At 36.8% G+C, this 63,733-nt stretch overlaps 3 protein-coding genes and 1 long non-coding RNA gene across 4 annotated transcripts; 3 read left to right on the forward strand and 1 right to left on the reverse strand.

Annotated features, from left to right (window-relative positions):
• Nucleotides 1-13,097: 13,097 nt before the first annotated feature.
• On the reverse strand, nucleotides 13,098-13,775 carry LOC116129385 (secreted RxLR effector protein 161-like). Its single transcript, XM_031415132.1, has one exon. The coding sequence runs from the start codon at nucleotides 13,773-13,775 to the stop codon at nucleotides 13,098-13,100; it is 678 nt and encodes a 225-aa protein (XP_031270992.1).
• A 23,952-nt stretch (nucleotides 13,776-37,727) lies between these two features.
• LOC116129386 lies at nucleotides 37,728-38,756 on the forward strand. The gene has a single exon (XM_031415133.1). It carries the CDS (start codon nucleotides 37,728-37,730, stop codon nucleotides 38,754-38,756), a length of 1,029 nt encoding a protein of 342 aa, XP_031270993.1.
• Nucleotides 38,757-41,487: 2,731 nt separating this feature from the next.
• LOC116129353 lies at nucleotides 41,488-53,378 on the forward strand. Its single transcript, XR_004127902.1, has 2 exons — nucleotides 41,488-41,723; nucleotides 53,209-53,378. It is a non-coding gene; the product is annotated as an uncharacterized LOC116129353 (long non-coding RNA).
• A 3,437-nt stretch (nucleotides 53,379-56,815) lies between these two features.
• Nucleotides 56,816-59,560, forward strand: LOC116129368 (terpene synthase 10-like). The gene is made up of 7 exons (XM_031415113.1): nucleotides 56,816-57,146; nucleotides 57,249-57,516; nucleotides 57,788-58,154; nucleotides 58,275-58,493; nucleotides 58,602-58,740; nucleotides 58,843-59,091; nucleotides 59,196-59,560. The coding sequence occupies exons 1-7, from the start codon at nucleotides 56,910-56,912 to the stop codon at nucleotides 59,493-59,495; spliced, it is 1,779 nt and encodes a 592-aa protein (XP_031270973.1). The 5' UTR covers nucleotides 56,816-56,909; the 3' UTR covers nucleotides 59,496-59,560.
• Nucleotides 59,561-63,733: the final 4,173 nt, after the last annotated feature.

Genomic DNA, 63,733 nt, shown 5'->3' on the forward strand with positions numbered 1-63,733 from the left:
CTAGTTAGAGTCACAAAAACCACTTAGATTAGTAGATGAACCTCTGGGGGAAAATAAACCTTGTGTAGGATAAACCTTAATATATCTCAGAATTTTCAAGGTAGCATCATAATGAGGAACTCTTGGCTAGCTTAAAAATTGGCTGATAACATGAACATTATAGGCTATATCAAGCCTAGTGTGAGTCAAATACAACAGGTTTATCAGGTGGCATGCCATGCATAATCAAATTTCTGCTTAGGTACGACTGTAAGCAAACAAGGCATGACCATGCCATAAGAGAAAATTGTCAAGCATTATCGGACGACATCGTTCCTCTTGGTCGTTAGTCTCTCTACCTAAGTTGTGTGGCACTTACACGACCACACTGCTCAAGCACGAACATCTGACATGACCTTGCGCTCAAGTTCAAAAGTCAAGATATTTCAAATTAAGATCGCTTCACACTCTTGACTTCATCTCAAAGGTCAAAGGCAAAACTCAGAGTTTGAAAGTTGGAACGACCATTCCATGTGGTGGAATGATTGTTTGTATTTGAAGAAGTTTTGCATGACATCGTTCCCTCATCTGGAAATTTAAGAAGATTTGGAAGAGCATCTAGATGTGATCATTCCATGTGGTGGAATGATCGTGCAATGTCCTTGCATGATCATACGACGTAGTGGAATGACTGTTCCAATTAACCTAGATCTGAGAAAAATAACTGTTATGTCAGGAACAACTGTTCGCGATTATGGAATGACCATTTCTCTAGGTTTTGCAGACTTTATCAATGTGGCATTAAATGTTGCAATTGCTAAACCTTTTAGGGTTATAAAAGCTTGACGTTTTTAGGGAAAAAGAGAGAGAGAGGAGATATATTAAATCAGAATACATTCTCATATAATCCTTAAAGCTCAATATCCAAATCAAATACTCTCACTTGTACTCATTTTGTGAACCTTTGAGAGTTCACTTGTTCTTATTGTGTGTATAAGCCTACATTGAAGAGGCAAATCATTCACAAACACTTTGATTCAAACCTTAGTGGTGAATTCCTGTAAAACTAGGTGCAATCTCGTAAATCTAAGTGTCTGAGACGAAAATCCTTGTGAAAACTTGACATGACCCATCTCGACCCTCCCTATCCCCTAGGCTCTGGGCGCACCCATGAGACTCAGGTGACCGAGACGTGCCATGTGGGAAGACTATGAAACCTGTTTATGAATTAAAACGTCAAAAACTTCTTCTAGCTAAAACTTTTATAAGCACTCTTTTTTTGTTTCTCACGAGTAAATATAATATCATTTGCAAATAAACAAATGCAATTGAATTTTTTTTTTTTTCAAAATGAACGTATGGTATCAGATTTTTTTCATATCTTTTACAATCCAAAAATTGAAATAAATATATGATGAAGAAACATAAACTTTGCAGTGGAAAATGAAACACAACTATGGAACATATGATAAAATGAAGTCATGTGGCCTAACCTTGAGTGGGATTCACTCCTCTGCATGATCTCTTTCTTGACCTAGTGGGGGGAAAGAAAACATTTGAAAATGAGGGGTGAGCTAGAAATGCTCAATGACTAGGGAATGGGTTAGTATGCAATAAAACATTTCAATATACGATAAAACATTCATCCTTGTAGAATCTTGTTTCCATAAATAAAATTTATAATATAAACCATCTTTCATAACCAATGCTGAATCTCTCATTGCAAAACTTCTTTCTGAAAACTTTTATGGTAAACAAAAATATACTCATGCTTCTCTAAAAATATCATTTTTAAAAACATTTCATATATAGACAACATTTGCATTTATAAATTTCCATTTCATATAAATGATATATATATAAATATATATCCAAACCATCTCTCAATTACATGTGAAAACTCTCACCCAACTAGTACCTAGGGTAAATCTGTCTAACCTGGTAAGATCTAACATCGCGCAGGTTGAACTACTAAGTCCATCCTGCTAGGCGGAATCGGTCATTGCTCAAGTCTTTGACCTAGTGAGACCAAGCATCACTCGGGCCGACACAATCATATCTTGTCTAGCGATATCTGCCTCATTGGGGCCTTCGACCCACTTGGGCCGGTAATATCAAATCCTGTGTAGCGATATCTGCCTTGCTTGGGTCTTTAACCCACTTGGACTGGCAATATAAAATCATGTGTAGCGATATCTACCTCGCTTAGGCCTTCGACCCACTTAAAATGACAATATCAAATCATACTCATGCGTAGAATCAAATCGATATCATGAGAGGGATGGGTACTACGTAGGTGGTTTGAAAACCACTAACATCTCATACATATTCTCAAAACATTTTTCTCATAAGCATATAATAATTTCATAACATCTCATGTAACTTAAAAATATAAATGCAAGTTCTCAAATATTTTAAAATCTAACAATTTCAACCCATTTTCATTTCTTTTCAAACTATTTCCCAAAAGTATCAAAATTCCATCTTTCTCATGTCAATCAACAGTTTCCAACAATAACATTGCAATAAAGCTCATTTATATAAAGAAATCAAACATATTATGCAATTTAAAACAATACACAAGTATAAATAAGTATTTAGAGATAACTTTGTTAAAATGAAAGTCAGGGGTTTAGATTCTTCCACTCACATTTTGGAGCTCTACCTTTAAGCTGAAAAAAAAAAATGATTGAAATCCTCTAACAATGCCCCGGCTTGTCTCCCTATATAAAAAATCTAATAAATCCTCCATACATAAGTCCCCCTAAGGTAACACCTCAATATTAAAATCATTGGACACTTCACACACCGAAAGATTAAACTAACTTCTTTAACAAAACTGTCTCATAACCAAACATTGGTCACCCTCGGATTTTTCATAAAACTTATATTCATCATTTTGAACCATAATTTTATGGGGCCTTCTAGAGACACATAAGTTGTTTCCATAATTTTCTCAAGTCATTCTAGAATAAATAACTATTTAAAACACAATTTTCTTTCAACTCATTCAAATCTGTCAACTATTTCTAGAATTGAGGTTACTAACTTGTAAAATTCATAACATTCAGCCCTTAATCTCATGAAACTCTCTATAATTAAACTAGACACATATAGGATTCACCATAATTTAAAATCACTTAATTTGGATAAGAATAGATACATCAAATCATTTTCCAAAATTACATGTTCTGCAGAAAATGAAAATTCTAGAATTCACAAGGCAACTTCAAAATATAAAATTCAATTCTTCGAATTTTTTAGTGAAATAAATTTCTAAACACTCCTCAAGAAGTCTACAAAAACATATCCAAAATTAAGCTTAAAAAAAAAAAAAAAAAAAAAAACCAAAACATACAAACAATTTTCTGAATTCCAAATGGTCAGATTTTTGTACAGTGAACCCTTATATCAAAATCACATCTTTAACCAAATTTTGTTTAGGAAACACATATGTGTTCTATCCACATAACATTATTTAAATGAATCTTCCCATTTTAGTGTAATCTCATGTCATTACACTCAATTATAACCAACACAAATCTAATGAACTAAAACTCATCAAAGAGGGAAATTTTAAGCTTTACTCACCTCTTATATGCTTGATCTTCCTCCACTCTCCAATCACCAGAGTTTTGCTCGCCAGCGGCCACTTTTCCAGCCACCTCCGCCGCTCTCTTCTCTCTTTTGTCTCTCTCTATTCTCAGTTTCATCTTTCTCTCCCTTCTTTCTTTTCTTCTTCCTCTCCTTCTCTTCTTCTTCTTTCTCTTTTTCCTCTGTTTTTCTTCTTCTTCTCCATTTTTCTTTTCTTTGAATGGTCACTCTACATAAAATATCTGAAAATTTTTAATTTAACCCCACTTGTTTTAGCTTTGGCTATTACTATAGTCCCCCAAAACTTTCAAATTCTAACACTTTACCCCTGAAATCACAAAATAAAATTTAATAAAATTCCATACAAAAAAATACAAGGTATGACAAAACTATTGTAGTGGCACAACCCGATTCTAGTTAAACTTAAAGAAGTTTGCCTTGAAGAAGTGGATGTAGGAGGCTTGTAGATATAGCTCTGAACCACTATAAATCCTTGACAAATTTCTTTCTCTCTCAACTCTTTATCATTCATTGCATAGTTGTTGGTTGAACATCATTTATCTCACTTGTTCATGCATTTATTGTTCATATTTATTGCCTACAAGTTGATTGCATTTATTGCTCTTCTTTGAGTTCATTATTGCTCTTCTTTGAGTAACTCACTCATACTTGGGTTGTTGAGTTTAGTCATTAAACATTGTTTTGATAAACTCATCATTTGTTTTAACTTTCATTAATAAGTTTTATTCCACGAATATTTTTATTGATTCCTATTCACCCCCCTCTAGGAATATTAGCCATATTTAGGGTTTAACAAAACACCTATATTTGCTCATGTTTTTAAATAAAGCTCCTTGAAAGCTTGAGAGTTTTATATTAGGATCCATTGGAATATGAGATGGTTTTGCTCCAAACAATCTGGTCTCCTCTAGCAACTCTAGTTCATACTTTCGTTGACACAATGCAATCCCTTTTGTAGATCTTGCTACCTCAAAGCCAAGGAAAAATTGTAATGGCCCTAGATCCTTGAGCTTAAAATGTGAGTGTAGAAAATCTGTAAAGGACTTTATCTTTGAAGGGTCATTAGTTGCAAGCACTATGTAATCTACATACACTAATAAGATAGTAAAAATATCATTATCTTTCTTTGTGAATAAAGATAGATCTACATTTAGCTGCTGAAAAACCATGACCCATGAGTTTTTGAAAATTTTTGGAACCACTACTGAGAAGCCTGCTTGAGGCCATCCAAAGATTTATTTAACTACAACACCTTAGACTAATCTAAAATATGAAAACCTTGTAGTAACTGCATGTACACTTCTTTAACTAATTCCCATGAAGGAACACATTATTAAAATCTAACTGGTGAAAATACCAATCTTGACTGATTGCAAGGGCAAGAATGGTTCTAATTGTCACCATTTTCACCACAAGTGAGAAGTTTCTTGATAATCAATACCCTAATGTTGGGTATAACACTTAGCAACTAACCTTGCCTTATATCTCTCTGTACTTCCATTTGAATTGTGTTTGATTTTATACACCCACTTACACCTCACTGCTTCCTTATCAACCAATAAATCAGTCATAGTCCAAATACCATTTTTTTCTAAGGCCTTGATCTTAGATCTCATGGCTTCTTGCTAGTGAGGAATATTCATTGTCTCTTGGTAAGTCTGCGGTTCTATATTAGAGAGATGGCTAAAACATAAGGTCTATAAACAAGGGTAAATTTATGATATGAAAGATAAGACTGAATAGGATAGTTTGGTACCTTTATTCTTGGAAAGTTCCAATGAAGTGCAATTGGAATGAGTAGACAACTTGTAGTGATAATCTTACATGTATTTTGACAGCCTTTTGGTTTTGGTTCTCACATTTGAAGGTTTGATTCATCTAGGGTAGGATTAGCTATTTCTTGGATGGAAAAGTATGCAATTATCATTGGTACAAAGTTTTAACACGAAATGAGATTGAAATTGAAGGTAGGGACAAGGAGGACATTTTTAAGGACAATTTTTTCTCCTAGTTGGATGTTACCAACATGTGTGGCTAAGGTATTATGGCCATTCAGCATACGGACAAAGATTGGAAATTTAGGTGGCATGTGTTTGGAAAAAAAACTTATGGTTGAAAACAATGTGATCACTAGCTCCTAAGGCAATTATCCAAACATATTTTGAAACTGAATTATCAAAGACAAAAGATGTACTTGCATAAGTAGTGGAAGCAGTGTTGGTTTGGGATTAATTCAGCATCTAGAGTAATTGACTGACTTATTTGGGACTGATCATAGGCACTTGTTAGGGGTGAGCGGTTCCGGGTACCCTGTATTTTTCGGGGGAACCGGAACAGCACAGTGTAGGTTCCCAAAAAAAGGAACCGGAACCGGAACTGCACAGTGCAGGTTCTTCAATTCAAGGAACCAGAACCTAAAATGCAGGTTCCGGTTCCTTTCCAGGGTACCCTGTAAAAAATCAATTACCCCCCTATTAGTTTAAAAAATAACAAAAACACCTTATAAGTTTACAAATACACCCCTAACAAATTTTCATTATTCATTCATTTGTGTCCAATGTAACTCATAACATAAATCTCTAAGCAACACTTGAATTCAATCAATTCATCACAATTCACATAAAATTCGTCAATCAAAACCAAAAAACAAACAATTATTCATCATACTACAATGTTATAATTAATTAAGTAATATAATATTTAATTAATGTAAATTATAATTAATTAAATTGTAATCATTTAATTAAGTATTGTAATATGTTTTTTAATAGAATGTTATAATAATTAATAATATACCATAAAATTATATATAAATGTTACAATTAAAAAATTATAATAATTTGATTAAGTATTGTGTAATAGTAAATTACTAATGTTTATAATATAATGTCAATCAATTAAGTAATCATTTAATTATGTAATGTTATATTAATTATATCATACTATAATAGTATAATGTAATGTTATAATGAATTAAGTAATCATACTTAAATCTATAATTTAATATTATAATTAATTAAATTTCAAATCATTTGATTAATATATAATGTTTATAATGGAATGTTATAATTGATTAAGTAATATATATATAAATAATTAGTAATGTCATAATTAATTAAATTTTTATCGTTTAATTAAGTAATGTAAAATATAGTAAATTAGTAATAGTAATGTTTATAATGTAATGTTATAAATTCAACTAATTATGTAATTATGTAATATTTAACTATGTAATGCTATAATTAAGTAAATGATCAAATATATAATGTAATTAATAATATATTAATTGAGTAATTATTTAACTATAATGTAATGTTTAATTGATGTCTAAATGAAATGTTATAAGGTAATGTTTATAATAATTAAATTCTTATCATTAATTAAGTATTGTGCTAATGTTTATGTAGTAAATTAGTAATTACTAATGTTTAAAACATAATCATAACTCATAATCAATTAAGTAATCATTTAATTATGTAATGTTTATATAATTATATGATTATACTTATATAGTATAATGTAATATTATAATGAATTAGGTAATCATACAAAATCTAAATTTAATATTATAATTAATAAATTTCAAATCATTTGATTAATATACTAATGTTTATAATAGAATGTTATAATTGATTAAAATCATATTATAAATATGTAAGGTAATGTTATAATTAATTAAATTTTTAATCTTTTAATTAAGTAATGTAATAATATAGTAAATTACTAATGTTTATAATGTAATGTTATAAATTCATAATTAATTATGTAATTATGTACATTTAATATATAAGCTATAATAAGTAGTGATCATAATATAATGTAATATAATAATATATAATTTAATTGAGTAATATTTAACTATAATGTAATGCTTAATTAATGTTTATAATGAAATGTTTATAAGGTAAGTTATAATTAATTAAATTCTTTCATTTAATTAAGTATTATGCTAATGTTTATGTAGTAAATGTAATTATTAATATTTATAATATAATGACATAATCAATTAAGTAATTATTTAATTATGTAATATTATAATAATTATATATCATACTTAATGTAATGTTAAGTGAATTAACTTAAATCATACTATAAATTTTTAATGTAATATTTAATTAATTAAATTTTTAATCATTTAATTAGTTTGTACTAAGTTTATAAAAATTATAATTGATTAAGTAATTATACTATAAATCTATACGTAATGCTAAATTAATTAATTTCTAATTATAAGTCAATTAATTAACTATTTAATTATGTTATAACTTTAGAAGTCAATTAATTAAGTAGTAATCAATTAATGTAATGCTATAATTAATTATACTATAAATCAATTAAGTAATGTTATAAAATTATAATTAATTAAGTAATCATTTAACTATAATGTAATGTTATAATTGATTAAGTATGATATTTAACTAGTAATTAAATTTATTAATGTTTATCAATTTATCATATATAATTAATTAATTACTAATATATTATAGATATACTTAGAACTTGATAATTGAAGTAAATAACTAAATATATTATTACTCAATCAAATATACTATTTTATTCAAAAATAATTCTTTTAATAACATTAAAAATGTAAAACACTTTTAATTGGATCATAATTCCAATTATTCACTTAATTGATCAAAACTTTATTATTAATGTATTATAATATATTAAAGCTTTTAATATGGTGTAATTTATATGTAATAAGTATAATTGTATTTGTATATTTATTTAATTAGGTTATTTTAAAAATTTAACTTTTTTCTATTTTAAATTTTTTTATATGTAAAATAATAGAAACTCCCCCATTATTTACATTTCACAAATATTTCATTATAGTCCAGGTTCCAAAATAGGTTCTAAACAGGTTCCAAAAACAGGTTCCAAAACAGGTTCCAAAGCAAGTTCCAAATAGGTTCCAAAACAGGTTCCAAACAGGTTCCAAAACAGGTTCCAAACAGGTTCCAAAACAGGTTCCAAACCGGGTACCCCTACAGGTTTCAAACAGGGTACCCTTTTTACAGGTTCCGGTTCCGGTTGCTCCACATGCAAGAACCGGAACCGAAACTGCACAGTAGGGGTTCAAAAAAATTGGAACCGGAACCTACCCGCACAGTGCAGGTTCTGGGTAGGTTCCGGTTCCGGTTCCGGTTCTTACCCCCGGTTCTGGTTCTACCCGCTACCCGTGCTCACCCCTAGCACTTGTGATTCATTTCCCAGATTTGGATTTGTGGTCACATGATTTGTTGTGGAATTTCCAGATTTGTCCTTAGGACAACCATGTAATTTCCAGTAATTCTCATGGTTATGATTACGCCATTTACCGTAATCACAGTACAACTTTCCTTTACCTGATCTGGCTTATCCATAGCCGTTGGATCCATTTTGAAATTGCCCATGTTGAAAACCGTTGGATGAGATTAATTGGTTGACCTGTTGCTAACTGTTACATTGATTGACATGATCTGGGCCATTGAAAGGATTATATAAAAGACCACTTTTCTCATTTCCAAATAACCCTAGCTACCCATCAACCCTTTCACTTTTCAAGTTCTCTAAAGGGTTCTCAAGACTAGATCTTACGGCTGCAAAGAAGTGGAATGCCAACTGTTAATGCTCATCTTGAATGACTAGTTGATAGAGATGGCAGAGTGTTGGTAGCGAGGTTTTGCTGAGCATTTGAGTTTGGAATGGAGGGAAGCTCTTGTTTAATCCCATCAAAAAATGAATGACTCGATCCTATTCTTTGATTCCCTAGAATGGTTGCAAAGTTTCAGATGACCTGTTTAAGGGTTCTTCAATGACGTCTAGTTCATTTTAGATCGCCGCCGTTCTTTGATTCCCTAGAATTGTTGCAAAGTTTCAAATGACCCGTTTAAGGGTTCTTCAATGACATCTAGTTCATTCTAGATTGCCAACAATCGATTGAAATAAAATTTCATTGATTGGGTTTTGTTGCTTGATTTCAGCAAGATTTTGCCGAAGTGTGAAAAGCTTGGCTAAATTGAGTTGGCCATACATTTCTTTGATGTTGGGCCACATCTCTTCGGCGATCTCTCTTGGTGGTAGTCCAAAGGCAACATTTTGGGTTAGGGAGTTGTTGATCCACGACTGAACCAATGAATTGCATTTGATCCACTATTTTTTTAGATGTGGCTTGTCAGGCAGTGGCATAGTTCCATCAATAAAACCGTCTTTATCCTTTGTGATGAGGGCCTGATAGAAATCGTGAACCCAAATAGCATAGTTTTTCGATTCGTGAGAGCTTGCTTGACTAGGAAAAGTTCTGGTCCATTCGACGGTGAAAAAAATAAAATGTCATCTGGTTCCAACCGTCATTGAGTGGTTGGAATGATATGGAAAGGGCATGTGTGGGGCTGTTGTTTAGACCATAGGCTTGTAAACCCGAAATAGGTATTTGGGCCTGACCCAATATTTGGGTCTGGGTGAGGAATTGGTTGGGAATTGGGTTGTAGGCCTAATTGATGAGTTATGGGTTGAGGGTTGGATTGTGAGCCTAATTGATGAGTTGCTCATTGAGGAGTAGGTTGTGGGCCGGTTTGAGTGGGCTCACTTGTAGTTTGCAATTGTGAGCATGATTGGTTGGTTGTTGGGTTTGATTGGTTCGTTGAGGGAGCCATTTGGATATTGTTTGGAGGGCTGGTATTGCACTAATCAAGGTGCCTATTTTTTGTGCAAGTGGAGCAAACTAGAGGCTTGGGAGGATGTACGCAATGATAGAACATTTTGAGAGGACAGAAGGCAGAAGCTTGGTTATGAAACCTGTTTTGATACCGTGTTAGGAGGAGGCAAGAGAGGCAATTAAGTTGCCGAAGTATGCCAAGAGAGAGAGAGAAGAAAGCTTTGAGATGAACTGTATATTTCACTTGTATGTTTTACTTGTTCATAATACTTCAATTTATACAGAAAAGAATATAATATGTAAAGAAATAACTAATTACATGATTTTAGGAGTAATAGAAGGATCCCATCAATCAAGGAGTAGAATATGATATTTGTCCTGTAATTGAGCTAGATCATATCATGTGTTGAATGCAATTATTTTCATGTATCAACAATATGGATTTTGGTATACAATTTTTTTTTTTTTTTTTTCTTTTTGTTTGTGTAAAACATTTTAGAATTATTATAAAAAAAAATATAATACTATTAATACATCTCCGATGCTAATTTATATTTAAGTTTTGTGAGACTCGTCTGTCTATGCCCCAGATTCTGAACCAAATTATAGAACGTTTGAAAAAGCTATTCTGAACCAAACTATGAAACCTTTGTAAAACGGTTGAGAAAATTATAGCTAAGATTGTAAAACGGAATAGAATTATTCCATATTTTAATCTTTCACCTAAATGAAAAGAACATTAATTTGATGTTTCTTCTGTCATTTCGATGACTTATATGAAACTCATAAATGTAGAGTTGGTTTGGTTCGAATTCGTTAATAGCTAATAAGCTTAGGCGTACAGACAATTATGTGATGAAAAATTCATAAAAAAATTACATCAACAAGCACTACATTTTGGAATCTACTTTTACAGCTGAGACATCTCTTACAAAATAAGTGGGAGTCTAGAGTATTATTATTTACAATTGTTGATTAAAGTTGAAGGTGCTGTTCTTGTATGAACCACGTCAAACACATGATATGTATATAAATCAAGTAATTTGTTTAATTGGCTTACCTTCCTGTTGATGCACGATTTTGACACCAACCAAACGCACGTGTGAAATGCTGAGTGGGCCCAGAAGACACACGTGAATGAGAGTGAAAGAAATGGAGAACAATGTTTTAAAGTGGTTCGGATGCTTAACAAGCGAATCCTATGTCCACTGTTATTGTATTAATAATGGTGGTCAGGTCGCGATTAGCGAGCTGATGTTACAAGTGATTACAAGTGGGAGAGCGTATATGCTATTTTAGAGAGAGATTAGCTAATCCCCTAAAGTGAGAGAGGAGCTCTCAATTTATAGTGTGATGGTTTAAGGTAATGATTAATAAATCTATGATTTGGTGAGATTATCCGTGCAAATCCTTCTTTATGTCCCATTGCCCACCTTCTATAGCGATTTGTGCGATTTGGTGCAGGAATTGGACACGTGGAACCTCTCCAACTCCTGGCTAGTCTGGCACACACCCACTGCGCTGACAGAAGCATGCTACTCATGTGGTTGTGTCTGCACGGCTACAGGTCTATCTAAGCTCTGACTTTTTATGCTGACTGAGTTGTGTGTCAGCCCTACTTTTTTATGCATAATACTTCAATTGTCGAATAGTATTGATATATTCATATTTAGGTATTATATTTTCTACATTATTCATGGGATTTCGTAATCTTAAAAAAAAAAAAAAAAGTGTTGTGTTATATCACCATCATTTTGTGAGGACATTGAAGAAATGTAGAGTTCATCTTATCATTAACTTAAGACTTTTAAGCTCACCACGTCAACTGGATGAATTTAAGGCAAGAATTCCCTTTTTTCTTAGTAACATTAAATATCTATTCTTTAATTTCGGTAGGGAAATATTCACATGTATTCTCTCTAAAATGTGAAAATTATGAAGTATAAATACACTTCAAACACACATGTAAATGATTTCATTCACTATAAAATATGAATTTACATATAAAAAATAAACTGTGTTGGGGAGAGAGTTGGAGATTTAACTCACGTTAGAAAATGTGGTTACCCATTTTAAGTGCAGCGGATATTTACCAAATAGATTAAACAATTCCAATTTGAACACATCAAACAAAAGTGCGGAAAATAAAGAACACAGTTATATACATGGTTTGACTAAATCCACTTTTAGCCTACATCCATGGGACCTTGTCCAGATTGAAGCGATCCACTAAGTTTGTTAAAGGGTTTACTTTCTAACTCTAGATTAACTGATAACAAATCAATCATTTAAAAGACAATGATCAAATAAAGAACAATAAAAAAGAGGATACAAGGCACATCAATTATAGTGGTTCAGCTCTGCAGCCTACCTCCACTTTCCAAGGCTCACAGTAGGGCATTCTCATTGACAAACAAGCAGTACAATAAGATGAATAGATCAGAAGAAAAAGCTTTACAGAGAAAGGAAAGAACACATCCAATCCAAAAACCTTAGGTTTTCCCAATATAAGGTCTGCCTTTTTCTTCAGCATCAATTGGTGTTAAATACACATGAGATCTTCCTTGATCATCCTCCACTTGTCTTTGATTTCTCCATAACCGTAAGATGAAGAGCAATCTGGAAGTTTCTCTTGGGTCATGAGCTGTGAAACTAAACAGAGAGGAAAGAAGTAGATGCTACTGAAAAGTAAGATAGTTGAAATAAAATAAGCATGTGGGCTTAAAATGACATCGCACCACTTGTTTGACTCCAAACAATAAGGTTGACTTCCATCGTGGCAAACAAGAAGCCACATCATCACAATTCTTTGCCTTGGCTTCTTGATTTGTCACCCCATGTGGCCTTGGAATTCATATGTTCACTCTTGAACTTGAAGAAGGCTTATACAGAGCCTGTGTTTTTCAAATAGGACTAGTTTAGTGAACATATCAGCAGGGTTGTGTGAACCATCAACTTTTTCAATCTCGATTTCCCCTTTTTCAATCATTTCCCTAATGAAATGAAGGCGAACATCTATGTGTTTCGTTCTTTTGTGGAACACTTGGTTTTTACATAGATGGATTGCACTCTGGCTGTTTCTATTTATCTTCACTGTTTGTTGCTCAATACCCAACTCATTTACAAGACCTTTCAACCAGGTAGCTTCCTTTGTTGCCTCTATTAATGCTACATACTCTGACTCTGTTGAAGACAAAGTAACCATATGTTGCAGCTTGAATTTCCAACTAATAGTATTTCCCCACAAAGTGAAGACAAATCCAGAGGTTGACTTCCTCCTATCCACATCACTTGCATAGTTTGCATTAGAAAAACCCTCAACATAATCATTATCACTCTGATTTTTCTTAAAAACAATGCCTATTGATCTAGTTCCATTCAAATATTTCATAATCCACTTCAGAGCCATCCACTGAGACTTTCCTGGATTGCTCATAAACTTGCTTACAAGACTTACAACAAAACCCAAGTCTGGTCTTGAACACGCCATCAAGTACATCAAGCTCCCTAGTGCACTTGCATAAGGAATTTTTGCCATCCCAGATTTTCTTTTTCAGTCTATGGACTTTGCTCATGTGAAAGCTTCAGATGGGCTCCAAGGGGAGTTTGGACAGTCTTTGCATCTTGCATGTTGAACTTTTGCAAGATTTTCTCAACATAATCCTACTGGACTAACTTTAGGCTTCCAAGAGCTCTATTTCTGATAATAGAAATACTAAGAATTTTTTGAGCCTGTCCCAACTCTTTCATTTCAAACTTGGTTTTAAGTAACTTCTTCAGCCGAAGCAACTTAGTTTTATCATGGCATGCCACAAGCATATCATCCACATACAACAGTAAAAAAATTTGAGTCAGATCAGTGATTCTTTTAAAATAAAATAAGCTATCAAAATTGCATCTAACAAAACCAATTTCAATCATAAAAGAATCAAATTTCTTATACCACCGTTGTGTCGTGGTGATTGTTTTAAACCATATAATGAGTTTTTTAATAGACAAACTTTACCTATAGCACTGTTGTATCCTTCAGGTTGTTCCATTAATATGCTTTCTTCCAAATCCCCATGCAAGAAGGCTGTCTTCACACCGAGTTGTTCTAATTCCAGATTGGATTGAACTACAAGTGAGAGTAGCACTTTGATAGATGTATGCTTGACCCCTAGAGAAAAAATTTCATTGTAATCAATCCCTTCTACTTGTGTAAATCCTTTTGCAACTAACCCAGCCTTGTACCTAGGTGCTTCCTGAGATGTTAATCTTGGTTTTCTTTTGAAAATCCATTTGCATTTGACCACTCTACAATCTTTTGGTTTATTAACCAAAATCCAGGTGTTATTCTTTATCAGAGAATCAAATTCTTCTTCAATTGCTCTCTTCCATTCTAATTTTTCGAGACCTGAAACTGCTTCTTGGAAGGTCTTAGGCTCATCATTCATCTCTTCCTCCACCTGAAATGTATAAGCAACTAGGTCTGCATAACCTAATCTATTAGGAGGTCTGATTTTTCTTCTAGTTTTATCCCTTGATAATTGATAGTCTGTCAAGTTTAATATGTCTTCAACTGGTGCCTCCTGTCTTACTTCATGACCAGCATTTGGTTCATTCTCATGAGCATTTAAGTCCTCAACTCCACCTCGATTCAGACCTGGACTAAAACTGGAATCCTGAACTTCTAGTTCTAAGTGAACTGATCCTGCATGGAAGCCCTCTGATATATCAGTTTTACCTTATAAACCAGGTAGAATATCCTCTCTAAAAACAACATCTCTACTTACAATACATTTTTTAGATTTTAAGTTCCAGAACTCATAACCTTTAATCCCATCTAGATATCCTAAGAAGATGCATTTAATGGCTCTAGGTTTTAATTTGTCCTCCTTAACATGAACATAAGCAAGACACCCAAAAACTCTAAGATTTTCCAGGTTTATGGAATGACCAATCCATTTTTCAAGTGGAACCCTAAAACCTATAGCTGAAGAAGGTGTTCTATTTATCAAATTGACTATAGTATGGGCTGCTTCTACCCAAAACTTAACCGAAAGTTTAGACCATGACAGAATGCTTCTTACCTTTTCTAGAATGGTTCTATTCATCCTTTCACAAAGACCATTCTGTTATGTCTCACTGTCTTATGTCCAACTATCCCATGAACTCTACAATAATTATTGAATTCTTCATTGACAAATTCTAAACCATTGTCAATTCTCAACTTTTTTAATTTCTTTCCAGTTTGATTTTCAACCATGGTTTTCCATTCCCTAAATCTAGGAAAAGCTTCATCCTTGGTTTTGAGGAAATAAATCCAAACATACCTAGAGCAGTCATCTACAAGGTTGATAAAGTACTTACACCCTCCAAGTGAATAATGCCTAGATGGGCTCCATACATTAGAATGTACATACTCAAGTGGTGAGTTTGAGTAGTGTTGTCCAGTCCCAAATTTCACTCTGCTCATTTTTCCAAATATACAATGCTCACAGAATGTCAGGTTTCCTGTTTTATCCCCATATAGTAAGTTTTGCTTACTAAGTTCTCCTAGACCTCTTTCACTAACGTGGGCAAGTCTTTGGTGCCATAAGGTGGTTTTATCTAGCTCCTCAGTTGACCCAATAGTAGCCACTCCACTATAAGTTGTACCTTTCAACACATACAGATCATTCTTCTTTTCAACCTTCATAACTATCAAAGAACCTTTCAAAACACTGAGACTCCTATTAGCAACCTTATAACTTAGACCTATAGAGTCTAATGTCCCAAGAGAGATAAGGTTTCTTTTGAGGTTAGGGATATATCTAACACCAGTAAGGGTCTTAGTTAATCCATTATGGAGATTCAACTTAACAGATCCTATTCCTTTAATATGACAGAGAACATTGTTCCCCATCATCACTTTCCTACCATCTAAAGGTTGAAATGAGCTAAACCACTCCCTATTAGGTGTAATATGATAGGTGTAGCCAGTGTCTAAAATCCATTCATCACTAGTCTTGCCTTCTAAAATAACTAAGACCTCTAAACTCTCATAACCCTCTGATACTACCTTTGTACTACCTCCCTCACCCTCATTCTCATAGTTCTTCTTCTTCTTCCTCTTAGGGAAATCTCTCCTAAGGTGACCTTCCTTATGACAAAAAAAAAACACTTCCATTTCCCAGTTTTAGATTTTGACCTATGTATATTCTGTCCCCCTTTTTTCCAGTTCTTCTTCTTAGATCTTCCTATGACTACAAGACACTCACCATCACTCACATTTTTTTCTCTGATCCTATTTTCAATGTCCTTAGCTGAGATAGCCTCTACAACTTCTTCTAACTTCAGAGTCTGTCTACCACATTTAAAGGTTTCTACAAAATTTGAATAAGTTTTGGGTAAAGAGTTTAACAGGATCACAGCTTGATCCTCATCATCAATTTCAACTGAGATGTTTTCTAAATCTTGTATAATCTTAAGAAAGTCATCCTTATTATCTTTTAGTGATTTTTGTTGAGCCATCTTAAACCCAAATAGACTCTATTTTAGAAATAATCTATTAGGAACAGTCTTCGACTGGTAAAGAGAATCTCACCTGCTTCAGATCTCGATAGCAGTTTTTTCCTTCTTGACTTCTCGAAGTACTTTATCACCCAAGCCGAGGATCAGTGAGCTTTTGGCCTTGTTCAGCATATCTTGTTGTTTTGTAGCAGTTAAGGTGCCAGGTAACTCTGCTTCCCCCTTCAGAGCTAAAGCCAAACCCTCCTTAATCAGCACTACTTCCATCTTCATTTTCCATAATCCAAAAATATTTTCAACTGTAAACTTTTCAGGCTCAAACTTAGTTGACATGTTTTTCTCACAGATTCGAAAAACCACAGTAATAGAAAAGTAAACAGTTATGAAAACCCAAAATATGATTTTAGACATGAGCAAGCCAGTGTAACCCTAACTGAACCTTCAACTTGGCTCTGATACCAATCTATTAGGTTTCTAGGGTTTACTCCCTAACTCTAGATTAACAGATAACAAATCAATCAATTAAAAGACTATGAGCAAATAAAGAACAATAACAAAGAGGACACAACGTATAACAATTATAGTGGTTTTGCTTTGCAGCCTACATCCACTTTCCAAGGCTCACAATAGAGCATTCTCATTGATAAACAAGGAGTACAACATGATGAATAGATTAGAAGAAAAAACTTTACAGAGAAAGGAAAGAACACACCTAATCTGAAAACCCTAGGTTTTCCCAATATAAGGTTTGCCTTTTTCTTCAACATCAATTGGTGTTAAATACACATGAGGTCTTCCTTGATCATCCTCCAACCGTCTTCAATTTCTCCATAACTATAAGATGAAGAGCAATCTGGAAGTTTCTCTTAGGTCACGAGCTGTCGAACAAAACAGAAAGGAAAGAAGTAGATGCTGCTAAAAAGTGTCATAGTTGAAATACAATAAGCATATGGGCTTAACCAAAATGATGTCGCACCACTTGTTTGACTTCAAACAATAAGGCTGACTTCCACCGTGGCAAATGAGAAGCCACATCATCACAAAATTAAAAATATATTACAAGATATAGTTCAAAGCTAATCTAAGTTATAATAAAAAGAACTCTCTGTTCAACTTTACACTTAGCACCACACTCTGAATCCTTAACATGTAGCAACTCCTTGGACCTTCTTCACGCCTGAAACACACCTGTGAATAGCTCGTGAACCACCAAGCTTCAACCACTGACGCCATGCACCAGCATCAGCAAATGAACCATGCTCCAAGATCCATCAATAACGTGTTTGATATGGTGAGGTTTTTGGCACAAATATGGAAATGAACCTTGAACCTTAAAAGAAGAAATACGCTAAGAAATTAGAGTATATTGAAACAAAATATTCAAAAAGGTTCTAATTCATACAAGCAAGCTAGAAGTGTTATATAATGAATGATTTCTTGCTCAACAATATAGTGTCAGGTCAGCCAACAAGGGACTGAAGCATGTTTGTCCAAATAAGGAAAGTTTTCATTCTTTTGGTTTGGACCGCAAAGCAAATCGGGAAAAGTATCCCTCTAGGACCACTTAAGGATGTTATGACACATATAAAAAGGTTCTAAAAAGTGAGGGACAAAGATAAATGATATTTTTCACTTTATTAGACATGCAACTCGTGTTGGGTTGCATATATTTGAATCGAGAGTTGTAATGACTTCTTTCTACTAGTATACTTTAGAACATATACAATAAAAACATACATAAATAGTATAAGGAAACTGGTTGGGCCCAAATTTTTCTTTACCTACAAAATATAATTCTTTACATATATCAAAACATTAAATACAAAAACTTAGCAACGATGGATAGTAATGCCAATCCTCTCCGCTTGTCGACGTCTTTCCGACCGCTGCTCATCTATTTCCTGCAAAAACATGGAATAACAACGAGGTGAGCATAAAAATGCTCAGTAAGTATATCCTTTAACTCGTCTCCTTGTTTGGTTCTTTCCTTACTTAATTCTCTTCTCCTTTCTTTCTTCCTTAACTCTTTCTTTTTCTTTTCTTTTTTCCTTTGCTTCTAATTCTCACTGTTCTTTTCTTTCTTTCCAATTCTCTCTGTTCTTTCTTTCTCTCTATTTTTTCTTCCTATTCTTTCTATTCTTCCTACCCATGATGAAATTCATGGTAATATGCATGAATGAAATGCATATGTAATAATGCAAAAATGTATTTTCTTTCTTCTTTCTATTTCCTTTTCTATTTTCTATTCTATTCTATTCTTTCTATTCTTTTCTTTTCTTTTCTTTTCTTTTCTTTCTTGTTTTGCTTGTCCAAGCTTCTCTTTTCTTTCTTGTTTTTCTTCTTCTTTGCTTGTTCAAGCCTTCTCATTCTTTCTTATTCTTACTCTTTCTCATTCTTTCTTTTCTCATTCTTATTCTTTCTTATTCTTATTCTTTCTTTTCTTATTCTCATTCTTTCTTATTCTTATTCTTTTCTTATTCTTTCTTTTCTCATTCTCATTATTATTCTTTCTTTTCTCATTCTCATTCTTTCTTATTCTTTGCCGATCGGACTTGGTTGATGCATGGATTTGGAACCTTGGTCATGTGAGTGAGTACAGTCCTCATCTACATGCACTCTTATGAACTGTACAAATTCTTTCTTTCTTCTTAGGCCACTCAATTAAGGTGGCATGCATGTAGGAATTCTTCTTGGTACAACCCTCATCCACACACACTCTTACAGATCGTACAATTCTTCTTCTTCTTGTGCCACTCAATTAAGATGGCGTGTATGTGGGAATTTCTTCTTAACACTCACGGTTCCCCATCACAACAACCTATTCTTTTCTCTTCTTTAACATTCTTTAATTCTTTAATACTTATTCTTCCTTTCTCTTTATTCTTAGAGTGTTTTATTATTTCTTTCTTTATTCTTTATTCTTTATTAAGTTTCTTATGCATATGGATGGCTCATGCTTAAAATTTCTTACTTAAATGCACTCATGAAATGCAAATATGTAATGTTGCATAAAATTAAGGTTTCTACTCATATTCATGCTTCTCTTAGGCATTTCATCAAACAATACATGTGCATATACAAACTCTACTTTAATTATCATTCTATTTATTTCTTAAACCATCCAAAATAAGAGAAAAACTCTCTTGTATCACCACCATACCTACACAGCAAAAACACTCCCAAAACTTTTCTCCAATTCTTCCAATTTCAATCCATCATCAAACCATCATATACACTTCTCATATTCAAATATATCCAACAACAAGCATAATTCATCATCAATCTCATCTCAATTTCTCAACAATCATAACATATGCATACTTAAAAGAAATCTCTACTCACTTGAATTCTTAAACTTTAACTTGAGTTGGATTTTGAGTGGAATTTACTTACCTTATGCTTGAGTAGTCTCTACTAAGCTCTCTACTCTTATTGGATTCAAAACTTCTTCTAACTCTAAGCATAAACTTCATATGAACTCAACTTTTACACAAATAAATCATAGATAAAGAGCAAGAGTTCTTACCTTTTGAAGCCTAGAAACAAAACCTTATTAAAAATCACTCAAAAGCCCTCAAAATCCTTGGAGGAGTGAATGAAAATTTGAGAGAAAATTGAGGAGTAGTGTGGCTGTGGAATGAAGGAAATAAGGGTCACAAACCCTTATCATCTTATTTTATAAACTCACTTTCCCATTTTGCCCTTACACTTTTGTAGAAATTTCATCCTTTTCCCTTAATTAATTACCATAATGCCCTCATTTTTATTGTATTCTCTATGAAATTCTATCTCTTTTCACTCCCCACAATTTCAACTAATTTTGAGTGAAAATACTATTTTACCCTTACTACAAGTTTAAGGCATTTTCTTCATATTCTCTTAAAATAATTCTAAAAAAAATTAACTAAGGGCTAAAAAATATAATTTAAATCGTGTACCTCTATGTCGGGCGTTACAAGAGTGAAATGACAAATTGTTGTGCACACACATTCTAAACGAAATAAGCCAAGACTCAAGTCTAGCAAATAGTGTGCATGCAGAATTTATGTGCACACATACAATTCATAAGTTTAACAAATATAAGTTTTTCACAAACTGTAATAATTAAATATACGAAACGAACCGTAGTTTAAATTATCTTATTAATCTTAATATTTATTTTAGAAGGTTCCTTCATCACATGTACAACATTAATGACATTAGAGTCTAGAGAACTGAAACTTATAAGAAAAGAGAGATTAAGCGATCATATAGTTGGAAATTTGTATATGAAATCTTGACTCAAATTTCTTACCATTCATTTTATTATAATTAAAACGAATAAATAAAACTATAAGTTTAAGATATTAAATATAATACTTATTTTTCCCTATATGATTGGTCAATTACCTTGGTTGTTGGTGGGGAGGACTAAGGCACAAGGTTTGCAAATTTATTGCAACATCACTTCTTTCTATCCTGACACAAGAAACTGACACACTAAGGTGGCGTTTGGTATTTTGTCTAATAAATGGATAGTGTTGACAACTAAATAATTTTGAATGAATACGACTTAAAAATATATTTATAATATATTTGTTTGTAACTTTTTAATATCTGATTATAATTGTTAAGTTTTTTTTTTTTTTTTTTTTTTTTTTTTTTTTTTAACAAATTTTATGTATCTGAAAACTAGTATTTTTACATAAATATCATTGTCAATGGTAAGTGTGTGTGTATATATGTTATGCCAAAAATACACTGATGTCAACACCATCAATCAGAAGGGGCTATCAATCCCACCAATCAAAGTTTAGGAAGCAAACCAAAGTCGAAATGGTATTAGCTTCAAAACGAAACCGACCTAAGCTGTTATTAAGAGTATTTATATCCATCATATCCCATTTTAAGATAAAAATTAGGGAGAGGTTTCCATAACTTACAAAAATACTCATTACATTGAACTCAAAGATATAAATTGGCAGCTCTCTTCATGGAAGAGGAGAGTTGGGCTTACATTCGAGCTTCAACCATTATTTTTCTCTGTAAATAAAACATTACTTTATCTTTGTACGTCTTACAGGTGATATCAGAAAAATAGTCAGAGAATAATAAAATAACAGTGGACATAGGATTTGCATAAAACTTCTAAACTACTATAAAAATCTCTCTTGTCATTTATTTATTTATGTTTCTTCAAACATATATCATCACTCTCATACAATCAACTTACGTGTGATTTCTTAACACTTTATACATGTGAAGTCGTTGATGTCAAAATCAAGTATATATATAGTTTGTATGAGAAATCATGAATTTGATCAAACATATCAAAATATGTTTGCCAGAGTGTAAGTCAAATGAGACGTGAATAAAATAGGTTAACAAAGATTAATATTATATAGGTATCACTGAAATTTAAAAATTGGAATAACGATATTTTTGGAGAAGTCATTTAATAACAAACAAATAAGTCTTTAATGTTTATTTAAAAGCCAAAATTTTTAGGTTTTCCCATTAAGAGGAATATGATAGATTCTCAGTCTTAAGTTATCAAACCAAACAACCAATAAATATCTAAGAATAAAAGATTCAGTTTTTCTAAACCTTCAAAGGTGAAAACAAACAGACCCTAACTTCCGAATGAGCAGAAATCTTGTGTTCTTTCAAAATAACCTTACTATTAGATTGTTGCATATTAATTATGTTCCTTTACGTATAAAATTGTCTAATAATTAATCTTATCAATTCAATAATTAATCTTGAAACCAATAAATTAAATACATTGTCTCATCACATTCATATGGTTAATTAACTTAATTTGTTCGGTAAAACATTGCATATATATGTACCGTTGGACAAAATAATAATATTTTATGAAATGATGGAGGAAATGATTTTTGAAATAGATTACTGATTATTGTTTTTGAATAGACACCGATTCCACACTCTATCTACAAGTCCATAATTTTAATAAGTTCTTGATTACCAAATTATTCACATTTTATTCATGAATTATACATATTTATGTCATTCCTTACCTAAAGAAATCGCGATCGCTTTTGGTTTGAAACTCGAAGTGCACATATATATATCATTCCTTACCTAAAGAAAGTAGTACCTCTTCATTAAAAAAAAAGGGATTGGACTACTTTACTTTACTTTGATTGTTACTAATATTATTTTTATTATTTTACAATTTTGGATATTTTTTAAGGTTAATAACTTAATTCGTCAAGAACTCATGTGTTTAAATTTAGAAATTAATCAAACATTCTATCCAATGTGTATATATATAGTCTATGTTCTAAAACCTGACCTGTCTCGGCCGAGTCGATCGGGAACCATGGCTTAAACAAGACCAGTCACTAATTAAACCCGGCTATATCAATTAACTTAGGATGACCCGTGGTTGGACCGATGAAACAGTAGTAAACCACTAGTCAACCAGCCCGGGCCTAAACGAGGTCACCAAAAGGGGGAAAACTAAAAAAAAAAAAAAAAAAAAAATTTGGTTTCTGCAATTGCGACTTCAAAATTCAATTCAACCCATAAAAATGTAATCTACATAAATTTTTTTTATGCGAGCAAGAGGGAGCTGGTGGTTCTTGACATCGTTGACTTGTTCGATTTCTTGTCCCACAAATGTTTTGGTATTTGGAGCTGCTGTTGCTGCTATTGAAGGAGGTGGTGAAAACTAAAAAGGCGCGGCAGCAATACTAGCAAAGGAAGGAGGTTGGGGCTGTGGGTATGAGGAGGACTGACCTTGCTGGGTGTTCTCCATTGGATTTTGATTTTGATTATGATTAAGATTTTTGATGATAGTGGATTGGTTATGTTTGTTTGATGATTGAAATGAGGATATATTAATATTATTTATTATTAATTAGGTAATTTGCAGATCATTTTATTCTATTTCTATTTATTTTTATTGGGATTCTATTTTAATCTACTTATTCAAATTACTGAATTTCGATTATATTATTCTTTTTTCATTCAAGTTAGAGAAGTTTGACCCCTCCCTCTAACTTTTTTGTTTTCTTATTCAATTCAATTTTAAATTAATTCATTTGTTTTTAATCTATTTATTGTCTTGTTCATTAACAATTTAATTCAAAATTTAAGTTAGTTTTTTGTTTTTCTAAAATCATATTTAAGCCCCTGTTAATTTTTAGCGGTGAATCACAAATCATATGGTACACTTCTAAGTTCTTAAAATGAAACAGTATGCCAGACTTGATTATTTACAATTTTGCCTATAGCCATAACAATGCTATTTTGCTACCTCAAACATATGGCTTCCCTGTACAACCATTTTTATTGTTTAGGTTATCCGTTCTTATTGATTTAAATAATTTTTTGGCTTCTCTCTCAAATATATTGCTTCCTCGTACAATCGTTGAAAGTTTTAAATTTATCAAGTGAATTAAAACTTAAGAGGAAATGGTTGCTATGTTGATTTTAAAAATCCATTAAACATAAACACAAAGCAACAAACATAAGCCAAAGTAAAACACATAAGATATTTATATGGTTTGGCAAAATGCCTACATTCATAGGACCAAATCCAAAATGAAGCTAATCCACTAGGTTTACTTTACAGTTCAATTACAAAGTCAGAGATTTTGCCTCAGTTGCCAAAACATCCCTGTTTTGCAACGCTTCAATCTCTACCCTTTGGGTAAACAACGTACAACCATAGTGAGCTTACAATAACACCCAACCAACACGGTCAACCTTGAGTTTCTCTCAAGGACCAGAAATGAAGATGCACTTTAGTGGAGGAAGCTCAACACACTTCAACATCTCATAGTGAGCAGGGACCTATTTTGGGTACTTTGAATGAGGTATTTTAAAGCTTTACCTAAGCATAGAAACCTGACAAAAACAAAAGAAAATTTCAGAAAATTTTCAGTGTACTTTTAAGAGAAATATCAAGCTTAAGAAAAAGTGCAATGGAGAAGAGTTTATAGAGGAAAACAGCCGGCCAATGCAAGGACAGGTGGCAAAGAAAACTTTATTAAATTTCACCTTTATAAAAATTTATTCCAATATCAAGATGCCACCTATCAAAGAGAATAAAAACTTTCCAGCACATTGAATATGAATTTGTCAAGTGTTATGGACCACACAAATATCTCAAAAGAGAATATAACAGCTCATGCATTCTAGAAGCATAACACTTGTTACTCAAATAAAACTACCAGATACAAGGTGATCACTCTAACTCAAAGGTGCTCACCGGATACTGAAGATAACCAACATAAAGGAAGGTGGTCACCTTAAACAAAGGTGATCATACTGGAAGTTAAACAGAATGAATGTGCTAAGACAAGGTGAGGTGATCATTCTAGGATTGAGAGTTACCACTCTAGGTTCATAAGTTGACAAATAACTTGCAATCTCCCCCTTTGTCAAACTTATGAACAAACCACAATCTATTCAACCATGAACCTATCTCAAAAAATCATCAATCATCCAAAAAGAGACAAATCAAGAAACATCAAACAACAATATCTCATTTAAAGGTATAAACAAGTAAGACCGAGATATGACCAAGAACAAATTTACTCCCCCTCAATTAGTATTCTCCCCCTGAGTAACTAACCAAGAGAAAGTTGAAATGAAAATCAATAAACACAAAAGATGGTTAGAAAGGATCAAAAAAATAAAAAGTGTTCTCTGCACATGAAAGAACAATCATCAGACATAACAAAATAAATTTCAAAAATATCAAAGATACTATGATTAGAAAACTGAACATAAACAACTGAAACTTTAAAAAGTTCAACACCAAAAAACAAAATAGTAATTAAACATTAAACAGAAAATAAAAAGTTCAATTCAAGAGAGTAGCCAGGTGATCACTTCAAGACTCAGAGTGACTGTTAGTAAACGATCCCGTATACGCAGCAGAAACAAAAATAATATAACTTAGGGATCGTTTACATGAGCCAAGATCAAGGGTATAATTTTACAATTTTATCATAATAATAATCTGTAGAAATATTAAACATGAGTTAAGAGAAACAAACGCACATTGGAGGGTCCTCCACGATTGTCTTTGAACGTTTTGCTACCGATCCAAGTGTAGGATCGAACCTGCGTAGTCCACACGAAGACAATCTCAAAAGAACCAAAGAGGTATTTGCTAGATCCTCTTTGGCTTCAAGATTAAGAAGAAAAGAAATCAATGAAATTGATTTCAAGGCCAAATCAATCTGCCGTGGGAGTGTTTTTCCAAAAGGGGGCTGCTGTATTTTTCAAAGGAAAAATCATATCTAATTTAATTAACACATTTTTTCTTTTATAGTTAATTAAGTTGCCCTAATCCCATACGGAATAGGCTTGGGCTTCAACCCAAACGCCCCATGTTGCCAAACACTCCCAATTTGATTTATTTTATTTTCCAACATTATCTCAATTAAAATCAATTAATATATATTAACATTTAACAATAATGATAATATATTTAAATATGTGCGAACACACATTTAAACGTAATTTCACTTATTTAATTTTTCTAACAAATTAAATAAAGGCTACGACCTCAGCAAATTTAATTGCACTGTGAAATTACCAAAATACCCTTTCGCCTTAAAAGACGAAAACGCCCTTCTTTCTTCTTGGATCTTAAATTGTCTTCTATGTGTGTGACCCATAGGCTCCTCATCATATCGGCAGTGTATAGTATCGCGATTAACACCAATTAATCGTCTCACTAATACACAGACCAAGATTGGCCCCTAGCAAGGCATCATGGCCACCCGATAGATTCGGATTCAGCAAAGTAGCTACCTGTCAACGATATGGTTACCGTGCAATTCGATCCTTTCATCATACGTTATCTCGACGAGACGAAGGCATAGAAATAGTGTCAACCTTCGGTTACTCTCGATATTATTTATTCAGTTTCTGGACCAATGACCCGTATTATAAACTGGATAGAGCAACAACTCAATCCCACTGTGGCCACAGTTTTAGTGTCATTGCCATATACTGAATTGCGCCGTGAGATAACTTTCTCCCATACTCGGGAGTGATGAATCCTCTGTCAATCCACCATAGTCTTGATACACTCCTTGATGCAGCCAATCACCACCATATTGACAACTCAGAAAAGAACTGCGTTAGGCTAGTGTCAAACTACACCAATCGGTGCATAAGGCGCTCCGGTGATCTCAAGTCTAAGGATCACATGCACCACCACTCGTTAGAGGATTTGTTCCATAGACACTGGGTTACCATCCATATGGAATCCTCTGGTGGGTCAGTCCAGTGAATTTGCTGCGATGTAATCGCCTACAACAAGCACCCATGTGTTGCACCAGGTTGTCACCAAACAACCTTGACAAGTGAGATTAGTCACTGCCTTTCGATAGGGTCGTTCAACACTATGATAGCCTTACCGTATTATCTGTGCCCTTACTTTAGAATAATACTGGGGCTACAGACGTTTCTAGAATGGCCACCATATGTGCTCATAGGGTTCTCACTATCAAGATTTGAAACACTTGATACCCTTCTCACGGTTCTACCATTCTAAGGACATATATCAATACATATTGCAATAATAATGATTTACGCGATATAGAATAGAATGCCTTTTATTGATTAATGAACATTAGTACAAAGAGTCAATTCCACAATAATTGATTGGCTCTAGGGCACCTACTCCAACAGTGACCACTACATCACACGCTGAGGCATGGAGTTTTTTTAGACAACTTTCAGGTTTTTACTCCCCATCTTTGTTCATAATTTTTCATCCTTTGTGCTTGTTTGATCTTCTAATGGGTAGATCTCTTCCAGCAATTGATTTTGTGCATCTTTTTGCTAGGGCAGTGACTTGAGGCTAAGTTAAAGGAGTTGAAACAGTGTCTACAACCGAAGGAGGTGCAATTGGGGTGACCACATTGGTTGGCACCTCTTGTGTGCTCTCATCAGTTGGCGCTTCTTGGGTGGTCACATCAGGAAGCACCTCTTCGTCAGTGAGCTGCACATTCATATTAGAGCCAACAACATCAACAGTTTCCTTGACAAGAGAACCAACAACAACATCATCATCTTTGGTGACATTGGCAGTAGGAGAAGTCTCTGTTTGGGCAGCGAGATCAGTCTTTTCTATTGCACCAGGGTGAACATTCTTGTCTGGAACAAGAGGGGTATCTTGATACTCTTCAAAGACAATCGCTTCATGTTGAGTGCCAACAGAAGGTTCCTGTGGTGGAGGAACAGAAGAGGAAAGAACAGTAGCCAAGGATGAGGGAAGAACACTTAGGATCTGTTTCACTGTATTCTCCAAAGTGTCAACTTGTGCATGAAATGTGGAATGAACGTGAGACAGTTGCTTAGCAAGGTGAGAAAATTTCTCATCTATTTTATTGTCAAGTACCTGTAACAAATCAATAATTATGGACTGGCTAGAGTTAGCTTTGCCGAAGGCAACATAAGAGGATGAGGGCACATCCTAAGTAGGAACAGAAGCTGTGATCTTGAAGGTTTTGGTTGTAATGAGTTTGATTTTCAGCCGAGTATCAGTTGGGTGCATCTTGGGATTATAGGTGGTAACAATCCCTATGAATTAGGGAGGCAAAAGGAAGGGCAAGGGATCTAATTTCCTTTAGCTTTGGCAATAGTCCTAGTGCTAGAATAAATCAAACTCCCCAAATCAATCTTCTTATGATTGGCTATCCCTTACATCAATTGAGCTTTGTCTAAGCTCACAGAGGAATTGTGAAGTGATGGTGACCAATTTGTCAAGGTGATCCTAAATAGGATTTTATAAAACAACGTCAACATATTGGCGGGAATTTGACCATTCTCAGGCCAAGATTGAACAGAACCTCTAATGAGATCAATGGCTAACTGATTTTGGTCTTCAGAACTAATTGTCAAATTGTTAGGATCCTCAACAAATGGCAAATCCAAAAACTTCCTAATAACCTTAGTAAACTCAATCCAATGTCCTCTAATGCAAACATGATTCCTTTTAAGCTTAACTCTATCAATATCAGACCTAAAATTTGAATAAAACTCTTGAACAAATGCCTAATCAGGAAAAAGAGGACTATCAACAGTCTTAACCCATTGTCTATCAACTCCAATTGATTTTATATCAAGAAAATCATCAATACTAAAACCAATGAAGGTAGAATTAGTGTCATATGCAAACCATAATCCAAAGTCAATTGTTCTTGAAACATATTTCATGATTCTCTTTATTGTAGTAAGATGAAGTTCAATAGGATCAGCTTGAAATCTTGCACAAACACATACACTGAAGCACAAGTCAAGCCTACTTGTAGTTAAATACAACAAGGTACCTATTATGCTTCTTAACAATTTGTTATCCACATTTTTCCCGTTCACATCCTTAGACAATTTTAAGGTAGAATTCATAAGTGTTTTAGCATGTTTGGCACTTTCAAGATTGAAGCGTTTAAGCATGTTATTTGCATATTTTGATTGTGATACAAACAAACCACTATCAAATTGCTTAATTTGAAGACCTAAGAACATATATAATTCTCCTACCATACTCATTTCAAATTCTTCCTTTATTAAGGTTATGAAATCTTGCAATTGAGTGTGAGAAGTGGAACCAAATATTATGTGCTCAACATAAATTTGAGCACAAAGAAACTCATTATTGACATGCTTAATAAAAAAAGTTTTATCAACATTATCTCTTCCAAATTTGTGATCAAGTAAGAACAATGTGAGTCTTTCATACCATGCTCTTGAAGCCTGTTTCAGTCCATACAGTGCTTTCTTAATTTAACACAGGATCTGGTTTGTATGGGTCGTGAAATCCAATAGGTTGCTCCACATAGACTTCTTTCATAAGCAAGCCATTAAAAAATGCACTTTTCACATCCATTTGGTAGAGTTTCAACATTAAGCAACAAGCAACTCCTAAAAGCAATCAAATTGATTCCAACCTTGCCACCAGAGCAAATGTCTCATCAAAATCAATCCCCTTAACTTGTGTGTACCCTTGGGCAACAAGTCTTGCTTTGTTTCGAACAATATTTCCAAATTCATCAATCTTGTTCTTAAAGATCCACTTTGTTTCTATGATATTGATCCCTTTAGGTCTAGGAACTAAACTCCACATATCATTTCTCTCGAATTGTTCAAGCTCTTCATGCATGGCAACAATCCAGCACTCGTCTTCCAGAGCTTGTTTTGTGTTTTTTGGTTTTGAAAGAGAAACATAGCAGAGATCATTAATTTCATTAAACCTTTTTCTCCTTGTAACCATTACCTCTTCAGGATTTCTGATGGTAGAAGATGGTGAATGAGCTTTCTTAATCCAGATGGGACGATCTTTAGTTTTGGGAGTTCCACTTTGAGTGATTTCATCTGATAGATCAACAACTAAGTTAATTCCTTGACTTTGAGAAGTAGACCCATGTTGAGTAGCAGTGGTGCTCACTTCAAGTTCTGGGGTGGTCACTTCATCTTTAGAATTTGCTCCTTGTCTTTAAGAAGCAAACCCATGTTGAGCAGCAGTGGTGCTCACTTCAGGTTCAGGGGCAGTCACTTCATCTTTGGAATTTGTTCCATAAGGAGTCACAGTGGGCACTTCATCATGATTAGTGGTCACTTTAGTAAGAGTAAACATATCATCATTTTCATCATCCTATGAAGACTCTGAGAAATCTTCTGAATCAGAAAAAAAACCATATTAAAAGATTCAATGATATGATCTGTTTGTATGTTAAAAACTTTATATGCCCTACTATTAAATGAATACCCGAGGAAGATTCCTTCATCACTCTTAGCATCAAACTTCCCTAGATGATCTCTATCATTCAACACATAGCACTTGCAACCAAAAACATGAAAATACGAGACATTTTGCTTCTTCCCTTTCCATAACTCGTATGGAGCTTGAGATGTACCTTTCCTTAAGAAAATTCTATTCGAGATATGGTAGGCAGTGTTGATTGCCTCTGCCCAAAGTCTTGGGGCCAACTTCTTTGCATTTAACATAATTCTTGCCATCTATTGAAGGACTCTACTCTTTCTTTCCATAACACCATTTTGTTGTGGTGTCTTAGGAGCAGAAAATTCATGCCAAATGCCCTGCGTATCACAGAAGTTAGAAAAATCACAATTTTCAAACTCCCTCCCATGATCACTTCTTATCTTCATCAGTTTCTAAACACGACAATTTTGCTCAACCTACAACCTTTTCACAAGACACTTAAAAGCTTCAAATGCATCAGAATTTTCTCTTAAGAAATCAACCCTAGAAAATCTAGAAAAATCATCAACACACACATAGACATATCTCTTACCACCTAAACTTTCAATTTGCATTGGACCAATGAGATCCATACGAAGAAGTTCTAAAACACATGAGGTGGTCAAATAAGACAAAGGTTTGTGAGAGCTCTTAGTTTGCTTACCTTGTTGACAAGGTCCACATACTTCACCTTTGGGAAACACAAGCTTCGACAATCCTTTCACTACATCCTTCTTAGAAAGCTTTAAAAGATCTTTGAAGTTCATATGTCCAAGTTTCTTGTGCCAAAGATCAACATAATCTGATTTGGTGCTTAAACAAGAAACATTATTAGACAAAAGATAGCATTTATCATTTGATCTCTTTCCCTCAAGCAAGGAAGAACCATTAGCATTCAAAACTTGACACTTATTTTTTGAAAATTGATAACACAGTCTTTGTCACATATTCGACTACTGCTAATAAGATTTGCCTTTAGGCCTTCAACATAAAACACATCATTTAACATTGGGAAACCAGGAAAAATAGTAGAGCATTTTCCAAGGATCTTACCCTTTTTCCCATCACCATAGGTAATATCCACAAGTTCAAGATTAATTAATAAGGCTTTGTTACCTGTCATGTGTCTCAAACATCCACTGTCAAAGTACCATAAATCATTTTGAAAAGAAAGCAATGAAGTATGGGCAACAAGACAATTAGCAGTAAGCTTAGGTTTCCACATTTTATGGTTTTTGAAAAAATTGTTCTGATGTGATGACCCAAGAAACCGAGTTGGTGACCTTATTGTATTAAAATCATTATTTCTAATGCATCTTTTCAAATACGAAATAAGTTTAAAATATTTTGGTTTGATATGACCTTTCTTTTGGCAAAAATGAAAAATAGGAATGAAATCTTTTACCATCAAGGTCTGATCATGTGGGGTAGCAACAGATTTTTGAGTTGATTCAGTGGCTTTCATAAAGGTGGTCACTCTAGGTTTGGAAGTGCTAGCACCAGGAGGGAATCCCAAACCTGTTTTATCACCAAACATCTGCCCTTGTCCAAGAACTTCATCAAGCTTGTATGAACCTGCATTTAACCTTTCAACAATGGCCTTGGCCTCAGTTAGTTCATATAAAGCTTGATTTAACAAAATTTCTTTATTGGACAGATCAGACAACAAGACTTTCATTTTGTCATTCAAATTTTCTTATCTTCTAACAAATGAGATTTTTTAGATTCAAGAGATTTAATTCTTGTGATTCCTTTTAACCAAGCCTCATACATCTTGTCATAAGCCTTATGTTGGTTTGTGTAAACATTACTAGAGTCACCTGAGGATACACTTTCACTATCCTCTTGGTCAGCCACAAATGCTAGGCATTGTTCATTTTCTAGTATGTCATCACCCTCACTTTCAGAGTCATCATTTTCACTCAAGGTGGAAGCCATGACTTTTCCCTTCTTTTTATGAGTGTTCACACACTTAGATTGAATATGGCCAAAGCCTTCACACTCAAAACATCTGATTTCCTTATTTTTCTTTTCATTTTCTCTCAGAAATCTTTTCGAGAATCCTCCTTGACCAAATTGGTCAAAAAATCTTTTGACAAAAGGTTGTTTTCCCTTTTTAGCCACATTTGGCTTTCTCATGTTTTTTTTCAAGAATTTCGAAAAAAATTTAGTGATTAAGGCAAGTTCATAATCTTCATTATCACTAACATCACAAATAACGAGAGAATCAGAGGTTACCTCATGCTTTAACGCAAGCCTTTTACCTAATTTCTTTTCCATCTATTCAGGTTAAGCTCAAAGGTTTGCAGAGATCTACTCAATTCATCAAGTTGCATTTCATCAAGGTTGCAGCATTCTTCAATAGAGATTGCTTTGGACATAAATCTTTGAGGTAAGGAGCACAACACCTTCCTAATAAGTTTAGCATCAAAAAAGATTTTTCCTAAAGCAAAACACTCATTAATCTGCTATGAAAATCAGTAATGGTTTTATTGTCATGCATAACAAGATTGTCATAATCAATGATTAATCTTCTTAGTTTGGTCTTTTTCACAATATCAGTTCCATGATTTTTAATTTGGAGTCTATCCCATGCATCTTTAGCTGTTTCACAATTTGCAATGTTTTTCATTTGTCCTATAGTAACAACATTAAAAATGGCATGAAGTGCTTTAGAGTTAAAATCACACGCTTCTAACTGTTCCTTGCTCCATTTATCAAGGGACTTTCCTTGACTCCCACTTGCTTCATTAGTTTCACGTTCTTGTCAACCAACCAAACATGCATGCCAAGCCCTCTCATCAATAGATTTTAGGAAGGCACACATCCTAGGCTTCCAAAACGTATAGTTGCTTCCCTCTAACATAGGTGGTCTAGTGATAGATTCTCCTTCACCAAAAGAACCCATGATGAACAACCTGTCAGTGTGATCACACAAGATTGTGGTGGTCACTGTTAGACCGATCGTAAAAATTAAACCTAAATACCGTAGTAGCGGTAAGCAGGATCGAATCCACAGGGAGCAAGACTAACAACCTAATGTATTTTAAGTAGTGAAAATGAAATTGGCAATGGATTAATGAAACTAAATAGACTAAATGCAAATAATGAAATAGTGCCAATTAAAACTAATAAAAACTTTATAATAAAATATTGCCGTTACGGTTTTGGTTCGACACGAGACCGACTCACACAATTCTCCTCCCACCTCTACGATCCCCTAAACCTACAAGGCAAGGTAAATCAATGAAATGGCCTCCCGGCACTCTAGGTATAATCTATCCTGTCTCATTCGATCACTCAAGTTCGATTGGTTAAAGACTATCATTAACGCCGAAAAACGCTAAAAGGCAATACCTTGGTACGCGATTAACAAATACAATTGTCAACACGTAAAATCCAATCAACCAACTTCACAATAAACGCAACAATGTAAAAATTAAATTAAATCCGAACACAACTCAATTACAATCGATGCGAAGTAATGAAAGCAATATCATCATTTAATTATTTCAAACCAACGTTTATCATTCAGCAAGTTCTATGAAAACATTAAATCATAATGGACAACAATATTCATCACAAATTATGTTCAAATCATATAAAGTATCGAAATCAAACATGAAACGAAAACAAATATATATGAAGCACAATACTACCAAATGTCCTATAATCGGGCTCATCCAACTAGTCGAGAGCTGATGAGGAGAGTCGTGGAGTCAATCCCGATCTCGCTATGCCGTAACAGACAACCGGGAGCTTAGCCGCTCATGATGGTGATGACGGAGGCCGAAACGGTGGAAACGGAGCTGACCATGGCAGAGAGGAGGTGACCGACACGATATAATGCGAAGAAGGGGCGAAAATGACCAACGGACAGCCCGGAATACAAACAGTCGTGGTTCGCCAGAAAACGTTAATTTTCCGGCGGGGCCTCCGGAAAACGGTGGCTGAAATGGGATCCGAAGGTACCGATGGAAAGCTCTGGTGATGGGAGTTTAGATCAGGTCCTGGGGAGGTGAGAAGTCGCCGGAAATGAGCAGGATGGCCTGAAAGATGAAGAGTCGCAGTAGCAAATCACGGATTCCGGCGGCTGAAGCAAGGGAAGTGTAGATCCGGCCGTGGGGAATGAAGATCTACCCTTGGGAGCTGGAACGTCGTCGGAAAACGGCTAAAACTGGCGGGAAGACGAAACGACGCGGTGGAAGATGAAACGCCGTGGTGGTGCTTGGCTCACGGTGGTGATGAAGGGATGATGGTGATCTGTGGTCGAGGAAGCCGAAGAGTCGCCGGAAATGGAAGACGAAGGTCGCGGTGGTGGAAGATGAAGGGTCGCTGGAAAACGTATGGATGGCCGCCTCCCTTGGACGCGATCTACATTTTTCTTTTTATAGCACAATTGTAAAATATCAGTTTAGTCCCTGCTAATTGAAAAGTGACAAAATCAGCCCTTAAAACATGACATTTACCCCCTAAACAGCATAAATGAGACAAAATCACCCTTAATCCATAACCACAACCTAATATCAACTCATATACTTTCCAAAATCATTCCAAACACGTTAAATTCATAAGAAAATATTAGAAAGCGATTTTCGTGAATAAATTCATAAATTCTTTAATTGTCTCAATATACTTCAATTTAATCAAAATGGGGTATTTTTATCACCAAAATAGAGTCACTTTCATGACTCTAACAGTCACCTACAAAAATAGAAGACAAAAAGGAATAGAAATTATAGCAAAAAGAAACAACGCGGGGTGATCACACAATCCTCAAGGTTTCACGCAAGGTCTTGAAGCAAAAATGCCAAAAAAAAAAAAAAAAAAAAAAAAAAAAAAAAAAAAAAAAAAAAAAAAAAAAAAAAAAAAAAAAAACAACTCAACATGCAAGAATCAACTGAAATAACTTTCCAGAACAAGCTCTGATACCAATTGAAAGTTTTAAATTTACCAAGTGAATTAAAACTTAAGCGGAAATGATTGCTATGTTGATTTTAAAAGTCCATTAAACATAAACATAAGCCAAAGTAAAACACACAAGATTTTCACATGGTTTGGCAAAATGCCTACATCCATGGGACCAAGTCTAGAATGAAACTAATCCCTAGGTTTACTTTACTATTCAATTACAAAGTCAGAGATTAAGCCTCAATTGCCAAAACACCCCTGTTTTGCAATGCTTCAATCTCTACCCTTTGGTTAAATAACGTACAACCATAGTGAGCTTACAATAACACCCAACCAACACGGTCAGCCTTGAGCTTCTCTCAAGGACCAAAAATGAAGACGCACTTCAGTGGAGGAAGCTCAACACGCTTCAACATCTCATAATGAGCAGGGACGTATTTTGGGTACTTTGAAGGAGGTATTTTAAAGCTTTACCTAAGCATAGAAACTTGACAATCACAAAAGAAAAATTTAGAGAATTTTCATTGTAATTTTAAGAGAAATATCAGGCTTAAGAAAAAGTGCAATGGAGAAGAGTTTATATAGGAAAATAGTCGGCCAATGCAAGGACAGGTGGCAAAGAAAACTTTATTGAATTTCACCTTTTTAAAATTTTATTCCAATATTAAGATGCCACCTATGAAAGAGAATAAAATATTTCCAACACATTGAATATAAATTTGACAAGTGTTATGGACCACACAAATATCTCAAAAGAGAATATGACAGCTCATGCATTCTAGAAGCATAAAACGTGTTACTCAAATAAAACTACCAAATACAAGGTGATACGTTTACAAGTCCTAAAACACTTGTAAACATGAGTGGACAAGGAATTACAAGTCCTAAAACACTTGCTAATTCGGTTGAATCAAAGAGTTTCATTCCAAGTCCTAAAACACTTGGATTGTGGAATGTGGAAAGCAATGGAGGAAATTCGGCCCAAGCAAGTTCCAATGGGGGAGAGAGCCCAAGCATTTCGGCCCAAACCATTCCAAGTCCAAGCCCAACAAAGGAAGCTCAAGCCCACCAAGAGAGAAGCCCAAGTGTTGAACTGAACCCATTTGGCCCAAGTCTCATTCCAAAAGGGAAAGCCCACATGAACCCTTATTGGATTCATTTGCAAGATCTTCAAGGCCCAAACTCTTACACCCTTATTAGTAGACTTGATTAGGATCATTGATCAAGCTTTGAGCTAATAAAGTGAGTTTTTTTTAACTAATGGGGTGGTTAAAGACATGGATCCTAGAATTAGGGAATCATGTCCCTTTTGCATTAAATAGGTATGGCCTTGTTTTTGAATGAAAGACTTGTAATTATTTGTGTAATATTTATTATTTTCATTTTCTTGTATTGTATTTGTTGATTACTCTTTTAACCTTGTAATTGCCTATATAAAGGCAACTATTCTCCTTGTATTAGTTAGTTTTTGTGAAATATCAAAAATTTGGTTTAACCATTGAGAGAACTTTGTGTTCTTGTTTTGATTTCTTTATCCAAGTCTTGGCAAGGAGATTTGGTGGTGAATCAATTCAAGTTGGTGGAGAATTCCTTTATGCTTGAAGTGTTTTCTACTTGTCTTAACCCAAAATTGCAAGTAAGTGTGACATTGCTCCTCTAGTCTATTTGGCTAAATTTAAGCTTGAATTTAGGGTATATTTTGTTGTGTTTTGTTGTTGCAAATTGGTTGGAATTGGATCATTTGGTATCAGGGCTTCGGTTGTGAAGTGGAGTAGGATTGATTTAAGGTTTATTGAATGTAGTTGGCCGGAATTTTGGAGTTGACATTGCCGGATTTGGAGTGCTCTAGCTTAAGTGTTCTTTCTCTTTTGTTACAAGTGATTGAACATTTCTTTCTCTCTCATCAAACATTATTCCCCAACCAAATCCCTTACACCTTGTTCCTTTCTAACCAAATCCATTGCCACCTCACCCAAACCCTAACCAATTCCCTCCAAAGTCAACTAAACCCATTCCTTCCCAACCAAACCAACTTTAACCCTTAACCAAACCCTAAACACAATTAAATTAACCTAATCCCATCTCCATAAACACCATTCCTTAGCCTAATTACAGAATACTATTCACATAATACTATTCATAGAATACTATTCACATAACAGTATTCACAGAATACTTACACTTAAACCAAAGTCACCAAAATTCATACACTTGACCTTTCCCTCCCATTTTTCATTTTCTTTAACATTAAAAAACTTATTGTTCATCTGGAGTTACTGTTCACTATAGCTAAATTTCCCCAATTCTCATGGCAAACAAGTCCCCTTCCTCCCCAATTCCACCCCCAACACCATGGGAGAGTGCCAACAAAAAATTCAAGAAGAACTTGATGAAGTAAAAAAAAATATGTCCAGCATGATGGAATTGACGGTTAACATGTCTAAGGACATTGCCAACCTTTCACAACCCAAACCCACCTTTGAGGAAACCCCACAACCACCTCCACGGGATGGTCGTCCACACTACCACCAACGAACCATCCTTAGGACACCATTGTATGTGGAAAACCTAGGAGATAGTAATGATTCATCTAGTGAATTCGAAGTGCCTAGGAGGAGAAGGTTTGATGATGATAAGGGTCTTAAAGTAGACTTACCCGAATTCAATGGAAGTCTTGACCTAAATGACTTCATTGATTGGTTGCATGAGATTGAACGGGTATTTGAATTTAAGGGCTACAATGATGAAAAGAGATGTAAAGTAGACATATTAAAGTTTAAGGAGTATGCCTCCTTGTGGTGGGAAAATACAAGGAAGAAGAGAGAAAGAGAAGGGAAGACTAGAATTAGGTCATGGGAGAAATTGAAGAGAGTGTTGAAGAAAAGGTTCTTGCCTGATAATCACAAGCAAGACCTTTATCTGAAGCTCCATAATTTGAAGCAAGGAGATAGAAAAGTTGAAGAGTATATTCGGGAGTTTGAAGGGTTGATGTTGAGAAGTGATATTCCCGAAGAGAAAGAGCATACAATTGTAAGGTTCATTGGCGGTTTGAGTAAGGACATTGCATACAAGCTTAAGTTGCAAACTTACCATTCCTTTGAGGATGTTTGCAAGCTGTCCACAAGGATTGAAAAGCAATTGAAGAGCATGAATTCCTTGGCCCCTAAGAAACTCTTTAAGGAAAGTAACTACCAAAGGGGTTCACCTTCCTGCACCAACCCGTATATGGCACCTACGGCCTATGATAAGAACAAAGCCAATGAAACACCAAAGGAGAAAATAGGTTTTGTGAAGAATGATGCTCTACAGCCTGATTTGAAGAACAAGAAGTGTTTCAAGTGTCAAGGTTATGGACACTTCCAAGCAAATTGTCCAAACTGAAGAGTTATGACTCTTAGAGAGATAAATGAGATTGATGATGCTTGTCAAAGGGATTCTAGTGAAGAAGAGGAAGTAGATGAGAGTGAGAATGAGATTATTGAGGAAGCTGATAGTGGAGAGATGCTTATGCTCAAGAAGTTGCTTCATACTCAAGTAAACCCTCAAGAGAACCAAAGGGAGAACTTGTTCTATACAAGGTACACTATCAAGGGGAAAGTTTGTTCAATGATCATTGATAGTAGTTGTACCAATGTTGCTTCCACCAAACTAGTGGAGAAATTGGGGCTGCTGGTTGTGGATCATTCTCACCCATACAAGCTACAATAGTTGACAATGGAGACATGGACAAGTAGTCAAGCAAGTAGTGGTACCATTCTCCATTGGGAAGAGCTATTCGGATGAGGTACTTTGTGACGTCATTCCCATGGATGCTTGCAATCTTTTACTTGGAAGACCATGGCAATATGATAGAGAAGTGATCCATGATGGCCACAAGAATACATACTCATTCAAGCTCAACAAGAAGACCATTACCTTTGCACCCTTACCCCCCACCCAAGCCATTATCCAAACTCTCACACAAACAACTTCCCAAACACTTTCCCAAACACCATCCAAGGCACCAACTCGTAAAACCCTTTTCCTAAACAGCACCCAATTAGAAAGAGCCTTCCTAAAACACAAACCTCTCATTGCTCTCCTTATAGCCGAGACAAACCAAGAGAGAGAGCAACCTGAATTTCACCTAAAAGTTCACTATCTCTTGGATGAATTTGCGGATGTTTTTCCTAGTGAGTTACCAAGAGGTTTGCCACCACTTAGGGGAATAGAACACCATATTGATTTGGATCCCGGTGCCCCTCTTCCTAATAGGCCGACATATAGGTGCAATCCCAAAGAATCAAGAGAGCTTCAAAGACAAGTCGAGGAGTTGATTTCCATGGGATTTGTGAGGGAGAGCATGAGCCCTTGTTCAATTCCAGCCTTGCTTGTGCCCAAGAAGGATGGCACTTACCGGATGTGTATTGATAGTCGGGCCATCAATCGGATAACTATCAAATATAGGTATCCCATACAAAAGTTGGATGACATGTTGGATGAGCTTCATGGTGCAACCATCTTCTCAAAAATTGATCTAAGAAGTGGTTACCATCAAATTAGAATGAGAGAGGGAGATAAATGGAAAACAACATTCAAGACTAAGGAAGGATTGTATGAATGGATGGTGATGCCTTTTGGCCTTTCCAATGCACCAAGCACCTTCATGAGGTTAATGAATGAGGTACTCAAGCCTTTCATTGGAAAATTTGTGGTTGTATATTTTGATGATATATTGATATATAGTGCTTGTGAGGATAGTCATGTAGAACACCTTAGCTTAGTGCTTGAATTGTTAAGGCAAAAAAAGTTGTATGCTAAGCTTGAAAAATGTGAGCTATTTATGAGGCAATTGGTGTTCTTGGGTTATGTAGTTTCGGGAGAAGGAATTAAGGTAGAAAAATCCAAGGTAGAATCCATTCATAGTTGGCCTAAACCTGGTTCAATTACGGAGGTTAGGAGTTTTCATGATTTAGCCTCTTTCTACCATAGGTTTGTCCCTAATTTTAGTTCCATTATGGCTCCCATAACTAAATGTTTGAAGAAGGGATCTTTTGAGTGGACTAAGGCAGCAAATGATGCTTTTAATTTGATTAAGAAGAAGTTGTGTGAAGCTCCCATCCTTGCCCTATCGGATTTCAACCAAGTGTCTGAAGTAGAGTGCGATGCAAGTGGTGTTGGCATTGGGGCAGTTTTGAATCAATCCAAGAGGCCAATAGCATACTTTAGTGAGAAGCTTAGTGATTCAAGGAGGAAATATAGCACTTATGATAAGGAGTTTTATGCTCTAGTGAGAGCACTTGACCATTGGAGTCACTACCTTCGGCCGAAACAATTGGTCCTCCATTCGGACCACCAAGCTTTGAGGTTCATCAATGGGCAGCGCAAACTCAACACAAGACATGCTGAATGGGTTGAGTTCATCCAATACTTTTCGTTTGTGCTGAATTACAAGCAAGGAGCACACAATGTTGTAGTTGATGCACTCTCTAGAAGGTATGCCTTACTCTCTTTACTTGATTCTAAAGTTCTAGCTTTTGAATTAATGAAGTTGTGTTATGAGGAAGATTTGGAGATGAAAACATGCATAACTAAATGTGGGAAACCTAGTTTTAAAAATTATAATATGCATGATGGGCACTTGTTCAAGGGTAGAAGATTATGTGTCCCTAAGGGTAATTTTAGGGAACTAATTATGAGGGAAGCACATAGTGGTGGGTTGGCAGGCCATTCCAGGGTTACTAAGACTTTAGAAACCATCAAAGAATATTTTTATTGGCCTAAAATGTTAGGGGATGTTCAAGCTCTCATTAGAAGGTGTGGATCATGTTAAAGAGCTAAGAGTCAATTCAAGGCCAAACTAGGGCTACAAAAAAAAAAAAAAAAAAAAATCGGAAACTGAACCGAACCGAGAAACCGGTCCGAAAAGCAGTTAACCGGTTTTGGTTTCAGTTTCAAAAAATTGCTAAATCGATTTTCCGGTTCGGCTTCCGGTTTATATTATTTCTATAACCAGTTAACCAAAACCGGTTTAATAAACCGGTTTTCCTATAATCCTAATATAATAATATTATTTTAATTTTTAAAAATCTTTATTAGTTTGAATCCCTAACTTCACAGTTTACACATTACACTCATACTCCTTCTCTCAAACTCCAGTAGTCGCCACTGCCCTCTCAAAGACTCAAACTCATCTTCTTCTTCATTACATTTACATATTTACTCGTCTCTCCTCCAGTCCTCCTCCCGTCCTCTCCTCTCAAACTCGTTTGTTTTCTCTATCTTCTTCTTTATGCATGCGCCATGGTGTAACCTTAGCAGCCGGGGAAGTTGTTTTGGCTTTACAGCAACCTTATGCTCTTTCCACAGGTTGGTACTCATTCCTTCCTCTTGAACCTTATTTTAGCTGAATGGAAATGCATTTTGAGCATATATTATCATTTAGAATATAGATTGTACATAGCCAATTGGAGAGGCTTTGATTTGGGGCCCTAAGGTTGAAAGATTGATGCGTGTAATGCACTAGTTGAAGTAGCATGTGGAAAAGAAATGGAGTTGCATTTAAGCTACAGGCTTTTGTAATAAACAGAGAAGAGTAATAGTTTGTCAGGGGTTAGGAGCAAGAGAACGTGCAGTATTTGAAGGGCACATAGATCTGGATCCACTCAAAATTCCTAACTCCCCACACTCTTCTCACTGCCACTCCGACCACTCTTTGTTTTTTCTTTTTATAAATTCAAGAAGAGAGAAGAGAGAGAGAGGTGTAATAAAAGAGTCTAGGGAGGGAGAGATATCTAGCTCTGACTGCCCACTCTTTACTCAGAGCCCAAAATACACAGTAGTGGCAGCTGCAGCAATTGATGGTTCTTCAACTGTAGTTCTACTACCATCTGCAACTTGGTAGCCTTGACAGGAGGTGGTGGTTTCGCTATTATAGTATGTTATGCCTAAAAATTACAAGGGCCGACGTCAGGTTCGTCTAGCCCACGAAAGTCAGATCATTGGAACAATCGCCACATGCGTCCGTCAGGATAGTGGGTGCGCGTCAGGCTAGTCAAGAGCTGTGGTGCTCCCACGTGTCCAATCCCTGCTCTAAATCGCGCAAATCACTCTGGAAGGTGGGCAATGTGACATAAAGAAGGATTTGCACGGATAATCCCACCAACTTACAGATTTAGTGATCATTACCTCAAGGCATCCCATTATAAAATGGGAGCTTCTCTCTCATTAAAGGGGATTGGCATTTTTACGCTTGCTTAATTACTCTCTCTTTCCTAGAATTCTTAGCATTAGATACCTTGTAACATTATTGTAAAGTCAGTCAGCTAAAAGAGACCTGAACTTTATCATTTATATAAGCATCAGTGGACGTAGGACTTGCTACCTTAGCATCCGAACCACTTTAAAAACTGTCCCTATTGCATTTACTATCTCTTTTATCTAGTACATTCATGTGTGTTTTCTGGATCTGCACAGCATTTCACACGTGCGTTTTGTTGGTGCAAAAACACGCATCAACAGTTTGGCGCTAGAAGGAGGGCCTAATTTAGTGTTCATCCTTCATCAGGAGAATCTCCAACTTACCGGTCCTACAGCAACAAATAGCCTGCCAACCAGAGCATGAGCAAACCAACCAGGGCACTGAGGGTCCCCCTCAAGTTCAGGGGGATGCTTCTTCCAAAAAACCTTCAGCCCCGCAAAACACTGTGGGAGATATCCCGTCAAGTTCAGAGCTTGACCCCGCTATAAGAAGCTACCTGGAGAGGTTTGACAATACTCTCTAGAAGGTCAACCAAAGGTTGGACCGTTTGGACCAAGGTGCGCCATCTAAGTTAGCTGCGACGATGCAACTACCAAAAACGCCTGCAGGTCGCATGAAAACGCAGCATAGGAAGATACCCTGTGTCGCGAGCACTGCAGCGCGTAGACAAAAGGGTAAGCAAGTGGCAAAAAGCAAGCCCACAAGCTCCAAAGGGCCAACTAACACCGACCACGTCCCAAGTAGAATACCAGTTTCTTTGAGACTCGGTGAAAAGATGCAGCCCGAGCTATCCCATGCCACATCGCAGGCGCATACCCATAAAAGTGCTAGACGGGGCGATTCTTATCACCGCCAGCAAAGCAATCCTGATCATCATCGTGCGAGAGGGTCCCACACTTCTCGGGGCGGTTCTTACCACCGCGAAGGTCGTGAAAATACCCCACACCCTTCATCGCCATCACAAGCCTCTAGTTAGTGTGTGTCGAGAGTGGCTGGAACCACTGGCCAAGGCGAGAAGGAACCCAACCTCTAGATATTCCTCAATCGTAACCGCGAGAATCGAACTCGCATGGGTGAAAGTAACCCCCAAGCGGCTCTTTTGCCGTAGATTAAGGAGCTGCAGCGAGCTCTTGACAAACTAAGAGCCTAGGAAAATGAGCAGGGGCAGGTCGCATCCGCGTCCCCCTTCTCTCCCGAAGTGTTAGCCGCTCCACTCCTGCCAGGATTTAGGATGCCTGACATGCGGGCGTTTGATGGAAATTCTGATCCGCAGGATCATCTATATGAATTTAACGACCTGATAGAGCTTCACCAGGTCTCAGATTTAGCAAAATGCCGCTGTTTGGCAGTGACGCTGACCTCCCATGCCAAACGATGGCTTAGGTCGCTCCCAGCGGGGTCGATCAGTTCATGGCCTCAGATGAGCACGACGTTCCTAAGGCATTTTCAAGCGAATCGGAAGTTTTCGATGCCTTTGAGCTACCTTAGCAATATAAGGCAAGAAAGGGACGAATCCCTCCAGTCTTACATTGACTGTTTCCACATAGAGCTCAACAAAGTGGCTCATACTCCCGAAGAGTCTGTTCAAACTCTCATCATAGCCGGAGTTCGCCCACAAACCGACCTGTGGAAAGAGTTGCAAGCTGAGGACGATGTCTCCCTCACAGGATTTTACAACCTTGTGGAGAAGTACCTCCGAATAGAAAATTTGTTGGCAGCACTCCATCGTCGTGATGCCGGCGTATCGAGCAATATGTCTGGTCAGGGGGAAATTAGAAGAGCTGATCGCAGAGGGGATGCTGACGATCAGTGAAAAGGGAAGAAACCCTCTACGAGCACAAAAAATCCTATGCTCCTGTTCCTCGTCGCGACAGCGACAGAGTTCAATATACTCCACTAAATGTGTCTGTATCAGCCATTCTTGATAAATCCGAGGAGGCCAGTCTGCTCAGTGAGCCAGAACCCATGAAAACTCATACGACAGCTAGAAATAGCAAAAAATACTATCGCTTCCATCGGGACAATGGGCATCATACCGATGAGTGTCGAGCTCTAAAACAAGCAATTAAAGAGCTCATCAAGAAAGGGCACTTCAAGGAGTATATTGATGACTCCGCTTCCGCAAAAGAGAAGAGCCAAGAGGGGCAAGGGAGAAAGCGTCGTGATCGCAGAGGGTATAGTAGCGTTAACATAATCTTTGGAGGACCGCACCTCGCGGGAAACACGCGGGCTACGCAGGAAAGGTACACTGGCGAAGCTTATCATGACCCGATCAGGGTGATGAACACATTGCAGCGACCACAAAAGGCTCGAAAGGAGGAGCCGATCACCTTCTACGAGAAGGAGGTAGCTCGTTTGCCTCATCCTCATGACGACACCCTTGTGATCACGCCCCTCATAGGGCACTATAACGTCCGCAGAATGCTCATAGACAACAGAAGTGCTGTTAACATTCTGTTCCAGACCACTTTCGAAAGAATGAACTTGGACGAGGCCGACTTGAAGCTCTCCTCGATCCCTCTTTACAGTTTTAAAAGGGACCACTTGATCCCCAAAGGAACGATCCAGCTCCTAGTCACGCTGGGTGACTACGACGAGGTAACTAAGGTTACTGAATTCTTGGTCATGGATTGCCCATCGGCCTTCAATGGAATCCTGGGACGACCTCTATTGAGAAGCTTCAAGGTAGTCACTTCCATATACCATCTCAAGATGAAGTTCCCCATGCCAACGGGGATAGTGGAAGTGAACGGATCGCAAAGCGCATCTCGCGACTACTACATAAAAGCAGTGCAGATGGTATGTAAAGAAAAGGGCATTCCGCGATGTGTGCCCTAGCAGGCTATGGCAATCAGTTGGATCGAGCCACAGCCTGGCCCAGTAGAGGATAATATAGATCCTCGAATTTAGGAAACCCCTTTCAGTGGCCTGGTTGGGGATTTGTCGGAGGTATTGGTCGACCCGAAAGAGCCGAGCCGAGCCGAGTGTTAAGGATTGGGAGCGGTCTCAACCCCCAGCTCGCATCCGAACTAATAAGCTTCTTGATAGAAAACATCGATGTGTTTGCCTGGTTGCACACAGATATGGTTGGGATTAGCCCGGACATCATTTGCCATGCATTAAACATCGACAGCGAAGCTAAGCCAGTTTGCCAGAAAAGAATAGCAATGGATCCGGAGCGGTATGCCACCTTGAAATTAGAAGTGGACAACCTCCTCCAAAATGGGTCCATCCGAGAGGCACTCTACCCAACCTGGGTTGCCAATCCAGTTTTGGTAAAGAAGCCAAATGGCAAGTGGCGAACCTGCATCGACTTCAGTGACCTCAACAAGGCTTGCCTTAAAGACAGCTTCCCTCTGCCAAGAATTAACCAGCTCGTAGATGCCACATCGGGGCATGAGTTGCTAAGTTTCATGGACGCATACTTGGGATACAATCAAATTCTGATATATGGGCCAGACGAGGAGCATACATCCTTCATTACAGACCGGGGGCTGTATTGTTACAAAGTTATGCCTTTCAGCCTCAAGAATGCTGGCGTGACCTACCAGCGGTTGGTCAACCGAATGTTCTCTGACCAGATCAGAAAAATAATAGAGGTATATGTGGATGACATGCTGGTCAAATCCCAGGTCGCCTCAGAGCACATTGCGCATCTCGTTGAGATGTTTGACATCCTCCGGCTATATAGAATGAAACTGAATCCTCTCAAGTGTTCATTCAGAGTATCGTTAGGAAAATTCCTGGGGTACATAGTTAACTAGCGAGGGATAGGAATAAACCCCGAGAAGATTCAAGCTCTACTTGATATGGAGAGCCCGACCAACAAAAAACAGGTCATGTGTCTTAATGGGCGAATAGTGGCACTTATCGAGGTTAACAAACCGCTGCTTACCGTTCTTCAATGTCCTAAAGGCCAACAAGAAGTTCGAGTGGACACCCGAGTGCGAACAAGCTTTCCAAAGTATAAAAGAACACCTTGAGAAACCACCTCTTCTGTCTAAGCCTTTTCCACAAGAAATCTTGCTTCTGTACGTGTCCGTCTCTCAGTTCGCGATCAGTGCAGCTCTGATTCAAGAAGAGGAAAAGGCGCAATGCCCAGTGTACTATGCGAGCAAGCGTTTGACGGATGCCGAAATACAGTATCTCGAGATGGAGTGATTAGCCTATGCCCTACTGATCGCCTCCAGAAAGCCGCGACCTTACTTCCACACCCATACTATCCATGTGATGACTAATTACCCACTCAGGCAAGTCCTTCAAAAGCCAGAAGCATCGGGTAAATTACTTAAATGGGCCATGGAATTGAGTCAGTTCGATCTTAAGTACATGCCAAGATCGAATATCAAGGGGCAGGCATTTGCTGACTTCATCTCAGAATTTTCCTATCTTCTAGGTGAGCAATAGCCTTGCAAACCCATTCAAGAAAATATTCAGAACCTGTCGACCTGGAGCCTCTACGTCGATGGGTCATCAAACAAGAAAAGGGCCGGTGCAGGTCTTCTTCTTGTGAGCCCCGAAGGGACTCGCGTTCATGGCATTCTTCGATTCGGATTTAAAGCAACCAACAATGAGGCTGAGTATGAAGCTCTGCTCGCCGGGCTGCAGTTGGCCAGAGAAATGGGTGTAACTGCGATCAGTGTCTACAGTGACTCCATGCTGGTCGTCAACCAAATCTTGGGGGAATATCAAGCTAAGGAAGAAAACATGGTTCGTTATCTAAAAGAAGCTAAGGCCGCACTCTAGCCGTTCAGACATTTTGAAATCACTCAGATTCCCAGAGACAGCAACTCTGTGGCAGATTCCTTGGAGAGGATAGCCTCGTCGTTGGACTCAGAGGCACCAGATAGCATTCTTGTTCGGCTCGTCGAAACCTCAAGTATCAGCCCGATCGAACAGGCCGTGAATGTGACGAATTCTGATTCCTAGATAACACCCATTTTTCAGTACCTCAAGAATGGGATCTTGCCAGACAACAAGGTCGAGGCAAGGGTCTTGCGAACAAGATCTGCTCGCTACACCTTCATCGAAGACCAGCTGTTTAGGAGAGGATTTAGTGCCCCTCTCCTTCGATGTGTAAGCAGCGAAGAAGCAGACTACATCATGAGGGAAATTCATGAAGGGATCTACGGTAATCACACTGTCACACGATCTCTTGCAAACAAGGTTGTTCGTCAAGGGTACTATTGGCCCCGAGTTCAAGATGACGCTTACAACTTTGTCAAGAGGTGCGATAAGTGTCAGCGGTTCGCGAACATACCGCGAGCTCCTTCCCACGAGCGGATACCCATGACTAGCCCTTGGCCTTTTTTCATGTGGAGGATGGATCTCATCGGTCCCATGCCAGTCAAAAAAGGGGGAGTCAAATATGCCGTGGTCACGGTAGATTACTTCACCAAATGGGTAGAAGCAGAATCGCTAGCCGCGATCACGACCAAAAATCTAAAAGACTTCGTTTTCAAGAATATTGTGTGCCGCTTTGGAATTCCTCACACCCTCATTTCAGATAATGGAAAACAATTCGACAACGAAGAATTCAAGCAATTTTTTGACGAACTAGGCATTCATAAGAAATTCGCTTCTATCGCAAGACCGCAAGCAAATGGCCAAGTTGAAGCTGTCAACAAAACCATCAAGCACACTCTGAAGACCAAACTTGGCATAGCCAAGGGAAATTAGGTCGATGACCTCCTCGAAGTCCTATGGGCGTACAGAACAACTCCAAGAACCTCCAACTCGGAAACCCCCTTTTCGCTGGCATACGGGTACGAAGTAATGTTTCTGTTGAGGTAGGAACTGGTTCACTTCGGAGAGAGTTGTACAATGAGGCCGACAACGAAGCACTCCTAAGGGCAAGCCTAGACCTTATTGCAGAACATAGCAGCAAGGCTTCACTAAGGATAGCAGCCTATCAGCAACGCATGAAGAAATTCTTCGATTCAAAGGTCAGGTGAAGAGACTTCCAGGTCATGACCTGGTGTTAAAGGAAGTTTTTCTCGGAACCAGGGAACCAAGTACAGGAGTTTTAGGACCGAACTGGGAAGGTCTGTACCGCATTGATAAAGTAATTAGACCAGGGACTTATCATCTCAAAAGGCTAAACGGTTCTAAGGTACCCCGAGCCTAGAATACTGAGCACCTTCAGCCATACTATCAGTAATTCCAAACTCAACTTTCGTTGTAAATTAATTTCTGATTTTTATAAGTCATTTCTTTGTAAAATTTTATCTTGGGCGTTTGTAACAATCTTTGTATGTGATTCTTTTCATGCGAATGAGTTATGTCATCTTTGACTCAATGAATGTAAGCAATCAGAAAGTACTCATGTATAATGAAATGAACAGAAATTGCATAAGTCAAAAATGTGAATTTTATTAATAAGGAGTACAGTAGGCAAAAAGATATGGCTGAGAACCCTAAATTGACTCCTAAAAAGGTGACCTTGACGTCCTAAGGTTGGTCGGTTGAAGGTATAGCCGAAGCATGTCCCGAACCACCTGCTTGGAAGGTCACTGCTTTGTCATCCTCTCGCGCCATTGTCACAAGTGTTTCACGCCAGTCCTCCGAGAGGTCAGACATGTCGAGTCGTGGGTTCCTCGGCCGCAGGGCGTAGATAGACTCGATCGCCCATTCAGTAGCCCTCTTCTCGACCTCGACCTCGACCTCGACCTCGGCAGCCTGCTTCTGCATGTCCTCTGTCAAGGGGGCAACTTTCCCTTGACTTTCCTGAAGTTCAACTTCAAGAGCTTGCCTTAGCTTCTCAGAAGCCTCTCTCTCCTACTCTGCCTGTGCGACCTATAAGGAGGTCGCTTTTAGTTCTTGGTCCTTCTCCGCGGCCTACTTGGAGAGTCTGGCTATGGTCCTTTGCAGTTCCTTTATCTCTTCCCCCTGCTTCTCAAGCTGTGTCTTCTGGAAGTCAACTGTGCGAAGAGTCGCGTCCCTTTTGTTTTGGAACCGGTTTGCCAATTCGGAAGATAAGTTTCTCTCCATTTCGGCGGTCTCTAGGCTTCGCTTGAGCGTCGCGTTCTCTCCCTTCAGGGTGACTTCCCCCTTTGTGGCTCCCAGTTGAGCCTTCTCTAGAGACATTCGCATGGAAAGAAGGGCCTGGTAACAAAGAAAGATAAAGTTAGCCAATCAAAATAAGCTAAGGATAGTCCTCGTCGGGGACGGTTCGCTCACCTTGCTTATGTGCTGGATCGACGTGAACTCAGGTCGACGTCGCTAAAATTTGTGAACTGCTTGAATGATTTCGAGAGTTCGCATTCCAGTAAAGTGTAGACCACCGGTTGCAGATACTCTGACAGGTTCTCCAGTGAGTCCAACACTGGGGTATCCGTCTTTGCACCTTCAGTAGTGGTCGTGTCAACCATCGGTTCCTTTCCCGACCTTCTCCCGATGTTCTTCTGCGACCTCCTTAGCTGCTCGCCTTTAGATTCAGTCTCTGATTCCTCAGCCTGAATCTGCTTCCTCTTTTTTCGCTGAGCCATCGTTTTCATCCTTGGGCGAGTAGGCGACGGCTGAGAGATCTTTGCGGTTCGTATTGGTTCATTTTCTGTCGGCTGCGGTTGAGAGGTTCTAGAAGGTCGTGCTGGTTGGCCCGAGGTTGCACCCTCGACCAGGGGGACTGTTCGAGTAGCTTCGGCCTCCTTAGCTTTCTTCAATCGAGGAAAATTGACAGGCCTTCGTCGAGGCTGCTCTGGCTCCTTCGGTGGCATGGCTGCTACATGCAAGGCAAGGTTAGTGAAAGCATTCTATTCCACGACCAGGAAAAAAATCAATTAGCAAAACTTACTCGGTGGAGGCTCTAACGATGCGGTTGCATTAAAGAAACCGTATTTCTGCAAATTCGCGGTCGTGACAAGTTTCTTCGCATCGTGCTTGTCCTCAGGAAGGGAGCCGAAGTGCACGATTCTTCTCCTATCGTGGAGCAGCCCTACTTCGGTCGTCTTGTTAACTATCAAAAAGAAAAAACCAGGTCGTTAGAGCGAATAAGCTTCGAACGCAATGAGTTCGCCAAAGCAAAGTAGAAATACAAGCAAAGAGAAAGAGGGCTACTCGGTTCCTGGAAGCGGCAATGGCCATTGTGACGAAAGAAGAAAACCTTCGTTTCATAGGCCCCCGCATTGTTGGGATAACTGTGTATCCTGTCGGCAATAGTAGGTCACCTGGACAAGTAATACGAATCCTTGTTCTTGCTCTTTTTCAGAGAATATAAGCAGCCAAGCTCCAAGGCGGTTAGCTCACCCAACCCCGTTTTCCTGGCACGCGATGTACATTGCCACAGCAATGATGTATGCGTTCAGGGTCAGCTGCATCGGCGCGACCCCGAAGTGGTCTAAAAATGACCTGATGAAAGGTTGTAGGGGAATAAGTCCTCCACCCTTGATAATCTCCTCAGAGATCGCAGTCAGGCCACTTGCTGGGTATCGCGATGAATGCGTCAGGTCATGGAAAACGTCCACCTTGATGCCATATTGGCCTATTACCCTCTCGAGTTCTTCCTCAGTGAGTACCGAGAAAACCTCGAGAGGGATGCTAGGAGCACCCTACGGGGACGAGCTGGTTCCCTGCTCGGATCTGGTGGCTGAAGGGTCTATTTTGCCAGTCTGCAAAAGCGAAAAGCAGAAGGGTTATTTAGCCTCCGTACGCTATTTCATACGATGACGTGGGAGGAAATAAACTCCCTAAATCCTAAAGAAAACCCTAGCAGCATGATTTCAGCCGCCATTAGTGGCTCGAACCTGGCACAAATGTCTAGTCTCCGATGGGTTACCGGAAGACCAACGCCATTAACTCATGGAAGAAATGAAATAATGGCAGGAAAGCCCTTACCTCTTAAAGTATGACGACTGATTTTGCTTCAAATGCCGAAAAAATGCGGGTTTGGAAGACAAAGGTTCCTGGCCTACGAAAGTGTTTTGTTCTCTGTGAAAAGGGCTCTGGTAACATTGCCTGAGAACGATTTGAGGTTTTTATAGCACATGAATCGGCGTTTGGATTTCTCAGAATCGAAACGACGTTTGGGAAATAAAGGCTTCTTATCGTTGATCTTGGCCACGTGTCACTCATCAGCGAGGAAGGGTGAACGAAGCGACTAGATAAATTCAAACTTTTATCTTTCCAGTTGAAAAACTCAAACGAAGGCCATGCCTCTCTCAGAGGATTAATTGCGTCTCAAATCTTCATTTAATGCTCTGATAGGGCGCGTCATTCCAATGTATAATGCATTTAATGTCTTGGTAAAGCGCATTGTTTCAGCATGCAAGGCATTAAATATGATTGGCTGGCATTTACCATGCAAGGGACACACCTGTCAGCGTAGAGATTGCTTCATTAAATGCCTTCCTATCACCAGAACAAACAGGTAACGTCAGACGAAATCAGGTCACTCGTCCTTGAGCATGCGAGGTCGCGCTCATAAAAACGCCACTTCGACCTACTCTCAAACAGACTAAAATTTCCAGAAATCATCCTGCTGCGGCATGACCTGTAGTTTCTAAGGTTCAATCCTCAAACCTTAAAAACTAGGGGACTTCTGTTATGCCTAAAAAATACAAGGGCTGACGTCAGGTTCGTCTAGCCCATGAAAGTCAGATCATTGGAACAACCGCCACATGCGTCCGTCAGGATAGTGGGTGCGCGTCAGGCTAGTCAAGAGCTGTGGTGCTCCCACATGTCCAATCACTGCTCTAAATAGCGCAAATCACTCTGGAAGGTGGGCAATGTGACATAAAGAAGGATTTGCACGGATAATCCCACCAACTTACAGATTTAGTGATCATTACCTCAAGGCATCCCACTATAAAATGGGAGCTTCTCTCTTATTAAAGGGGATTGGCATTTTTATGCTTGATTAATTACTCTCTCTTTCCTAAAATTCTCAGCATTAGATACCTTGTAACATTATTGTAAAGTCAGTGAGCTAAAAGCGACCTGACCTTTATCATTTATATAAGCATCAATGGATGTAGGACTTGCTACCTTAGCATCCGAACCACTTTAAAAACTGTCCCCATTGCATTTACTATCTCTTTTATCCAGTACATTCACGTGTGTTTTCTGGATCCACACAGTCTTTCACACATGCGTTTCATTGGTGCAAAAACACGCATCAACATAGTAAATTTAGAATATGTATAATTTATATTTGTCTTGCAGTTATTGATAGTAGGATCATATATTTGCATTAAGTTAGATATTAAGAATATTTATAAGAAATCTTATGAAACTGCATAAAAAGAAAAGTCTGAGCCACTATAATCAATTTTAACAAATCATAAAACATGCTAGCAAATGAGAAACCCTGTTAAGTCATTTCAGAATCAGATATGACCACATTTTTCTATATGTTTAATCACAGAGAGGGATCAAAATCAAAGTCCAGGAACAAAACTGACCACAATCTGAATTCTTTGCTTATTTTTTTTTATCATGTCATGGACCTCGTGTTCAAGAAGACAAATTGAACTCAACTGGACACAAAATGCATTCTCTTCATGTGTTTATTTTATTTTTCTGCAGTGACATTTGCTGAAAACAAAATGCATTCTCTTTATTTAGAAAATATTAAAGCTGATTTCATTCCTCTTGTAGGTGATTCCGTGATTGCACTTGGCCAATTGAAGAATGCTTGAGCCTTAAAGTTGAGGGGAGATGCCTATTTACAACTTTCACTTGTTATTTCTTAATCACTTTTGTACTTGACCATTAAAATTTAAAGGAACAGTTTGTATTTTATGATAATGTAATTGGTGATTATTAGTCATGATGCTTGGATGAGAAGAATTCAGTAGCATTAATTGGTAATTAATTGGTTAAATTGTTATGGATCTTTTTGTTTTTTGGTTTCTTGAAATTGTCATCCAAAAATAGGAATTTTTTTTATCATAAATAAAAAAAAAAGACAAAAAAAAAATTTATTAATAAAACCGGTTTGCAAACCGATTAACCGGATTGCAAACTGGGTAACCAGATTGCAAACCGAAAATCCGATTCGGTTTGCAAACCAGTTAATGCAAAAACCAGACCGGTTTCGGTTTGCCATATGGCTTGAACCGAAAAACCGGTTCGGTTACAAAATGCATGTATCCGGTTCGGTTAACCGGATTTTTGCAGCCCTAGGCCGGACCATACCTACCCTTACCTATAGCCGAGCACCCTTGGGAGGACCTTAGCATGGATTTTGTGGTTGCATTGCCTAGGACCCAAAGAGGAAAAGATTCCATCATGGTAGTGGTTGATAGGTTCTCAAAAATGGCCAATTTCATATCATGCCATACCACACATGATGCCTCCAAAATTGCCGAATTGTTCTTTAGAGAAGTGGTGAGACTTCATGGCATTTCGAGGACCATTGTCTCAGATAGGGGTACAAAATTCTTGAGTCATTTTTGGAGAAGTTTATGAAGTAGATTAGGGACAAAATTAATGTTTAGCACCTCACACCACCTTCAAACTGATGGTCAAACCGAAGTGGTGAATAAGGTGTTGGGTAATGTCCTAAGGAGTTTAGTGAGTAAGCATTTAAAAGATTGGGATTTGCAATTGGCACATGCTGAATTTACCTACAATAGGAGTCCTAGTTCTACTATGGGTCACACTCCTTTTGAGGTGTTGTATGGAGTAAGCCCACTTATCCCTTTTGATCTCACTTCCCTGCCCCTTGATTTTGAGCCAAGTGTGAATGCTAATGAGAAGTTGAAGCAAATGAAGAAACTCCATGAAACCATGAGAGCTCAAATAGAAAAATCAAATGAAAAGATCAAGAATAAGGCAAACAAGCATAGAAAGCCTAAGCTTTTCCACCCGGGGGATTTAGTTTGGATTCACTTGAGAAAGGAGAGGTTTCCAAGTAAGAGAAAGAGTAAATTAGCTCCTAGGGCTGATGGACCTTTTGAGATTGTTGAGAGGGTAAATGATAATGCTTACAAAGTGGAGTTGCCTAGTGAGTATGGGGGAGTCTCGGCCACCTTCAATGTGGGGGATCTAAGCCCATACTTGGAGGATGATTTGGATTTGAGGGCAAATCCTTCTCAACCTGGGGAGGACGATACGTTTACAAGTCCTAAAACACTTGTAAACATGAGTGGACAAGGAATTACAAGTCCTAAAACACTTGATAATTCGGTTGAATCAAAGAGTTTCATTCCAAGTCCTAAAACACTTGGATTGTGGAATGTGGAAAGCAATGGAGGAAATTCGGCCCAAGCAAGTTCCAAGGGGGGAGAGAGCCCAAGCATTTCGGCCCAAACCATTCCAAGTCCAAGTCCAACAAAAGAAGCTCAAGCCCACCAAGAGAGAAGCCCAAGTGTTGAAGTGAACCCATTCGGCCCAAGTCTCATTCCAAAAGGGAGAGCTCACATGAACCCTTATTGGATCCATTTGCAAGATCTTCAAGGCCCAAACTCTTACACCCTTATTAGTAGACTTGATTAGGATCATTGATCAAGCTTTGAGCTAATAAAGTGAGTTTTTTTCAACTAATGGGGTGGTTAAAGATATGGATCCTAGAATTAGGGAATCATGTCCCTTTTGCATTAAATAGGTATGGCCTTGTTTTTGAATGAAAGGCTTGTAATTATTTGTGTAATATTTATTATTTTCATTTTCTTGTATTGTATTTGTTGATTACTCTTTTAACCTTGTAATTGCCTATATAAAGGCAACTATTCTCCTTGTAATAGTTAGTTTTTATGAAATATCAAAAATTTGGTTTAACCATTGAGAGAACTTTATGTTCTTGTTGTGATTTCTTTATCCAAGTCTTGACAAGGAGATTTGGTGGTGAATCAATTCAAGTTGGTGGAGAATTCCTTTATGCTTGAAGTGTTTTCTACTTGTCTTAACCCAAAATTGCAAGTAAGTGTGACATTGCTCTTCTGTGTATTTGGCCGAATTTAAGCTTGAATTTAGGGCATATTTTGTTGTGTTTTGTTGTTGCAAATTGGTTGGAATTGGATCACAAGGTGATTATTCCAACTCAGAGGGGCTCACTCAATACTGCAGATAACCAATATAAAGGAAAGTGATCACCTTAAACATGAGGTGGTCATACTGGAAGTTAAACAGAATGAATGTGCTAAGACAAGGTGAGGTGATCATACCAGGATTGAGACTTACCACTCTAGGTTCATGAGTTGACAAATAACTTACAATAGTTTTCTAAATTAAAATTCCACCATGTGCTAGATTGATCAGTAGTTTGTTGTTGGTTGTTTGTTAGTGGAAGCTGCTAGATTGATCAGTAGTTTGTTGTTGGTTGTTTGTTAGTGGAAGCTGCTAGATTGATCAGTAGTTTGTTGTTGGTTGTTTGTTAGTGGAAGCTGCTAGATTGATCAGTAGTTTGTTGTTGGTCGTTTGTTAGTGGAAGCTGTTGTGGGGATTTAATTTAATCGAATGCTAGCAAATCCTGAATCTATATTAGAGTGAACAAATGACAAATAAATAAACCACACACACAAACAGCAGATTTATAATAATTCATTCTCTGTATGAGAGTTATGCCCACTTTGCCATTATGAAATTTCACTATAAGAAGAAGAAAAATTATAGGCCTAACAAATTAGCTCTCTCTTAAAACCTCTCTTTGGTGACTCTCACTATCTAATCGTGGCTCTGTTTTTTATTCTATTCAATTGTCTCACTTTAGGGTTTAACTCCTTTTTACAAGTAATATACATGAGATACTATTCCTAATCTGACTTCAAACTTATATCGTAATATGAATTTTATTTTAATACCTAATACAATTATTTTTCAATTCCTAATTGTATTCCTAAAGAAAAATAATTCTACACAGAAACATTTTAAGAAAACCTATATACTGATGCAATGCTAATTTAGATTGAATTTGACACCACATTCTAAACAGATGCCTCCTAATTCCCTTATATTTTTGCTTCAAATGATTATAATTTAACAATTAAAACATGAAAATACTATTGAATTTCACCACGTGATAGTATAGAGGAACTGGGAACACATGTGAAACATAAGGTAAACAACTAGTTCACGAGTAAAACAAAAGAGCTAGAATCCACGTATGTAAGCTCCAAAGTAGTCCACAACATGTTTTTTTGTCATATTTCCAGGAAAGAGACAGGGATTTAATCTGTTAAAATTATAATATTTTTAATTCGTTAAAAACTGGTGTTTTAAATATAGAAATTAATCAGACATTCTATCCATGGTGTATACATATAGTCGCAGTCATTCCTCTCAACACTAGAATCATTTTCTCAAATTTCTTAATCTCGTCAGAAATCCCGCACAGTTGTCTTGAAAAATCTTCCTAAATGGCTCTTTATCAGCTCACTTCAATGCCTTCAGTCACTTTCAAAAGATTGCCACCTACAAGCCGATTCGTAGACTTTGGTTCATCCAGGAACTTCGCTGTTCCTAGTGGTAGATTAGTTTTCCAATGTATGGCTGCCACCAGAACGTCTGATGAAAATATTACTAGGCGATCAGCCAATTACCAACCGTCCATCTGGCCCTTTGACTTTGTTCAATCACTTGGGAGTAACTATAGGGTATTAATCTATTGTCAATATTATTACTTGTAGCTGTAGAAGCATGTATCTGTAATCATAATTTTCAAAATTAATTAGCTGACGGAAACATTTACTTTGCAGAGAGAACCCTTTGCCAAACGAGTCGAAAAACTGAAGAAAGAAGTGAGGCTGATGCTGCATACCGCGGTGGATTCTGTACATCAATTGGAGCTCATTGATGACTTGCAAAGACTTGGAGTATCTTATCACTTTGAGAATGAAATAAGGAGAATTCTGAATGCGATATACAACAATAATATCGACAATTATAAGCAAAAGCAAGAAAGTTTATATGCCGTAGCTCTTGAATTTAGACTCTTAAGACAACATGGTTATGATGTACCTACAGGTACATATATTCTTCTGTAACACAGTAAACGTTTGAAAAGAAATCGATCATAGTCAAATCTCCAGGCAGTATAATTAATACTTTGGAAATGCATTTGAGCTTATATATATATATATATATATATAATATATAGATATAATATATATTAATATATATTATTTTTTTTTCCCGGTATTAATTGATACTTTGCTTATCAGATTCTTTTTCAGTTCAACATCATGGAAAAATTAATTGATCGGCTATTTCTTTGTTTCTTTCTCTCTTCTACCAGAAATTTTCAATAATTTCAGGGATAAGAAGGGAAACTTCGTGAAAGATTGCAAAGGAATTTTATCTTTGTACGAAGCTGCATTTCTTTTGAAAGATGAAGAGAATGTGATCTTCCACGATGTTAGAGGTTTTACAACCTCATATCTTAAGGAATATGTGAGGGATAACAAAGATCAATATCTTGCCACACTAGTGAGCCATGCATTGGAGCTTCCACTGAATTGGAGGATGCTAAGATTGGAGGCCAGGTGGTTCATAGATGTATACGAGGCAAGACCTGACATGAAAAATATCTTGCTTGAGCTTGCGAAACTGGATTACAACATGGTACAAGCAACACATCAAGACGATCTAAAATATTCATCAAGGTAAGAATCTAGTTAATTTGAGACCACATAAAGTCTAACTTTGCTTAATATACTAAAAGTAGGAACTTCTTATCTTGCTAAAAGGTTTCTTGTCCTCATATATGTTATTATATATACAAGGTGGTGGAAGAATACGGGTCTTGGAGAGAAATTAAGTTTTGCAAGGGACAGGTTGATGGAGAATTTCTTATGGACTGTGGGGGTGATATTCAAACCTGAGTTTGGATATTGTAGGAGGATGTCCACAAAGGTCAATGCTTTAATTACAACAATTGATGATGTCTATGACGTCTATGGTACCTTGGATGAACTTGAGCTCTTTACAGATGTTGTTGAAAGGTTCGTGGCCATATATTTGGTAGATTTGATACATATTTTAACTCCAAAGTATCTGGAAATTTTTTTTTTTAAATTTTTATAATAAAATTTGCATCTATTCTAACGTAGATGGGACATCAAAGCAATGGAGCAACTTCCACAATACATGAAGATATGTTTTCTTGCTCTTTATAATGCCATAAACGAAATGGGTTTTGACGCTCTCAAAGAACAAGGAGTTAACATTATTCCTTACCTAACGAAAGCGGTAAAGTTTTTTTTCTTATAGAATATTAACATAAAAGTGCTCATGTTGTAGATTTATATATTTTTTATTTTAACTCATTAAAATCATTGTAAATTGTTTCAGTGGGCAGATATATGTAAATGTTATTTATTGGAGGCAAAGTGGTACCATAGTGAATACATCCCTTTCCTTGCAGAATACATTGACAATGCATGGATTTCTATATCTGCTCCTGTAATTCTAGTGCATGCTTATTTTTTCGTTACAAATCCAATAACAAATGAGGCCTTAGAATCCTTGGAAGAATATAGCAATATAATTCGTTGGTCAGCAATAATATTACGACTTGCAGACGACTTGGGAACATCATCCGTAAGTAACATGCCACAATCTCTTGAATTGATTTATTAGTTACAGTTTTCAGTTCTTCTTGATTATAAATTAAAAAAAAAAAAATCTACTTTTCTCGTATTTAGGACGAGTTGAAGAGAGGAGATGTTGCAAAATCTATCCAATGTTACATGCATGAAACTGGAGCATCTGAAGAAGACGCTCGTGAACACATACAAGAAATGATTACTGAAATATGGATGAAGATGAATAGAGAACGGCTTGAAAATCCTCACTTGTCGAACACTACTTTTATTGAAATTGCAATGAATCTCGCCCGGATGGCTCAATGCATGTACCAACATGGGGATGGACATGGTATCCAAGATCGCGAGACTAAAGATCGCGTATTATCATTACTTGTTAATCCCATCGCACATATGTAGGGAGATGGTCACAAGTAGTGATTAGAGTTTTTCTCTTTCTTTTTTTAAATGAATTGCCAATAATTAAGATGTATTGCATTTTAATTTTATATTAAAATCTATTACGTCTTCTTACATAATAATAAGTAATTGCTTAAATATCTATTAAAATTTGGTGCTTGTGTAAATTCCACAAACAAAAGATAACATGGATTATACTTATATAGGAGAAAAAAAAATCAGTTACAGTTATGAAAGTCTATGTTTTTGGAAACCCTGCACTTTTAATCAAATTCTCCATAACAGTTTCATAAATAAATTAAAAAATGACCAAAACCAATGTTTTAAAAACCAACCCAGAGCAAAACCTGGCAAATTGGTCAGGTCCAGGGTTAACAGGTTCAATAGGTGATGTCTGCTAGAATATCCTATAATTAAGAGATTGATATGTTCAATATTTTTAATTATAGGATATTATTTCTTTCATAATTATAGGATTTTTTTTATAATCTGTAATTAATTCTTTTATTCTTTCCTTGTAAATGTTCTTGTATCTAGCCTATATATTGTAGAATTACAATGAATGGAAGATATCAAGAAATTATTCCACAGTTCTGTTTCTTGACATTGCATCAGAGTCTCCTTCAATCTCCTCTTCTTTACCCTAGGAATTGAAGCTTGGTCCTTTGTTCACAATTATTGTTTTTGTTCATATCATTCCGTTGTGAAGTTTTTTTTCATTTTTACTGCTATGGGTGATTTAGAAGAAAGTAGTAATGATTCCCTAAAGAAGAATGAACCTACTACTATATCGACTGGATTCTATATGTAGGAAACTTCTTCTCTAATCACTCCGGAACGACTTGATGGTACCAATTATGTTGAGATGTCTTTGAACGCTCAAAATAAGATCCATGGGAAGAAATGTTGGGATTTTATTTCAAGTACTAAGGTTGCACCAAAAGATGTTCATTCGGAGGAATATGAAGCATGGGAAGATGAAAACTGCTTGGTTATATCTTGGCTCCTTGATGCAATGACAAAGGACATTAGATCTCTCTTCCTTTGGTTAGCTATGGTGAAGGAAGTATGGGAGGCTTCCAAACAAACATATTTGATCGACCAGGATGCATCAAAATTCTATCAAATACACTACGAAGTAATTTCTGTTTGCCAGAACGGAGGTTTTGTTATTTCTTATTTTGGCAAACTATAGAAAATATTGCAGGAACTTGATGATATTGATGACTGTACTATGGAGTGTACCAATGATATTGTGAAATATATCACTAAGGTTAATTCCCAATGTGTGTATATGTTTTTGGCTAGTCTTGATCTACAATTAGATGGGGTTCGAGGTCGTGTGCTTGCTACCAAACCACTTCCAGATTTACAAGTTGTTTATGCTATGGTTTATGCGGAAGCTAATCGCCAAGATGCTATACTTGAAGGAAAAATTGGAAAAGGGTCTGTAATGGCCTCTCGAAAAATTCCTACCTCAAAGAAGGATCGGAAGTGTACTCACTATAATGGTACTGATCATCCGATGGATACATGCTTTCAAATCCATGGATATCCGGATTGCCATTCAAAGGGCAAGAAAGTGTCTCAGGTGTCTTTTAGTGCTAATGAGAAAGACATTAATCCGGAGGGGAATCTAGCCACAATTCCTAGATTTACTGTTAAGTTAGGTATGTCTTTTACTAAAAACAGTGATTGGATAATTGGTTCTAGTCCAATGGACCATATGACTTGCGATCGTTATAGGTTTAGTTACTTATCCCTAAATGTTCCAAAACTACCATTATCAATGCCAATGCCAATGTTGTATCATCTTCAATTATTGGAGTTGATACAGTCTCCTTACCCCCCACCTTAGCTATCAAAGATGTCTTATTTGTGCCATCATTAAATTGTAATCTTCTCTCTGATAATCAATTAACCAAATCTCATCATTGTATTGCTCTATTTTTTCTACTCACTGTGTTTTTTAGGACATCCATACCAAGGAGAAGATTGGTAGTGGTAGACAAAATGGAGGATTGTGCTATTTGGAGGATGGGTTCCAACATGCCAACAGAGAAGGTAAGCTCACTTGCTAAAGGAAGATTTGATGAATAAGAAAAATGAGGAAATTTGGTTGTCACATAAGAGACTAGGACATCCCTTTTTTAACTATCTTATGAGATTATTTCCCTTTTTGTTTAGTGGATGTCATTTTTTGGATTTTAGTTATGAAACTTGTGTAATGGCAAAAAGTCATCATACTATTTTCCATTTAAGTGATAGTAGAACAAATCTACCTTTTTCATTAATTCATTCAGATGTTTGGGGATCGACACCAATTTCTACTCTTAATAGGATGAGGTGGTTTGTAACTTTTGTTGATGATTGCATTCGAATGACTTGGGTTTATCAATTGAAGCATAAGAGTGATGTCTGCTCAGTTTTTGCTTGTTTCATCAAATGGTAACTACTCAGTTTGGTATTCTAATAAAAGTCATTCGTTCTGATAATAGGGGAGAATACTTGACGCAAGAATTGACATAATTCATGCATTCAGTATGGATTATTCACCAAACAACACGTCTCTATTCTCCTCAATAAAATGGTGTTATAGAACAAAAAAATAGACAGTTATTGGAAGTTACTCGATCTGTCTTGATTGGAGGTCATGCCTCTCTCACTTGTGGGGTGACACCTTGAATTCAGCTATCTACTTAATAAACCATATGCCATCTAGAGTTCTCAATTTTAGATGACCATTGGATACTCTCTCTAATCACTACACTCTTCCACTAGTGGTAATTTTGGCTACTCGGAGTTTTGGATATGTGATCTATGTCCACTTGCATCAACGTCAATGGACTAAGCTTGAGTCTTGTGCAGTAAAGTGTGTTTTTTGGGATATGGGATCAGTCAAAATGGCTACAAGTGTTATGATCCATCTTCTCAGAGATTTTATGTTTCCATGGATGTTATTTTTCATAAGAAAGAACTACAAGACACCAACGACTGATTTACGCCACTTCAGGGGGAGAATCAAGACAAAGTGATTAATCATGAAGAACAACATGGTTTTTTTTCCCAAAGATTTAGATGAAGGAAATAGAACATCCGGAGATGATACGGAAAATAATTCTTTGTATCGGATCTTTCCCAAAAAAGCAAAAGAACAGAAAGTAGAAAACCAAGTGACCAAGGAATTTACGAATGAAGACTCCGTCTCAGATTTGTTCCGAACAACTGGAAGCAATACCACCGGTCAACCTAATGAAGGGGAAAGGTTCCCAATTGTTGAACAAATGGTTGTAAGCTCTAAAGATGATTCTCTCCATGATAGTACAATGTCTCCTAATAATCCAACACAACCACTGGGTCAATCTTCTCTTTAGACTCATTCAAAGGTACCCACTAATCCTAATTTTATGATTGTTGATAATTTTAATTTTGAATCTAAATTGTCTCAATATAGTCTTCCAGCTCGTTCTAATTGTGGCATACCACCTATTAATTATGAGCCTGATCCTAAATCCAAAGTTAGATATCCCATTAGTGATCATGAATCTTCGAAAAAATTGTCCAAGTCATATGCGTCTTATGTGCTATAGTTATCATCTATCTCTGTTCCTATAAAGTGCAGGAAGCTTTAGCAGATGCTAGATGGACACAAGCCATGCCTGAAAAAATGGCAACACTTGGAAAGAATGCTACTTGGAAACTTGTGCCTTTACCGAAAGGAAGAAGACCATGGGATGTAGATGGGTATTTGCAATCAAGCATAAGGTGGATGGGACAATTGAAAGGTACAAAGCTCGGTTGGTTACAAAAGGGTATACGTAGTCTTATGGGATTGACCATCAAGACACTTTTGCACCAGTTGCTAAGCGTAACACAGTTAGAGTGCTTTTGTCATTTGTAGTTAATTGGGATTGGCCACTTCTTCAATTTGATGTAAAAAATGCTTTCTTACATGGAGATGTTACAGAAGAAGTGTATATGGATCTTCCTTTGAGTATAGAAAAGTACTCAAATGTAACAAAGGTGTGCAAACTCAAGAAGGCATTGTATGGTTTAAAACAATCTCCAAGAGCTTGGTTTGGGAGATTCACCAAGTCTATGAAGAACTTCGGCTATAAACAAAACAACTCAGATTGCACTTTGTTTTTAAAGCATCGAAAGTGTAGAATTACTGCTTTGATTATCTATTTTGATGATATGATGGGACAAGTGATGATCAAGATGAAATTGAAAATTTA

Source organism: Pistacia vera, unplaced genomic scaffold (genome assembly GCF_008641045.1).
Source record: "Pistacia vera cultivar Batoury unplaced genomic scaffold, PisVer_v2 Contig211, whole genome shotgun sequence".
In the NCBI taxonomy this organism is placed as follows: Eukaryota; Viridiplantae; Streptophyta; class Magnoliopsida; order Sapindales; family Anacardiaceae; genus Pistacia; species Pistacia vera.

Bases quoted from the DNA above. Each gene is read 5' to 3' on its own strand.
- LOC116129385 (XM_031415132.1), bottom strand. From the start codon at position 13,775: ATGGCAAAAATTCCTTATGCAAGTGCACTAGGGAGCTTGATGTACTTG.
- LOC116129386 (XM_031415133.1), top strand. From the start codon at position 37,728: ATGGGAGAGTGCCAACAAAAAATTCAAGAAGAACTTGATGAAGTAAAA.
- LOC116129368 (XM_031415113.1), top strand. From the start codon at position 56,910: ATGGCTCTTTATCAGCTCACTTCAATGCCTTCAGTCACTTTCAAAAGA. The intron at 58,741-58,842 runs GTAAAGTTTTTT...AAATTGTTTCAG, and splicing joins TTCCTTACCTAACGAAAGCG to TGGGCAGATATATGTAAATG. The intron at 59,092-59,195 runs GTAAGTAACATG...TCTCGTATTTAG, and splicing joins ACGACTTGGGAACATCATCC to GACGAGTTGAAGAGAGGAGA.